General features: G+C 46.8%; 1 protein-coding gene across 1 annotated transcript; it reads right to left on the bottom strand.

Annotated features, from left to right (window-relative positions):
• Positions 1 to 49,940: 49,940 nt before the first annotated feature.
• On the bottom strand, positions 49,941 to 71,860 carry CASP2 (caspase 2). Its single transcript, XM_044296887.1, has 11 exons — positions 71,558 to 71,860; positions 69,321 to 69,465; positions 62,452 to 62,610; positions 61,165 to 61,219; positions 59,946 to 60,034; positions 57,859 to 58,032; positions 56,831 to 56,959; positions 56,061 to 56,151; positions 54,186 to 54,332; positions 52,792 to 52,901; positions 49,941 to 51,797 (listed from the first exon to the last, which is right to left on the bottom strand). The coding sequence occupies exons 2-11, from the start codon at positions 69,462 to 69,464 to the stop codon at positions 51,645 to 51,647; spliced, it is 1,251 nt and encodes a 416-aa protein (XP_044152822.1). The 5' UTR covers position 69,465; positions 71,558 to 71,860; the 3' UTR covers positions 49,941 to 51,644.
• Positions 71,861 to 72,089: the final 229 nt, after the last annotated feature.

Raw genomic sequence — 72,089 nt, 5'->3', positions numbered from 1 at the left:
AATCCCAAAGAATGCTGCAGGAATTTGAATGCCAATATGGGGAGGACCTGAAGGAGCTCACAAGCCTGCAGGAAGAACTGCAAAAGTTCCCTTAATTTTATTCTAATATTTTTGTTATTAATAAAGTTTTCTTAAGTTATATTGATTCCAAACTTTTTTTTCTATAAGGTTATGTTTTTGTATAATTTTAACTGCAGACTTATCAGTAAAGGAGCCTTTAGTCCACGTTAAAAGTCAGCAGGGTTCGGACAGACAACAGCAGTAGGTACATCTTAATAGTGTAGTATAAGGCCTACACATAAATACGTTTTTTCATGACAGCAGCAGCAGGTAGTGTTGTATTATGAGGCATATACATAACAAATCAACTTGATCAAGACAGCAGCAGCAGCAGGTAGAGCTATAGTATTCTGAGGGCTACAAGTCACCTTTAAATGTACAGCAGCAGGAGCAGCAGGTATTTATAGTGTTTTATTATGAGGTATATACATAACAAATCAACTTGATCAGGACAATTTACTCTGAAATTGCTAACCTAAGGTTTGCGATATGTAAACCTAAGTCTGTTTTTGTGAGAAGGAGATGTCCCAAGGTCTAATGAAATGTAATTGCCTAGATAAGACAATGTATTTGAGTTCTGATGATTTTTAGTGAATAGAAAGACTAATCTTTCTTTGTGGTTTTATATGAATCAATGTATGAGTAGATTGATTTTATATCATCAATTTTAATAGGTGTGCTGAATATATATATATATATATATATATATATATATATATATATATATATATAATAAATAGTATGGTCCTTATAGCTATATTCAGTATTAAGAGTAGAAACGAGGTACATATTCCTCTGTCATTTTTAGAATCTCTCTCAGTGTAACACACAAATTTCTGCACAACTAGGTTGAGGACATGTGCCATGCAGGGCACGCGTGTCAGACTACCAGCTTGGAGGGCGGCGAGGAGGTTGCTGCCGATGTCACAGACAACCATATCTGCCTGGAGCCTTCGGGGTGTCAGCCACTTCTGGACCTGATCCTGTAGTGCGACCAGAACGTCAGGTCCAGTGTGTCTCCGTTCCCCTAAGCTCACAAGCTGGAGCACGGCCTGGCAGCGGACGTGCACCACACTCGCGTAGCTACGGGGACGCTTGCTTGGGGGCTCAGCAGCGGTGGAGACAGTGGCTTGTGGGGGGAGAGCAGCAGTTTTCCCCTGGACACCCCGGGGCGGCACCACAAACTCAGATGCTGCCGTTCCCTCCCCGGCGCCTCGGAGGGAAACCCAATGGGCAGTAAAACTGATATAGCGTCCCTGCCCATGCCTGCTGATCCAAGCATCCATTGTCAGATGCACCCTGTCACTGACAGCATGGTCCAGCGACAGGAATACCTTCTGCACAATGTGCTGGTGTAGGGCAGGGACGCCAGTCCTGGCAAAGAAATGGTCGCTGGGGACACGCCATCTGGGTTGTGCCTGCTCCAACATCTGCCGGAATGGATTGCTGTCCACAAGATTGAAGGGCAGCAGATGTTGGGCGATAACCCTTGCCAGGAGCCCATTGAGTGAACGCACTTGTCGGTCGCCGGGGGCATAGGGCGCGGTGCGTTTGAAAAGGTCAGCAACCGTGGGCTGGCGCCGGACGGCAGTGGAGGACATAGAGGAGGGTGCGGTGGAGGCAGAGGTCTGGCTGCCGGTACCAGTACCTCTAGGAGAGGGAGCGGGGGACTGGGAACGCCTTGTTGGAAGTGGTTGGGGTGGCTGCAGAACAGTGGCAGGAGCTGCTGTCCCCTGCGCACTGCTGGTGGCGCCACTGCTATGACCACCCCGCATCTGTTCCCACTCCCGCCAATGGTTGACTCGTAAGTGCTGGGTGAGGGCAGTGGTACCCAGCCGAGCCGCAGACCTCCCTCTCCTCACCCTGGCATGGCACAGATTACAAATGCCAATTGTGGCATCATCTACTGCCAGGATGAAGTAAGCCCAAACAGGAGACTTACGTACCACCCTCCTGTCAGATGACTTGCGCCTGCTCGGGCTCGATGCGGACAGGTGGATCTGGCTGCTGCTGCCTCCTCCTACCGCCATTACCAGTGGAGCCCCCGACGCTGGGCTCACTGGCAACCTGTTGCACCATTTGCCTCTGGTGCCTACCTTCCTCCTCATCAGTGCTGCCGATTCCTGACAAGGGAGGTGGCACCCATTCTCAGTCACCCTCCTCTTCATCCCCCGATATGTCAGACACAGGGCCAACCAGTGGTGGACTGAGGGGAACAGCAGAAGTGGGGCCCCTGACCTGGCTCCTCTGTCCCCTCGCTGACGCCTGGGTCTGACTAGGTGTGGGGTTTCGCTGGCTGAAACCGCCCGCACCTGTTGGAAGGGATGTCACTGGGGTACATACAGGTGGTACTCCCTCCATCTCCTCCTCCATCCCTTCCATAAGGTCCTGACCCTCAGGACTGAAGTGCAAATCAGCCTCCTGCATTACCTCCCCCAAGGTGTCCCTCTCACTGTCGCTGTCAAACAGGAGCAGGGACGATTCTTGGGGGCTGGGGGTTGGTCCTACAGGAGACGAAGTGCAGCTGCTGCTCGGAGCCGGGGCAGAGGACTGTGGCACTGGCTTGTGCCACAAGAGACACAACTTCCTCGGCATCCTGAGAGGAAATTCTCCTGCTGCCAGTGGCAAAAAAAAAAAATCACGAATAAGGCGGACGCCCCTGACACCTGTGTCCGCACCTCGGTGGGTAGAGGAGTGGCCCCGTGCTGGCAGCTGTCCAGCACTGGGACCAACTACTCTCCTACCCCTGCTGCTCGATCGTGAAGACCTCATTATTTTTTTTATTTATACAAAAATTAAATTATACGATTTGATTTAGGGAAAAAGTTTATTGGGATGGGGACTGTCGCACAATAAAGAAAACCAAATTTATATATGGTAAATCAACGTAAATATATATTTTATTTTAAACTAACAAAGGACGTAGACACTGACAATACACCGAATAACCAGTAAAAATAAAAAAACTAATAAACTTATTTTTTTTTTTAACAACACTATACTAAACAGCAAAAAAATAAAAGATAAAAAAAAAACAACAACTAAAGCCTACACCATAACTAACCTACACCCTTCACTAGAAACTATCAGCTAACTAATCTATTCACTAACCTAAATAAATTATTATATTTCTCCTAACTCTGTACCCTAATCTTTATCCTATCAGCTACACTAACCTACCCCATCTAAAACTATATGATTAATTCGATTTACAATTTGCTTTTAAAAAAAGCAAAGCACTGCACAGTTCCAAGATCCTCTCAATCAGCACCACATGAAACTGCACAAAATGGCTGCCATGACAAAATCTTATATAGTAATGGGGTGGGCAACTTTCTGATTGGTTGCTAGGGATGTTGCTAACCTGTTGGACTCCTTCTCATTGGCCCACAATGTAAAATGAGGGAGGGATTAGTGTCCTCACGAAGTGCCGATATTCGCATGTGCGCTAATAAAATCGCCTTACGAAGATTTGCACCTCAATCACTTTCTAGGCAATGTGCGTAAGATCTGAGCTTTTGGACTTTTGGGAATCAATCGAGATACAGTGGGGGGTGATGACATGAGTTGACAGTACAGATCAATGTAATCTGTAAGGTGGAAAGTAAAATAAAAAATACAAATATTCGTAAATCGAATTTTACAAAGTTCTAAGTATTCGCGAATATAGTGCTATACTATATGAATGCACAGGCATTTGCCTTCTCTGTTCTGGGGACAAGTGTAGATATTCGCATGTGCGCTAATATAATCGCCTTACGAAGATTTGCAACTCAATCCAATCACTAATGTATGAATGCAAAGCCCTTTGCCGCTGTTCTGGGACAAGTGCCGATATTCGCATGTGCGCTAATATAATCGCCTTACGAAGATTCGTGCCTCAATCACCTTCTAGGCAATGTGAGTAAGATCTGAGCTTTTGGAAACAATCAATATGTGTACTGTAATTTTGTGAAAAACAACGAATATTCGTTTTTACAAATATTTAGCACTATATTCAAAATATTTGCGAAGTTGCGATATTCGCAAAAAAAATTGGCTTTTCGAATATTCGCGCTCAACACTACAAGCCAGTCAATAGATGCCCAGCAGATAACGCAATTACAGCTTGCTTCCTCAGGTTGACAAAAGAGCTTCCCTTTCTGCAGAGATATCACAGCTAGGTGTGAAGACTACACCTGGGGGGAGCCATTTGGTGTTGCTGCCATAAGGAGCTTGTAAGCTAGATCGATTCAGACAGGCCGGCACCAAGGTTCCCAGATTGACACATGAATCTGAGATATGATTTTTACCTTTTTAAGAGAGACCATGCATCTTACGGACGTAAAAATTACATCATAGTGTCACTCAGAATTCACTGGACGTTTACATAGGAAAAACATAACTCTAGGAGATGCCCAGGTAAAGTTATGGTGTTACCTCATCATAGAAACAGTTATAATAGTCATATTTGGTATCCCTGGACTCCATATTTTGTGGGGAATGTGAATATGTGCTTGTTACTTGTGTACAGCGGAGACATCCCGCGATATGGCACATACCATATTTCAGAACTGACATTCACCTCAGGAATACAGCCTGCCCAGCAGGCGGACTCTCAATTCCCCGCCTTGATTCTAGGACCCTTTATAACAAAGACCTAGAATCTGCTAAAGAAGTTCTCCACTTTTAACACCACCTGAAGAGGGCCTCAGCCAGAGAACCCGTGGGCTGTAGGCATATTCGGATTATTACACTGGACAAAGGTTTCTTGGACTTTATCCCTGCAACGGACTATTTCACAAACTGACATCTCTTCTGCGGAAAATAAGTATTTTCTTTCTTTTCTCCTTTTTGTTTATTGGACTATAATTTCCTTGATTATAGTTTTAATAATTACTGTACATCTTGATAATTTGTATTGTATATATAATAAATGACCTCCAAGTCATTTCTCTAGCCATATGCCTGTTTTCAAACACTGCAAAAACTTACCCTAGCCTCTCCGAAGAGAAAGCTACTCGGTTCTGTTATCCAGATAGTGGGTTCCTTGCTCCCATAAATTGCAAGGTGGTGGCAGTTAAACTACCGTGTGTGGTTCCGGTCCGGTTGCTCACATGCGGTCAATCGGCGGTCCAGTCCCTGCGCTTTCAGCCTATCAACTGTACGGACTCAAGTTAGACCGTCGGTGTGCTGAAAGTGGCTGAGAGGCCTGTTTGCGGATTGACCACTAGGGGCGCTGTGACGGTTTCGTGACGTATTGTGGCCGCGGCGGTCGCAGTTAGTCACACCCGCCACCTTTCAGCGGGCCATGAATGAACTGTTGGAAGGAATGCAAGGTTATGCCCTAGCATATCTGGACGATTTAGCCATATATAGTCCAACCTGGGAAGATCACCTTGACCATGACCATCTGTCACAGGTATTGGGAAGACTGTTCGCTGCCAATCTGACTGTTAAGCCCAACAAATGTCAGATTGCCATGACAGAGGTTCAGTACTTAGGACACAGTAGGCAGCCAGACCCTGAAACCTCAGATAGGGAAGGTTGATGCCATTGTAGCATGGCCACAGCCCAACACCAAAAATCAAATACAGGCATTTCTGGGAACGGCAGGGTACTGGGAACGGCAGGGTACTATAGGAAGTTAGTTCCATCCTATAGTACTCTGGCTAAACCGCTGACCGATGCAACGGGCAAAAAACAACCTAACACAGTCACATGGAACTCTGAACTAGAACAGGCATTTTGAGCCCTGAAGGAAGCGCTAGCTAGCGCTCCTGTCCTTCAAGCTCCCGACTTCTCCAGTCAGTTCCTAGTACAAACTGACGCCTCAGACCAGTCTGGGAGCCGTCCTTAGTCAGGTGGACGCAACCAGGAATGAGCCCCCTGTCCTCTACCTGAGCCGAAAACTACTTCCGCGGGAAACCGCGTACTGCACCACTGAGAAAGAGTGCCTAGCGATCGTATGGGCCCTACAGAAATTACAATCGTACCTATATGGATGATCCTTCATGGTCATCACAGATCACAACCCTCTCAGCTGGCTGAAATGTACTTCTGGTACCAACTGAAAACTTCTCCGCTGGAGCTTAGCGCTCCAACAGTACGATTCAGCACAAACCGGGAAGTCGCCATCAGAATGCTGACGGACTTTCCCGCTGTAACGAGCTCAAATAGGGAGTTGGGAGTGCTTCAGTCCCAGTCTTGCTGACCACTCCTTCCCCAGTCTTCCAAAGGGGGGGGGGGAGGTGTGACGCTTTGCGATTCACAGCGATACTAGGAAATCGCAAATGTGCCATATTTCGCAATCACAGAGACACCAGAGCCTTCACTAAAAATCTTCTTACTAAAAGGAGTAATTCACAGAGCAGAGGTGCCATTATCACCACCTTGTGACAAACCTTTCCTGCCCCATGCCAAGTTGAGTAGCCATCAATCTAGTTCTCTTATGACAGAACCTCCTAAACCTGTTTTTTCTGCAGCCATAGTGTCTCCAATACCAGCAGGGTTCTCACACCTTCAGTCTTGCCAGTGTGCTTCAAAGAGAGCAGGACAGATGCTTATCAGACAGCTGTTTGAGACACAAAGTTCACCGGGCAACCACCTCTAATACATAGCTTTCATATTTGCGTCCATATTTCCTCATATTTCCTGGGTTCGGAACCAATGCACTGTACCATCTCTTCAGGGATTATTCCGGCCCCAATAATACACCTTTCAGGAAATCGGCCAGCCAGAGATTCTCTCAGATATCAAAGCTCTCAGGGAATCCAAATGGTAATTCTATCCTGTTTGGTATGAAAGGATCTGGAAAATTGTGCCGATTCTCAATATGACCTCTATGTCCTAATTTGACCCACAGGTACGGAGAAACTGGCACAGCAAAGATTCAGCCAGATTTCCTCTGTCCAGGGCAGGAACTGCCCCTCTTTCAATTACCCAAGGCTGGACTTGTGCGGGTCACAACCCCTCCCCACTACAGAGTGGGTAAAACCCTGCGACACATTCAGCCCTGGGTCCTTCTTCTACCATCTGACGTCGACTAACATCACAACAGCCCGCTGGACACGGGCACACCCCACCATCTTGGATTATTCTACAAAGACTTTACCACGGTAATTCTGAACTTAGACATTCTACTCCCTTCCACCTCTTACCTATTTCTATCCAAACCAATCTGTTCAACTAGCAGGTATATTTATCTGTCAGCTTTAATGTATATATTTTTGTGTATAGTTTTAGAATAAAAACTAACGAACTCATCGTTCCAGTTTTTGCCCTGGTCACTTGATGACCTGATCTCTGCTAAGAACTGTCCTCAGAAGACATCCTACTAAAAATTGTTTTATTTTTATAAATTGTTAATTTACTAGCTAGGTTGCAAATAACAGTTTCGTCCCTTTAGGATTAGCTAGCCGGGGCCTCCGCCCCGATTCAATACGAAGAGTGGTGGCAGCAAATTAATTTGATTTCCAGCACTGGAAAAAGACTTTGAGACTTTCGGGTGGAAGAGCTTTACCAAACTGGAGGAGGAGGCTCAGGACATAACTCCAACATTGTCCTGTAGCCAAATATCTTATGGACACACTTTGTTTCCTATGAGTGTTCGGGACATAACTTGTGCTACCCTGAAACCCCAAAGCACATTGTACATATATTGATTGTTGGTCGATTGTGTACCCATAGACACTCTAGGTGCAAATGTGTGACAGCCTATAATAATTTGGCTGTACACATTTGCATCCTATAGTAGTTTCCCATTGACACGGGGGTCTGTGACATCTGTAGTGTACAGCATGGTCCTCCAAGCAATGTTAAAACCATGGTTTCTCCCCCTCCCCCCCCCCCCCCCCAAGTTCTGTGCTGCTGCAATATGTCGATGATCTGTTACTGTGTAGCATGTCAGCAGAGGCCAGCATTCAGGATGGTTTATCACTGTTATAATGATTGTCAGGATGTGGTCACAAAGTGACACTTAAGAAAATGCAATGGTGTAAAATGCAGGTTGAATACTTAGGAGAATCAGCGCAGGAAGAGTCCAGTCTATTGGGGGTTTGGTCACCCTGCACACCAAGAAAGAAATGTTGTCTTTCCTTGGAATGATAAACTACTGTAGACAATGGATTCCCGATTGCTCCTACTAAGAATGTTTTGAGGCAAGCCACTCTGGATGAAAATCCAGATTTGATTAAATGGTCTTCTGAAATGTACAATGCATTTGATTATTTGAAATGTTCACTCATGTTGAGTCCAGGGCTGGGCCTCCCTGACTATAATATGCCCTTCCACATGTTTGCACGCCAAAAATTGTAAAACCATGGCGGGTGTACTGACAAGAAAACGGAGGCAAGTTGCATCCTTGTGCCTTTTTTTCCCTCAAAGGTAATGCCCACCCCTGTTCAAGGGATGCCGGCATGTCTGTGTTCTCTTGCAGCCTGTGCTATGATGGTAGAATTGACAACTTCTTTCACAGTGGGACATTACACCATTTAGCACACCACTCATGATGTTGTAGGTCTACTCAAGGGCATTCACACCCAATACAGCAGGCAGATGAGCTCATCGCACTCACTAGGGCATGTATTTTACATACTGATAGTAGGTACACAGATGGGGTAGTGCGAGACCATGGTTTGATTTGGCAGAGGAGAGGATTCACGGCAGCAGATGGTAAGGATCATGTCTCACAGGGCAATGCGCTGGCAGATGAGGTGGCGAAATGAGTGGCCAAATGCAACCTCACAGGTTTGTGTAACCATTGGGAGATGCCATGTCTGGCACCTCCAACCCCTGAGATGTTGCAAATGCTAACTGATCTTCAGGTGGTATGCCACTGAACAGGAACAGTAAGACTGAAGTTATCCTAATCCTAAGACAGGATTATTCTGCAAGGAGGGGAAGCCATGCATTCACCAACACCGTGCTTCCATCTTAATAGCACATTTCCACGGAGTTGGACATAAATAGCATTAAGATACTCATGGGTAGGCCTTTCCCCACACCAGGGGCAAGATGCCCCCTGGTAGTGCAGGAAGGGGACTTGGACCTGATCAGAGAGGAGTATGTTACTAATCTGATCAAGGTCCTCAGTAAAACTGAAGAAAAAGTTCCTTGTAAGTCTCCTTCTCTTTCACAGGAACCAACCCATCCATTCCGGGTAGGCGACCAGGTGATGATCAAGATCTTAAAGAAGGGAAAGGAACCAGGAAGCTTCACCTACGGACCACCCACCGAGGTAGTTGCGATCACCAGAACAGCAGTCCTCATTGAACAGTCGCCCACGTGGATCCACACCACAAGGATTAAGTTGGTGAAGAAAAGAGGTACTAACGGGGGCAGACAGTCCTGACCTCCAACAAGGCCCAGAGGTACAAACGGAGGCAGACAGCCTTGACCGCGAAGAAGATACAGAAGGGGTGCTAACGGAGGCAGACAGCCTTGACCCCCAACGGGATGACAGTCAGGAAATTCCTCGAGGTGGCTGAGAGACAGTGCCTTAATACTTGCAATTTTGTGTCTCCTACTTACTGTCCCATGACTGGAACAGACAGACATACCTGAAAACGGAATGTAGAGGGGAAGATAATCTGTGGAAGACAAAGGAGAACTTATGGCTGTATCTGGCCAAAACTCTGAACTTAACTGATTTCTGTCTCCGAACCACTTTATCTGCATCTAACATTTTGGAGACATGTCTGGTAGCAGTCCCCACCCCAGTAGATGTATGGACGGGGCTCCTACGTTCCCAATGGAATGACAGACTTGGAGGGTCACGATGTTAGATATGGATATATAAATCCTTATCATGCGTGCTATAACTGTCATACATATGAGACTCTGCAAAGTAATATGATAGAAATAATTACAGGTCGGGGGCGTAGCTTGACTGCTGAAGGAGATGGTCACATGAGGAAGGAGCTCCTCCACAGCTAAGCTCTAAAAGCGACATTTCAAAGCCATTATTGCCTCAAAATGGATCATTTTCTCAATATCAAGAGGTCTAGACACTCAAGAGTGAAGGCATCGAAAAAATCTGATCGATCGATTCGAAGTAGATCTTTTTCGAGTCATGAACAGGATGACCGGGACGACGCTGGGGCAGAAGAGCTCCAGCAACTGAAAAAAGACCGGTTTATTCGACACCGATCAGTTCTGTTCGGAGAATCGAACAACTGCCTCCCTGCACCCCGCTTAAAAAGGGGAAAAATCGATTAAAGATTCGAGAGATTTATCGAAGTAGCGCCGCGGCCTGGCTGTGACCGCACCTAAGCCGAACAAAGGAAATTACAACGAAGGCGCGACGGCTCAAGCCGCAAAGATCCCCATTCATCCGGCTCAACGGGACAAAGCGATCGGGAACAGGGAGAACCCAAATATTCTACGAAGGATTTAACTTCTACCCCACCGAATATTTCTTCACCGAAATCTGGGGACACCCTACAGCAAGACCAAGAGCAAGGCGCAGTGAGTAATGATCGAACACCCGATCAAAATCCTGATGTTTTCAAAAATTTTCAGGCAGCTGATAAAGAATTGTCAGCATCACTGCTTAAAGATATGCTTTTGGCACTTAAATGTTCGATTAATAATGGCTTTAAATCTTCGATCATGCCACTTCAGCAAGCCATCGACGAAGTGGGTGACAGAGTGTCCCATGTTGAGAACAAGATGGGAGAATTTGCTGCCTCCCAAAACGAATTAAGCAACAGACATAATTTGGTTGAGGACACAATTGAATCTTTGCAGGCAAAAATCACAGACCTTGAGGACCGCAGTAGGAGAAACAATATCAAATTTAGGGGGGGGTCCCTGAATCGGTCTCTGACAAAGACCTAGTCCCATACGTTACGGACATGATAAAGTTTCTGGTCCCACATGCTAAAGACTATGAACTCAGCATTGATAGGGCCCATAGGCTCCCTAAACCGACATATCTCCATAAGGACATACCAAGAGATGTATTGGCAAGACTGACTTTCTTTCATATAAATGAGCAAATGCTGAGGGAAATGCGGAATAACCCTGTACTTCCAGACCAATTCGCTGGGGTGAAATTATTTACAGATCTATCTGCGGCCACTATTAGGGCCAGGAGAAACTTTGCCACTGTTACCAGAACCCTGGCTGCTAACGGCATCAACTATAGATGGGGGTTCCCAGTAAAGGTCCTAGTCTTTAGAGACGGTGAACTACACGTCTTGAATACCCCAGAATCAGCCCTTGCCACTCTGAAAGATTGGAAACTACATATTGAGCAACCACCACGTTTCCAAGATGGCGACTCCAGAAGGCCTCAGGAGAGACGACACCCTACTGATCAACAAGATCATAAAAGAAGGATGGGCCACCAGAGACAAAGAAAGGACGCCCGAGGCATCTACTGAGCTTCATTTTCACTGTGGAGGACTTCTCTTCATGATTGCTGGACTTACCCGCCCCAGTAATTGTGGTAGATGACATTGTTTCATCTACTCTTCTTTGCCCTGTTGTTTCAAGGGCTACCAAAGGCAACATATGCTTCATACGTTTCAGTTTTAACATTGTTTTGTTTCTGTTTTGTTCACACTGCAGGGGGTTGCATTTGCTTTCAGCTTGATGTTCACCTATACGCCAAACTAATGATTATATTTGGAGAGTAAATCATTCTGTTTTAAAAAATGTAAATTCGACAAAAAAAAAAAAAAAAAAAAAAAAAAAAAACAGTTCTGAGTTAAAAGGAATACTTTGAAATTAATGACACCCCTGATGTAGACCCCTTTACAGTCGGGGCTGCACATAAGGCAAAAATTAGAGGTACCTTTATGTCAATAGGCTCATATATAAAGAAGCAACGGGATAAAGAAATTAAAGCAGCTTTAGAGCTTGACAAGGGACTAAGTGCCATAAATTATTTTCTTAAAAGCCGTGGTACACAATATAATGCACACAGTAATTTTGTTCTCAAACTCATGGATTTTATCCTCAGACATAATTACTTTCTGTTTGATGCCCGATTCTTCCACCAGCTCAGGGGCACAGCAATGGGCAGCGCCTGCGCCCCCACTTATGCTAACTTGTTCCTGGGCTGGTGGGAGGATACTGTATTTGCAGACGAAAGTCCGTGGTCATCGAGGATAGTCTTCTGGGGCCGCTATATCGATGATATTTTGATATTCTGGGGCGGCCCCAGACGACTATTCTTTGACTACTTGGCCGACCTGAACAAGAACGAAATAGGTATGCACTTCACAGCTGAAGTGTATAACCAAGGTTTGGCCTTCCTAGATTTATTTATCACCCTGAGAAATGGTACCATTATCACAAAAACTTATAGGAAACCTACAGCGACAAACAGTCTGCTTAGGTGGGAAAGCCACCATCCTGAAAATCTTAAATGTGGTATCCCTAAGGGTCAATATCTGCGGGCTCGCAGAAACTGCACTACCCAGAGAGATTTCTTTAGCCAGGCCAAAGACCTTAAAACTAGATTTAACCAAAGAGGTTACCCGGATTACCCCTTACAAAGAGCCTTCAAGTCAGCCTTGAATAAAAACAGAATAGACCTTTTGTCACCTAAACCCAAAAAAACAGATACAGATTCCATTTTTCGTATCATTGGGACATATGATACCTGTAGTAGAGGTCAGAAATATTTTCCATAAATACTGGGATATGCTGCTGCTGGACCCTGATATTCATGATATACTTCCATCTAAACCTGCCATTACATACAGGAGAGGTAGATCTTTAGGTGATTGTTTTGTTCACAGCCATTACTCAGCTCCTAAAAAAACTGGCACCTGGCTAGATAGAAAACCCCTGGGAACATTCAGGTGCGGATCATGTATAGCCTGTCCTTACATACATCAAACCAAAAATTTTACTAGTCATACCACCAACAAAACATACAAAATCCGGGATTTTGCTAACTGCAAAACGACCGGGGTGGTATACCTCTGTACCTGCTCATGCGAACTTCAGTACGTCGGTAAGACAAAACGGGAGTTCAGAAGAAGAATTGGAGACCATCTTGGGGACATAAAGCACAAAAGGGACACTACTATCTCGCGACATGTGCATGATCTCCATGATGGTAATCCAAAATGTCTTAAGTTCTGTATTGTTGAGGTCATTCGTCCATCCCCTAGAGGAGGCGACCTCAATAAGAGAATTCTGCAAAAAGAGTCCGAATGGACCTACCGATTAAAAACAGTGAGCCCTTCTGGACTCAATGAAATTCTGTCGTTCGCTTCTTTTATCTAAAAGGTGTTCTTATGGTGTCTCCTTTTATATCTCGAGTCCTAGATATTATCGGATATACGCCCTGACCTTTTACGACTGCTTCTACCATCATAAATAAATAAATATAACATGTAAATTATCTTCCTATTGATGATTTTACATACCTAATAGAGTTGATCAAGATTATGTTTATCAATTATTAATTTTTTCAGACCTGACAAATGAAGGCATCAGACCGCAATAGGTCTACCTTGGAAAATCTATATCTAAATGGTACTCTTATCATATGGCAGGACTTAATCATTAGTTAAAAGTATTAACAATATAACGTCCTCCCCTGTCTCCATTTATTGTCCCATTCATTCCAACTTCCAAAATATACCTTTATATGCTGCATCTTATATTATATTATAATTTAATAATCATCATATGTATTGTTTAAATCCCTTTAAGGTATTTCCCTCCCATTTTAGGACGTTTTCAAATATATTTAGCACCTTCCAATAGCGACTATCTCTGGAACGCATATATTCATGCGCTCCAGTGTCCTGTTTACGTCATCTCCGGCGATCTGCGCTTACTTCCGGTTTCCTGCGGTCCATCGTCGGCCTGCGTTCCACCAGCGGCCAATGGTAACGGTCGGCGCATAGGTTATGACGCACTTCCGGTCCCGGCATGGCCGATGGTGGAACGCACGCCGCTCACAAACCGGACAATGAGGTACCTATTCAATTTAATTTCATTTGCATCGATAATCTAGACCAGCATATATATATAGGGGCAGTTGCAGAGAGTACTCTGGACTGCATCATTCAGTTGGATACATCGATAGAGAGCCATAGTGCTGACGGCTATTGTGCCATTTAAAATATCTAGTTATCTTTATTTATATATATTTCTCTTCCCCTGATGAATCCGGTCATATTTGAATTGGAGGAAACGCGTTGGGAATTCAAGATTTTTTCATTATTGGCTGTACTGACACCGGGAGTCATTTTTCAGGGACAGAATAACAGGGACAGCCGTCGATAAGTGGGGTCGCTCCTCTTGGGGTGATTCTCCCGCATTTAGGCGGGGGGACCTCTCCGCTTTCAGGCAGAATTGTATCAGTGGGATAGGGATATTATCTCCCCAGCCTCTCTCCCCTTTTTTTACTGTCCTCTTTAAGAAGAGCCGTTTTCCTTTTCATCAAGATTCCGGTGGACCCTCCCACAATGTTCCTTCCTGCTGTGGTATGATCCATCTCCATAAACAGAATAACCATCAAACCGTGAGAGGGACTATATGGTCCAAATCCGAGCTCTTGATTCTGTAAAGTCACCCTGTGTCTCATTGTACACAAGTCCATTGTATCTTATTTTTGCAGCTATCAATAATATCTTTCTTTTGTGGGACTTATTTTAATTAATAATGACTAAAAGTTAAGTTTTAAGTAGGACAATTTATTCAGTGATCTATACAGCTTTAGAGCTTATCCAAGACCTAGAGTCTAAAAACAAGAAACCCGTCATATAGTGTCACTGAAGAGTTACAAAAAAATTCGGTTTAAACTCTACAACTTACTACTTTATAGATATGAAAAATCCCTTAGACAATCTAAACTAAATTTTTACTCCCATGATAACAAAGCAATAACGAAAAATATAGAAGTGGAATCGCACTCACCAGGACTTGAGGTCATCCGGTATGCAACAGCCTACCTGGAGTCCAAGATTCATCAGGGCTCCTTAATGAAGAATCCAAAAAAGAGAAGATGGAGGCAGCATGACCGGTAAAAATCCCTTTAATGCGGGAACCGCCAAGTGAACGAACGTGCAAGGTTGTGACGTTTCGGCTGCTGCACAGCCTTTATCAAACACAATGTGCAATTAACAAATATCTCTTTAAATATATTAAGACACTCCCCCTCACATCGGAGTGGCCAATGACATTGTCAATACAGTGTTGAGGTCATCGCAAGTGCGTCCTCGAGTGCTCCTACTACATGTGTCTAACATTAACAATCATAAATTTAAGATCCATTCAGCCAACATACCTGACCAGCAAACATGCGCCACAGCGTTCCTAGATTCGCGGCGCGCATGTCAGGAAAGTAGGGGTCACGTCACTTCCTGCATGACATGGGGTCAGTTGATCGCGAGCGGCTCCGCCCAGCCGTCTCGCGTCATCCCCTCTTTCACGTCACGCGCTCCGTTACTAGGGACGCTACTGGGCCGGTCCGCCCTTCGCCGCTGAATATGTGCGACTATTCCACCCCACCATCCGCAGTATTACCGATCGGGTCCTAGATCGGGTTATGCGACTTATAAAAAAGTCGCCGGCCATGCCTTCAAATATTCTGGCATGAACGGGGGACGTGCACACGGAGGCAGATAGCGGCACCATGTCATCAGCCGAATCCCGGCCCTGATGACATCGCAGTCCCGCCTCTCCAGCATCCGCTCCACCCCGTCCTGTCAGCACTACAACCACGGTCCAGCCCCGATCTCCGCTGCAGTACGTGGAGGGGGATATTCACACTCATCCCAAGGCTATAGATTGGACAGAGCCCTAAAGTCTATATTGTGCCATGTTACATATGGGCTGAAAAGGAATGGAGTGTACATTAATAAACAATCAAAATATTGTTAAAAACAATACACAGAGAACAAGTTCCAAGGTCACTCAGGATAATTACACGTTTGTTACTGCAAACTCTATGTTCATACCAAAGGGTTGGAGGGCTCGCATTTCGAAGATCCACTTAAGTTCTTTCTTACGCAAGATTCTATCTTTATCCCCCCCTCGTCTCAAAGGGCCAACCGAATCTATGATTCTAAATCGGAGTTGGTTGACCGAGTGTCCACGCTCCAGGAAATGTTTCGCCACCGGCTTATCAATTTGGGCCCTACGGATGTTGCTCTTATGGGAGTTGATACGTTCTCTGGCCTCCATTGTGGTCTCCCCGATGTAAATGAGGCCACACGGGCACGTGATCATGTATATCACGTCCCGGGACCTGCATGTAAAAAAGTTTTTGATCTTATAGGGCTTGCCGCTGTAGGGATGGGCAAAGGTATCACCCTTCAACATGTTGCCGCAGTTACAGCAACCAAGGCAGGGAAAACAGCCCAACTTCCTTGGTGCCAGATACCTTTGCCCATCCCCACGTGGCTCCCCAACCTCGGTCTTCACCAGTCTGTCACGTAGGTTGGTCCCTCTCTTATATGCCATCATGGGGAAGCCCACGAATTCCTCCACCATGGGCAGCCCTTTATGCAGGATGTGCCATTCTTTACGTATAATTCGCGCTATATCGCTACTGTAAGATCCATATGTTGAGACAAACGGAATCCGTTTAGAGTCCCTCTCCTTCTTCCTTCCCTGGAACGTGGACTCCCGGTCAACCTCTCCCACTTTCTGTGAGATCTTCTCCACCAATCGTCGTGGATAGCCCCTCTCAAGAAACTTCCTCCCCATCTCTTCCACTCTTATCCCAAATTGCTCATCCCCCGATACCACCCGTCTCACCCTCAGCATCTGACTCCAGGGTAACGACTCCACCATCCGTCGGGGATGGTTGCTCCTGAACTCCAACAAATTATTCCTGTCTGTGGGTTTGTGAAAAATGTCAGTCTCAATACCCCCATCCCTAACATGTACCATCACATCCAGGAATTGAAGAGCTACTGTCGACATTGTCATGGTGAACCCGAGCCCGGGCACCATCTCATTGAGGGACTCAAAAAAGCGTTGTAATTCATCCTGAGAGCCTCCCCACACTACAAAAATGTCGTCGATGTAGCGCCACCAGCATCGGGCTTTCCTAAACAAGGCTGCTTGGTAAATGAGTCTGTCCTCCACCTCCGCCATAAACATGTTGGCGTACGTGGGTGCCACGTTCGAGCCCATGGCCACTCCACGCAGTTGTTGATAATAGGTGCTCCCGAATCGGAAATAGTTCCGCCTCAGGACCACCTCTAGGAGATGGAGGACAAACCCACGGCCGCCCGGGGAGAGCCCGGTGCTGGCCAGGGCCACATCGACGACATTCAACCCGTATGTGTGTTCTATGGAGGTGTATAGGGAGACTACATCGAAACTGACAAGTATGGGGTCAGCAGGTAGGTTCAACTCTCTAAGCTTCAACAGAAAATGACTCGTGTCCCTGATGTAGGAAGGGGCGTTGGTGGCATGGATCCGCAGCACCTTATCAAGGAAAATAGCTATGTTGCTAAAGATCGATTCTCTGCCCGACACAATCGGCCGACCAGGAGGATCGACCAAGCTTTTATGTATTTTGGGAAGTACATAGAACAGGGGCGTGACCGGGTGTGCAATCAGAAGAAAATCACTGACATCCTTATCGATGATGCCCTCAACTAGGGCCTCACCTATAATTCTTTCCAAATCGCGCTTGATGTCCCATTTGGGGTCATTCTGAAGCTCAATGTACACCTCCCGGTCACCCAACTGTCTATGTACCTCCCTTTCATAGCTGGCTGTGTCCATCACCACCACCGCCCCTCCTTTATCAGCAGATTTTATCGTTTTATTTAGAATCATAGATTCGGTTGGCCCTTTGAGACGAGGGGGGGATAAAGATAGAATCTTGCGTAAGAAAGAACTTAAGTGGATCTTCGAAATGCGAGCCCTCCAACCCTTTGGTATGAACATAGAGTTTGCAGTAACAAACGTGTAATTATCCTGAGTGACCTTGGAACTTGTTCTCTGTGTATTGTTTTTAACAATATTTTGATTGTTTATTAATGTACACTCCATTCCTTTTCAGCCCATATGTAACATGGCACAATATAGACTTTAGGGCTCTGTCCAATCTATAGCCTTGGGATGAGTGTGAATATCCCCCTCCACGTACTGCAGCGGAGATCGGGGCTGGACCGTGGTTGTAGTGCTGACAGGACGGGGTGGAGCGGATGCTGGAGAGGCGGGACTGCGATGTCATCAGGGCCGGGATTCGGCTGATGACATGGTGCCGCTATCTGCCTCCGTGTGCACGTCCCCCGTTCATGCCAGAATATTTGAAGGCATGGCCGGCGACTTTTTTATAAGTCGCATAACCCGATCTAGGACCCGATCGGTAATACTGCGGATGGTGGGGTGGAATAGTCGCACATATTCAGCGGCGAAGGGCGGACCGGCCCAGTAGCGTCCCTAGTAACGGAGCGCGTGACGTGAAAGAGGGGATGACGCGAGACGGCTGGGCGGAGCCGCTCGCGATCAACTGACCCCACGTCATGCAGGAAGTGACGTGACCCCTACTTTCCTGACATGCGCGCCGCGAATCTAGGAACGCTGTGGCGCATGTTTGCTGGTCAGGTATGTTGGCTGAATGGATCTTAAATTTATGATTGTTAATATTAGACACATGTAGTAGGAGCACTCGGACGCACTTGCGATGACCTCAACACTGTATTGACAATGTCATTGGCCACTCCGATGTGAGGGGGAGTGTCTTAATATATTTAAAGAGATATTTGTTAATTGCACATTGTGTTTGATAAAGGCTGTGCAGCAGCCGAAACGTCACAACCTTGCACGTTCGTTCACTTGGCGGTTCCCGCATTAAAGGGATTTTTACCGGTCATGCTGCCTCCATCTTCTCTTTTTTGGATGATAACAAAGCAGGCGCTCTCTTGGCAAAACGTCTGAAAAGCTAAGTTCCAGAGGACTAAAATTCGCCTTATTAATCACCCTACTACCAATCAACCCAAATTAGCCCCTAGAGATATAGCAAATGCTTTTAAAAAATATTATGAGGAATTATACAATCTGGCCTCGGACCCTCAAAATCTAGTAGCTGAAAGCGATATTGCAGAATTCTTAGATAAATTAGATATCCCTAAAATTGGCCCAGAACAGCTGCAATGCTTAAACCTCCCAATTTCACTGATTGAGATATCAAATGCAATAAAGACATCCCCCAGTCATAAATCCCCAGGTCCAGATGGATTCTCAACAGAATACTATAAAACATTTGTGGATATTTTATTACCATATATGCACAAAACCTTTAATCTGGCCTTCTCCTCGGGCTCATTCCCCAAAGACATGTTGAGGGCTACAATAGTCACAATACCGAAACCAGGCAAGGATCCATCAAACGTAAAGAACTATAGACCAATATCCCTACTGAATACTGATATTAAAATTTATGCCAAGATTATAGCCAACCGCTTTCAGGACATCCTCCCCAAATTAATACACAAAGACCAAGTAGGGTTTCTGAAACACAGACAAGGGCCTGACAACACAAGACGCATCATTTCACTGGTCCAGTACTGTGAAAAACGTAATACTCCATCAGTGTTCCTGACTATTGACGCGGAGAAAGCCTTTGACCGCATCAATTGGTCATATGCTTTCAAAGTGCTGGAGAAATTTGGCTTCACAGGACATATTTACTCAGGGATTGGGGCCCTATATAGTAATCCATCGGCCACAGTTTATGTTAATAGCTCCATATCTGATTCATTTGACATCACTAATGGCACCCGACAAGGATGTCCTTTCTCACCCCTACTATTCATTTTATCTATAGAGCCACTTGCTATGGCAATCAGACACCACCCAGACATAAAGGGTATATCACTAAATAGTGAACAATACAAATTGGCATTATTTGCCGATGACATCATTCTGTCTTTAACTGACCCCCTTACCTCCTTGCAAGCCTTCTTTGATATTGCACGGACATATGGGAGAGTCTCATACTACAAAATCAAGACAAGTCACAAGCCCTACCAATTAACATTGACAAAACTCTTCTGCAAGACCTTAAGCAAAGGCACCAGTTGGACTGGCAACAGTCAGAGATAACCTACCTGGGCATACAGGTGTCACATCCCTCGTCTAAATTGTTTGACTTCAATTTTCCGAGAATGGTTACTGAAATGAACAAAGACATTGCCGAGTATTCCAAAAATAACATTTCTTGGCTAGGCAGGATTGCGACCTATAAAATGCTGCTATTGCCGAAACTGCTCTACCTCTTCAGGTCACTTCCCATAGAAATCCCTCACTCCTATTTTATATCCTTAAATGCTAAACTCTGATTATTCATCTGGAACGGTAAAAGACCTAGGGTGGCGTTCAAGACCATGATTAGACACCAGAAAAAAGGTGGATTGGGAGTTCCTCACATCCAGTTCTATTACTATTCAGCCCTATTAGATCAGTTATCCCACTGGTGGTTGGACAACCCTGACAAGCTGTGGGTCAAGATTGAAAAAGATATCTGCGGTCTGCATTCAATGAGGACCAGGTTGCTAGCTCCACTACTAGGTTTCCAGCTCCCCTCTCCCCCTATTTAAGTAATTCAGATCTCTGAAGGGATATGGAAGGAGTTCATTAAGATAAGGAAAGGTAAATTGTTTCTCCCCCTCTCGGAATTTACTATAGAGGCCTTGCGAGACAGAGTAGACCTGATCCCAGTTCGAGAATGGAGGGCAGCAGGTATCTCTTCCCTTCAGGATTTCTATGATGATGGTGTTTTCACATCTTTTTCACAGATTAAGGCCCAGTTTGATCTTGAAAGGGATGACTTCTATAGGTTTCTGAATGTGAGAAATTTTGTTAATAAGTACTCCATCATACACAGGACAAACTCAACCCACTTGCCCCCTTTAGCATCATTGTTTAAAAGAAAAAAAAGAAAAAAAGAAAAAAAAGGTATCCGTTTTATAACCAATTGACTGATTCAATTAACACATCTAGAAACACACAAATAGTCAAATGGCAACAGGACCTACAAGTCAATATAGACCCTTCTGAGTGGAACAATGCCTTCTCCAATATTCATAAATTTTTCCACAGTACCACTCACAAAGAGGTTCTGTACAAAACTTGTTTAAGATGGTACTACACACCGAGCAAACTGCATATTTTATTTTCCAGACACGTTAGACAGATGTTGGAGACTCTGTGGGGCCAAAGGTACTCTCATACATATTCTATGGGAGTGCAACTCCATACAACCACTTTGGAGAGCAACAGAGGTCATTTTACGCTCTATCCTTAATCTACACATTACATTGACACCACAGCTAGCGCTTCTGCTATTGGGACTGGAGGACCTCCCTAGCGAGTCCAGGTCAATTGTAGCACATGTGGTCATGGCTACAAAACTAGCAGTGACAAGACACTGGAAATCCTTGGATACTCCGCATATTAAAGAGGTGTGGCAAGCAGTGAACACTACTTGCTCCTTTGAACAAATGATAAGCGAGGGTCCAAGACAGATCTGCAACTTTTCACTTTAGATGGAACAGTTGGTTGAATAGTAAATATTATCTATCTCAGGTATAAGTTGCACCCCTGCACAGTGTTTTTTGTTTTGTTTCTTATTGTTCTGGTTTTCTCAACCCTATCTTTTATATAATAATAAGGAGATGTATGAATATACGTTACTTTCATGCTCTCTGATCGAATAAGAAAACCCCTTTTTGTTACATTTGTTTGTTTATAAAAAACCTTTAATAAAAGAATTTTACAAGAAATAATTACAGGTCTTGTTACAGCAGCAGAAATATGTTAAAATTTCACCTGTGATGAGACATTGCCTCCCTGCATACAAGCAAAAATGCAGAACAAGAGTAAGCCAAGTATTTGTGATCGAGATCTAGGTAGTTGTAAAAAGATAGTATCAAGGAAAAATATGCAGTGTAATATTACCAAAACAGTACCATCCCTAGATAAAGATGTACCTCTACCAACAGGATGGGTATTGGCCTGTGGAAATTCTAGTTTCACATACCGGACAATATTACAGAGGGACCCTGTACAATAGCTAGGTTGACTTTAGCAATTTTACCACTATTCCCAGCAATGCAGACACGACACACGAGAGACACTTCCCTACAGCTACCGGAAAATTGTGAATCTCCTCTCTAGAGCAGAATATATGGGTACCAGGGTTGGCCATATATAACCACAGGACAATATCAAAACTAGTTTTGTTCTATGGTAAAACAGATAAATGTCACTGGTGCAGTTCTGCAAGATATGCTGCTGGATATACAATCATAAAAAAAAAAAAGCTATCTTGCAGAATAGGGCAGCTAGTGACTATTTATTGCTTCAACATGGTGTAGGATGCTCAGCGTTCACAGGGATGTGTTTCAATTTATCAGATCACTCCTGTGGAATAAAAGATAAAAATAGGCCAATTAGAAGAGATGATAAAACATAAAACAAGATGTTGACCAAGGTTGGTGGGACTGGCTTTTTGGCTGGATACCTGACTTTGGTCAAATAAGGTATGTTTTAGGAGTGGTACTTGTGATCGCTGCAAAAGTGTGTCTCTGCTGTTGTCTACAATGTGTGCCCTCCCTTTTTGCCGTATGTAAAAATGTGGCCGAAAGAGGGGTACACTCAACATTCCTCTATACTCCGGTAGAGGTAGAAGAGGTAAACACAGCCTTAACAAAGCCTGAGGATTATACTCCTGAAGGGTATATGGAATATCTAAAGGTTTATAAGCAAACCAAGGGAGAACCGAGAAAGAACCATTTAGTATAAGAAATATATAGGTTCTAAAGAGGGGATTGATGGGATATAGGCAACTCCATTTGTCTTTCTAAGTAAACGTGTATTATGGATTATATCTGACCAGTACATCTGTTTCAAGATCTCCCTTCCCCCTTTGGAATGTGAGAAACTTCCTGAGCGGTTTCAAGAACACCCAAACATTCCTAAAGTTGGAAGTTTCACCTTATAAGGTAATCAGGATTTTAAATGCATAGTAGCCCATGTGTCCATACCTGATTGGTCAAATGCTGTTACTACTGCATTTTTTATATGTTAATGCAGAGCTCATGTGTATGAATACTATAGGTTGTGACAAATGCTAACATATGATTGGATGTAAAGAAAGTTCAACCCCTCCTATATCAACTGTTGCTCCCCTACAATTAAACTAGTGTGAATTGGAATAAGGCACATGTTTGTCATCCTTTTTCACCCTCCTGGTACCAGTCCAAGACTTAATCCAAGCTTACTGCCGAGATCATTTACAGGGACACTAAGGTAAAGGGGTCCATTATTTTGCCCATCACCGGTATGCTTGGCAGCAGAAAAACAACAAAGGACAGGATAAATGAGGGATAAAAAAAATAAAATACCCACACAATATCCACCAGTAATGTCAGTGGCCATAACGGCACAGTCAGACTCGGCACCAGCCTGTATCAACCAGTGACTCCACCGGCTGTCAAAGGAAGATTAAAAAGGTCTCAAGGATGACAGCCATCAACAACATTATCTCACAGCCGCATGATGTTACCTCTGACTGTGACATCACCCTGAGTTTTTGCCCCTTCCTATAAAGTTAGCTATTCTATCCTGCCTTCACTGACATCTTATTTCACTGCCGCGTCCACCTGTAATGTGTCAGCTCCCATCCAGGATCTACCACTACTAAAGGAACACAATTTAGAAGGCCATATAAAAAGAAAAGTCGCTTCTTCGTTTCTGAACCACAATCATTATCACCACCATAATACTTTTTTAATTTGTGTAACAACTTACAAGTATATAATACATGGAAAAAGTCCTTTAGGGGTACGGGAAATAATCACTTCAGTGCGAGTCGTCAAAATACGATCCTTGAAAAGGACCTCAGCAGTATGAATCCTTCCTAGTACATAATAGATGGAAAAGGTCCTTTTGAGAATATAGGACATTTCTAATTTGTTTTTAAACAAATAATGTTAAGGGGTTATCTGATATCAAAAATATCCCCGCCAACGCACGGGCCCCTTGTATGGATTATACGTGCTCAGGGCACCCACGTCGCTCCAGATCACTGCATTTCCCAGTCACTCGGATCAAAATATTCGGCGACAGGGAGAGCATGCAATAGCAGGCCGCGACTGGGACAAGCCCCCTTGGGTCTGGTCACGGTTGCGGCCTGTTATTGGCTGCTCCCCTGTCACCAAATGCCCCCAATCACTGGATGTTTTGATCCGAGCAACAGGGAGATGCAGCAGCGGTCATGTAGGGATCCACAGGGACACGGGTGCCACTGAGCAGGTAAGTATAAGCCATACAAGGGGCCTGGGCATTGGCGGGGACATTTTCAATATCGGATAACCCCTTTACCTTCTAGGAAAGTACAGAGATCACATGACCAGATATTTCTGCAAAGCGCTTTACCATGAATATCACAGGACCGGACATTTCTGCAGATACAAGTGCTCAGAAGCCACATGATTTATTTTTTATTGTTTATTGTAAAGATTTTTAAGAAAAAATAAATAAACAAAGAGGCTTATTCTACAGTAGTCACCTATTTAACTCTAGTGTATACTATAACACTGTATCCTATAGAAGCTGCGTTACGGGACATCGTTCATGACCAGGTCCTAATAGAGAAAGGGATTTAGTTCACACCACAGCATATAGCGAGGGCGTTTTTGACTGCAGATACTGTTGGCAGCTCATGGGTTAAATCCCTCAGGTCCTCTGCCAGCATTCTGGTTTCTCCTGAAGGGGGGGGGGGGCTATTCCTTTAGCACTGTGTCTAAACATTTGTTCCCCCCCCCCCCCCCCGTTCCCCTGGTGCAGATTTATGGTCTCTGTCCCTCCCCGTAGAGTTAACAGGAGGGCTTATCACAACTTGGTCTCTTTTCACCGGCACCTTCAAAAGGAATTTTCCCGCCCTTCGATTGTTTTTCTCTATGATGTTTTCTGGTGATTAGAGTTGTTTTTGGTTACAAATTTTTTACAAAAAAAAAAAAAAAAAAAAAAGCGGTTAAAAGATAAATAAAGCTGTGACCGATCCTCACTCCACAAAACATGTGCCTCGGTCGTTATTTGGTTTACGCGTTAAGCGGTTGGGTTTTTAGTTATCTGCAGTCTAGCGAAGTCATTGAGAAGCAACGAAATCCTAACAGTTCAATAACCAGATCAACAAGGCAGAAGAGGTCCCTACAAGTGATGGGAAATAGGCGACTGTACAGGAGCCGTCTATCCCTGGTGAAGACCAGGTCCTTAGAGTATAGTATTTAGCCAACTCACTGTGACCGGCTATATACCATTTCAGTTCAGGACCTGACCACTAGGGGGCAAAAAGGTCCTTACTAGTTCGGCTCGACCATCGCCATGCTTGGCACATGTAGGTACTTGGCCGAGTACCACATGTGCTCGAGCGCCATGCTCGAGTCTCCTCCCCGCACGTCTCCCGGCTGCTAAGCAGCCTATAAAAAGGTGCAAGCAACTACTGCTTTCATTGTAATGCCAGTAGCCATGTTGGCTACTGGCATTACAGTGATTGGTTGGCCAGAACGCGTCATCGGGCGATCTATAGCACCCGATGACGCGGGTTCAGCTCATTGCGAGTCAGGGAGAGCTGCGCTTAGGAAGGGACAGATAGTCTAGGGAGATTGTGATCGCAATATATTTTCAAGTGAATAACGTTTCAAAGATCCAAAAAGTCCTTTTGCGCAATTTAATTGTGCAAATTAGTACTTTCTTATCCTTTTCAAAAAATAGTGATTCTTTGGCTATATAGAAGGTGTCTGCAGTGACATCTGTGCAGCAACAACTTCTGTGCATCAGGGGCAGAGACAGGAAGAATCCGTGAAAACTATTTTTTCGCCATAATCTGTCCACATTTTTGCTGTCAACCGTGTAATCCGTGAATTGTGTCATCTGCGTTGCAACACCTTGTGGGGTTGTCAGGCCCAGAGATGGGGAAAATATTACAACAAATATAAAACTACATCAGAAGAAGTGTCTGTGCTGCAGATTCCAATAATCTGGGCCTAAAATAGTGTCCATATTCTGTGACATATACTGTCCTGCATCTGAAAACTGTCTTTAGCGGACGGTAAAAATAATCTGCGCCACATCTAGTGACAAAACCATTAATATGAAGAAGGCGAGCACTAAGGGACGGGGGAAGTGGGCGTGATGCTGATGGTGCACGCAGAGGCTGTGGCCCTGGGCGCAATGAAACTGTGCCTGCTGCCAGTGCACCAGAAAGAACATCCACCGTACCCAGCTTCATGTCCAACTTATCTGTTCGGTGCACGACAACACTGTCCAAGTCAGGCCAGTGCGAACAGTTGGTCGGTTGGATTGCTGACGATCATGCTTCCAGTCGGTTAAGCACCACCCTCTCTTTGTATATACATTGCATAGCGACTGTGCTTGATATTGCAGCCCAGGCCAATTCATTTGAATGGGTCTGAGCTGCGACTTGGCCACGTGACCAATGAACATGATGTCACTGGCCTAGGAAGAGGCCTTGATCCTCACACAGGGCAGCAATCTCTTCAGTGGGGGTGTCGGACCCCCACCGATCACATACTAATTATTTACTCATAGGATAGGCCATCAGATTTGTAACTGACATTGGCTGACCTGTTACATGTGCGCTTGGCAGCTGAAGGCATCTGTGTTGGTCCCATGGTCATATGTAAACACATTATTTTTCTCAGCAAAGTTTTAAAATATGCAAATTAGCCCTAGGAGCAACGGGGGAGTTACCGTTACACCTAGAGGCTCAGGTCTCTCTGCAACTGCCGTGCCCAATGCACTCTGACAGGCCGAGGCAGTGTAAACGTCATCACCCCTGGCCCTGTCAAAGTGTGGGGGCGAAGCAGTTAGAGACACCAGAGCCTCTAGGTGTAATGGTAACGCCCCCGTTGCTCCTAGAGGCTCATTTGGCTAGAGTAAAACCTCATTTTTCTCAGCAATGCAGACACACATGAACATGGGCCCAAAACAGATGCCTTCAGCTGCCAAGTGCACATGTAACAGGTCAGCCAGTGCCATAGGGACAGATCTGCTGACAGATGGACTTTAAACAGGGAATGATTTCAAGAGAACTGTACTTAAAGATGGGATCCTACCACAGAAGAATGAACTGAACACTTTAGCAAGACCCCCTGTGATGCCCCAATATATGCGATTGGGCAGACAAGTGGCAGATGAGGTTTAACACTGACAAATGTAAAGTTATGCACATGGGAAGGAATAATGCAAGTCACCTGTACATACTAAATGGTAAAACACTCGGTAACACTGACATGGAAAAGGATCTAGGAATTTTAATAAACAGCAAACTAAGCTGCAAAAACCAGTGTCAGGCAGCTGCTGCCAAGGCCAATAAGATAATGGGTTGCATCAGAAGGGGCATAGATGCCGGTGATGAGAACATAGTCCTACCACTTTACAAATCGCTAGTCAGACCACACATGGAGTACTGTGTACAGTTCTGGGCTCCTGTGAACAAAGCAGACATAGCAGAGCTGGAGAGGGTCCAGAGGAGGGCAACTAAAGTAATAACTGGAATGGGGCAACTACAGTACCCTGAAAGATTATCAAAATTATTCACTTTAGAAAAAAAGACGACTGAGGGGAGATCTAATTACTAGGTATAAATATATCAGGGGTCAGTACAGAGATCACTCCCATCATCTATTTATCCCCAGGACGGTGACGAGGGGACATCCTCTGCGTCTGGAGGAAAGAAGGTTTGTACACAAACATAGAAGGATTCTTTATGGTAAGAGCAGTGAGACTATGGAACTCTCTGCCTGAGGAGGTGGTGATGGTGAGTACAATAAAGGAATTCAGGAGGGGCCTGGATGTATTTCTGGAGCGTAATAATATTACAGGCTATAGCTACTAGAGAGGGGTCGCTGATCCAGGGAGTTATTCTGATGGCCTGATTGGAGTCGGGAAGGAATTTTTTTATTCCTCTAAAGTGGGGAAAATTGGCTTCTACCTCACAGGTTTTTTTGCCCTCCTCTGGATCAACTTGCAGGATAACAGGCCGAACTGGATGGACAAATGTCTTTTTTCAGCCTTATGTACTATGTTACTATGTTTGTACAAACAGATTGACCCTTAAAGGGTTATTCCAGGTTTATATTGTTGATCGACTGTCCTCAGGTTAGGCCGGGGTCCGACATATGCAGCCCCTCATTGAGCAGCAGTTGCAGTAACCAGCTTCATTCATTGGGTGGAGCTGTGCAGTTTTGGTGTCAGAACTGGAAACCACTCATTGTCGGTGGTGCACGGTTTCAGACCGCTGCCAATCAGATATTGATATCCATCAGTAATAAAATCCTGGACATCCCCTTTACTTGTAGATATTCAGCGATGACAAAAAAAAAATATATAAATATATAAATATAATATATATATATATATATATATATATATATCGTAACTGTCTCAAGGATGAATCATCCTTTCCATATCAAGGGCTGGCATTATGATAAGGCGGCTGATGTGTCAACGATAGTTACTTATCAAAATAAGCAGCCGTACGATAATGGCAAAAAAAAAAGTTACAAAGTCAAACAAGGTAATCTAGAAACAAGACTAAATAGAGAGGATGTGTCACAGATGTAGTAGGGGAGAACACCAAAAGACAAGGAGGAAGGGAAAAGACACTAGGCCTCACTGCTAGGGAAGGAAAAGGGTCACCACCTATAAAACCCTGCTCCTGGCCCTAACTCCTATCCGTATGGGCACCTCTCGATGGTAGAGATGCCCATACACAGGAACCTAGAAAACCCTGCTGACCCTTGGATGCCCTAAAGGTAATGACAGGGCAGAGACAACACGTTCCTTCCCTGGTGAAGGACCCAGTGTCTCCCTGAGGCCTAGTAAACAACCGGGGGGGGGGGGGGGGGGGGGGAGCGCACACCGCCATAATACACATTACATGGTGTAAGCACAAGCATGTACACATTGCACCAAGCAAATACAGGAATCTGTGAACCCTATGGGGAGGATGTTTAGATAGACAAGCAAAGAGCGGAGAAAATACTGGCACGAATTCAGAGGAGAGGAAAAACACAAATGGACTAGGTGGTGCCTAGAGGTCACCCTTTCTGGAGAAAGTCAGACATGGTCATTTAGGACTTGAGAAGCCTTTGTCCCGAGTCAGTTGGCAAAGTCTTGATTAAAAACGATCTTGTGTCTACAGAAGCTAGAAGACCTATGCGTCTCCATGACAGGGGTGTACCACCAAGGAGGCGAGGTGATTGCCAGGTAGGGCCATCGGAGGAACCATGGGCAATAGTCATCTCTGCATATCCCTCCGCCACCTTTAACAGTAGAGAAGGGGTTAAGTTGAAAATTTGGCATGGGGGGGGGGGGGTTACAGACTACAAAAAAAAAAATACCCCTCTGTAGTCTGATCCTAAAGCCTGTATTAGACAGGGCCCCCTCAACAGTATTATACAATGAGATAACATATATACTGTCACTGTATATTATACACAGGAAACAGACGGAGCGGCTGCTGGGCCTGGTCTAAGAGTGAGCTTGACTAGCCACAGGAGTGGGGGGGTTGTGAAGAAGTTGCTGTGGGGCCCAGTCATTTCTAGTTACGCCACTGGGGGAGGGGCAAGCTGGGAAATTGCCCAAGGCCCCCCATTGTCTAAGGGGTCCCCTGCTTCAGCGCTGCTGTTTAGCAGAACATCCGAGGAAGCAAACAGATGAACTTTACAATGCAGTGTACGGTCTCCTTCCTCACATATAAGAAATTACCACAGTGCTGACAGGACCTGCGATAATGTCAGATGCAGGAGGCGGAGCTCAGCAGAGAAGAGGGGTGAAGGACCTGCGATGACCTCACCATCATGTGACCAGATCAGGAGGCGGAGCTCAGCAGTGCAGTAAACTAATGAGGAGGACCAGCCATGCATGTGAAGTATGGATTCAATGCAAGTGCCAGGGAAATGCTGGGAGTTGTAGTCCTCTCCTCTTATACCTCCTGTTATGTAATATCAGAATACATTGCAAGAGGAGGCATTTAGGAGAGGACTACAACTCCGAGCATGTCCAGGCCATTATTATATAATATCAGGGTACATTACAACACCCTGGATATGCTGGGAGTTGTACATCTCTTATAATGTACTCTGATATAACATAACTGCTTAGACATGCTGGAGTTGTAGTCCCATCCCTTATACGTCCCCCTGTAATGTGCTGATATTAAATAGACATGCTGGGAGTTCTAGTCCTCTCCTGTTATACCTCTTGCAGTAATGTGCTCCGAGTTAGGGCTGGGACGATGTATAGGGGAGGGTAGTCATCTGCCTAGGGCGCCACTTCTCGCCCCATAAAGAGGGGGCGCACTCATGGCAGTCCAACTTCACAAGCCTCAGGCCGCTAGGCCTCAAGCCTGTGAGGAGTTAGAACAGAGCAAGAAGCCGCAATGACCTTACTGTAAGCTCCTGCTCTGGGTCTCGCATGATGATGTCATCACGCGGGAGCAGGAGTGGTGACGCAATTGAGACCGCATGCATCAGAACACAGCAACACAAGCTACAGATAAAACTGTGGTCTGCATCACAGACAGCGGAGGCTATCATACATACTAAATGTCCACACTGCTGGGGGCACAGAGATAGAGAATACATATACATATACACACACACACACACACACACACACACACACACACACTACTGGGGAGGAATCGAGAAGCATTATATACATATTGGCACTACAGGGGAATAATATACATACACACTGGCACTAAGGGTGGAGCATTAAATATTGGAACTAGGGGGGGGGGGCACTACAGGGGGACATTAGAGCCACTGGGAGCATTATGGTTACATTATTACTACTAGAGTACTGTAGGGGCGTTATAATTTGACGCAATTTAGAGAGCATTGCTACTAATAGGGGCCATCTAGGGGAGTAGTATCACTATTGGGGGCACCATTACTAGTGAGGGCAGTCTGGCTGTATAGTATAGTGTTGTGCTGCCCCCCCCATGTCCACACACAGGCACAGTATTGGGGGTAGCTTCAAGAGGGTCTCAGTTTTTTTGTTTTTTTTCTTATTATTGATAGGTCGTCAGTATTAGATCGGCGGGGATCTGACACCCGGCACTCCCGACGATCAGCTGTTTGAGGAGACCATCTCCCTTCGCTCTTCCTGCGGTAGGTCTATGGGACAGCAGCAGTGAACAGCACGCGCCGTCTCCTCAAACAGCTGATGAGCGGGGGTGTCGGATGTTCACTGTTTTTAGCACATTACTACAAGATGTGGGCCCCCCCCCCCCCTCTTGATTTTGCCCAGGGCCACATTTTGTCCAAAACCAGCCCTGCAACCAGGCACTCCATCGGCCTGGTTCACCTTGTCAACATTGCACAGGAGCTCATAAACCATCGAACACTGTGGGAACTGCTCATCTTCATCGGGTTCGTGTGGTACACCAAGCACTGCCACACTTTCCTGCACATTTACCACAGTGGGTTCCCTCAGCTGTGTGCTACCAACATCAATCAGCATTGTCAAATCACATACATTTTTACCAGAAGGGGGCTACTTCCCCGATCAAAGCCTGCAAAGGGAAAGGGTTGCTGTCATCTTCTGTTCCACACAACTCCACATTTTCATTATGTATTACAATTAACTTCACATTCATTCTGCACCATTGTTTTCAATGGTCATTTCCCTTACACTATCAGTTAAAAGGGACAGGTTCAGGTTCTGCAGGAGTTTCGTCACTTGCGTGTCTCCTCTTCCCCACAACGAGGGGAAATCACAGCCCAACATTACGTCATGCATGATCTTCCTACTGGAGACTCACACGCAGTGAGGGCCACAGGATAGTCCTTGCTATCCCCAACACATAATGCCCAGCTACCAAGCTGGCATGTACCAGGCTCCATGAGTCCAACAACGCTTGGACTGGACTGCCATTTACAATTACCACAATGTCACACACTTTTGTCACAGCCTCTAGTCCCGGTGTCTCAACCCCTCCCCGCTCGGCACATAGTGACTGCCGCCAGCTCACTCCACAGTTCCCGGCTTCTGAGGCACCGGTCAGCAGCATGCCCAGCCTCCAGAGCCTCGCTCACCATCACACATAATAACAGGAACGCTCTTACCCACAGACGTCACGGGTTCGGTGCTCCCAAGTGCTGTACACACATCTCCACAGCGGTCATCACCCTTCTCCTGGATGTTAGGAACCTCCAGCCCTTGGCTCCTGATCACACGATCACATACAGGCTCCTCAGTGCAGCGGTTGCCATGGGAAACACCTTGGCCTTGAATCCAGTCTTGTTTCTCAGGACGACGAGTCGCACGCTCGGTTATAGACTTTTTCTCAGATTCTCCAACCGCACAACGCGAAGCACTTTCACACACTGTCAGATCTCCTGATCAAACGATCCTCCATTGCACAGCCCTACAGCCGGCACCACTCCCAGCAATACTTAGTTGCACCTGATGGGCTCCACCAAGTCACAGCAACTTCCACATAGGATTTCATAGTGACCAAAAAAATATTCTCTCCACAGGTCAGTCTCTTTCACTTGGGTTTCAGCAAGACTTCCCTGCGACACAGCAAAAGTGTCCAGATTTGCAGCAGCATCTTTATCCAGACATTGGGCTTCTGGCCCTTTAAGTTTCTCCAATGCAACCTTCAGCAGCACATGCTCTTTTTGTCATGCCGTTGCCCCTAGCAACACTGCCTTTTTTTAGTATGGACATGACTGCATCCTGCACCATATGTAAGAGATAGCGCACTGTCTCTCTCTCTCAGGGGTCAGCAATGACAGACTTATCACACAGGGGGGTTTTCAAGCTCAAACAGGGCTTTATTTGTCACACTTCCAAGCCTGGCATCAGTCGGCACCATGAAGTCACAGCTTCACCTCACAATGTGTTACATCAACACAAAACAAAGGCTTGCCCGGCTAGGCGCTCACTATACAGAGGTCTCCCTGACTCACCTAAGACGCAGTTCACACAGTGGTATTCCGCTCCGGTCTGACAGCCTCCTAACTGTCGACCAGTGCAACCCACCAGTCCTCATGGTGGAAGCAGCGAAGTACCTCGGGGGGATATGGTCCAGTAGTCCTCCTGACCATGAGACACCTCTGTTCTTCAGGCATCGCTGGGTTCCCCTGAACTCAGGCTTCCTCAGCCTCCTGGCTGGAGCCACACATGGCCTCTGCAGGCTTCCTTCTCAATCCTCTGTCTCCCACACACTGAGGATTGCTTTATCCCCAAGTGATTAGCGCACCTGGCCTCACCTCAGCACCTGGCCAAACACAGCACAGCCTAACATCTCCTCTTCATATAAGAGGCCTGTCACTGCCTCACAGCGTCCCTTATCTCCATACACATCATGTGCTTCATCTGGGATATTACTTCTGAAGTTGTATAAAAGAATAAAAAAAAAAAAATGACTTCTGAAGTTGTGGGGGTCGATTGGTGCATCCAAGAGTTCACTGTATATTTTTAGCTATTAACAGTAAGGGCTCTTTCACACGAGCGGATGCCGTGCGGGTAATCCGCTGCGTGAATGAGAGCTGAGCCCCGCTCCAGACAGCAGAGACACGGAGCATTAACATGACTGATAATGCGCCATGCGTCTCTGACCTTTTTACTACAAAATCACGATGACAACTTTATCTCACTATGATTTTGTTGTAAAAAGATCACAGAGAGGCACCGAGCATTATCAATCATGTTACTGCTCCGTGTCTCTGCTGTCCGGAGCGCGGCTTGGCTCTCTTTCACGCAGCGTATTACCCGCACGGCATCCGCTCGTGTGAAACAGCCCTAAGGCTTGTATTTGTGGAATTTGAGATGTTTGATTGTTTCCATATTGTTTGTAATGAAAAATATATCATTGGGTCTAGTGGTAGATTTATTTTCCAGTGTAGTCCTATATATTTTTGGATGTTTTGCCAGAAGTAGTGAATATTATTGCATGTGCATAATCCGTGCCAAAAGTCTGTGTCCATTTTGTATATATATATATTTTTTTTTTTACGTTTTAGTACTTTTGCCCAATAAAAATCTTTTTTTTTAAAGAAGAAAGCTCTTTTTTTTAAAAAAATTCTGGCATTTTTACAAAAAATTTTTTTATGGCGTTCACTATATGGGATAAATTAGATGATAACTGTGTACTGCAGGTTGTTACGGATGCGGTGATACCAAATATATGGATGCCTTCAGCTGCCAAGCGCACATGCTACAGGTCAGCCGGTTTCATAGGTGCAAATCTGCTGACAGATGCCCTTTAAGGCCTCATGCACACGACCGTTGTGTGCATCCCCGGCCGTTGTTCCGTTTTCAGTTTTTTTCTGCAGACCCATTGACTTTCAATGGGTCCGTGGAAAAATTTAAAAATGCACCGTTTGGCATCCGCATCCGTGATCCGTGTTTCCAGTCCGTGAAAAAAATAGGACTTGTCCTATTTTTTTCACGGACAACGGTTAACGGACCCATTCAAGTCAATGGGTCCGTGAAAAATGACAGATGCACACAAGATTGTCATCCGCGTCCGTGATTTGTGTCCGTGATCCGTGTCCGTTTTTTCCTATCATTTCAAAGGCAAACTTGACTTCGATTTTTTTTTCTTATGTCATCCGTATTTCGTGGAGCCATACTGTAGAAATGCTATGCCCAGTCCATATTGCTAATGTGTTTGGTGATTAATAAGTTATTGTTTCCGCTTCTGATCCGCAAAAAACGGATCGCATATGGAAACTATACGGATATGTTTTGTGGAATAACGGAACGGAAGAAAACTTAAATCAGAGGGGAAAAAAACCTCAGATACGGAACAACAGATCCGTGAAAAAACGGACCGCAAAACAACAACGGTCGTGTGCATGAGCCCTTAAGGAGCTAGGAGCAGTCCTTCTGTGGAAATCCCTATGTATGCGTTGTGGATACGTGTCAGGCTTATTGTTGTGTATGTCTCCACAGGTTATTCGGTAGTATATGTAACTGTACATTTTGTGTATACAATAGATGAGCCCGACCGAGGCGTGGACCAGCGAGATGGAAGAGAACAGACTGGGTCTCCCGGTTGTGAGCAGAGCGACGCAGGAAGAGAAAACGGCAGGGTCCGGCTGCCCACCCAGTCTGACATGATCTGCGCCTATGCCTGTCTTAAGGGTAAGCGTTGAACAGACGTGTGTATTGAGGTGCCTTGTGTGCAACTTTAAAGTGAACGATCAGCCTTTAAAGGGGTTCTCTGGGAGTTTAACATTGATGGGTAGTCCTCAGGAGAGGTCCTCAATATCTATCTGGTGGGAGTCTGACTTCTAGCACCCTCTTTGTAGAGGCGCCACGGCCTTTGGATGGATGATTGTAGTCATAGCCTTTGTGCACCTCAGATTCATTCAAGTGAATGGGCTTGGGATGCAGTACCAAGCACAGCCACTAAACCTGGTATGGTGCTGTTCCAGGTCTATGCTGTGAGGAGCCCGCCGGACTCACCAGAGCGCCCTGGCCTTTTCTGGCAGCACTTGTGTGCATGAGCCCTTAGTTTCTGTATTCGCGCATGAGTGGTTTAACACGGGCGTGACACCGCGGAGCATGCCCTATTTTAGCTCTGCAGGGGGCGCTGGAGGTGGCAGAGCTCTGCGGGACTGTTGGAGGTGGCAGAGCTCTGAGGGACTGTAGGAGGTGGCAGAGCTCTGCAGGGGGCGCTGGAGGTGGCAGAGCTCTGCGGGACTGTTGGAGGTGGCAGAGCTCTGCAGGACTGTAGGAGGTGGCAGAGCTCTGCAGGACTGTTGGAGGTGGCAGAGATCTGCAGGACTGTTGGAGGTGGCAGAGCTCTGAGGGACTGTTGGAGGTGGCAGAGCTCTGCAGGACTGTTGGAGGTGGCAGAGCTCTGCAGGACTGTAGGAGGTGGCAGAGCTCTGCAGGACTGTTGGAGGTGGCAGAGCTCTGCAGGACTGTAGGAGGTGGCAGAGCTCTGCAGGACTGTAGGAGGTGGCAGAGCTCTGCAGGACTGTAGGAGGTGGCAGAGCTCTGCAGGACTGTAGGAGGTGGCAGAGCTCTGCAGGACTGTAGGAGGTGGCAGAGCTCTGCAGGACTGTAGGAGGTGGCAGAGCTCTGCAGGACTGTAGGAGGTGGCAGAGCTCTGCAGGACTGTAGGAGGTGGCAGAGATCTGCAGGACTGTTGGAGGTGGCAGAGCTCTGAGGGACTGTAGGAGGTGGCAGAGCTCTGCAGGACTGTTGGAGGTGGCAGAGCTCTGCAGGACTGTAGGAGGTGGCAGAGCTCTGCAGGACTGTAGGAGGTGGCAGAGCTCTGCAGGACTGTAGGAGGTGGCAGAGCTCTGCAGGACTGTAGGAGGTGGCAGAGCTCTGCAGGACTGTAGGAGGTGGCAGAGCTCTGCAGGACTGTTGGAGGTGGCAGAGATCTGCAGGACTGTTGGAGGTGGCAGAGCTCTGAGGGACTGTAGGAGGTGGCAGAGCTCTGCAGGACTGTAGGAGGTGGCAGAGCTCTGCAGGACTGTAGGAGGTGGCAGAGCTCTGCAGGACTGTAGGAGGTGGCAGAGCTCTGCAGGACTGTAGGAGGTGGCAGAGCTCTGCAGGACTGTAGGAGGTGGCAGAGCTCTGCAGGACTGTAGGAGGTGGCAGAGATCTGCAGGACTGTTGGAGGTGGCAGAGCTCTGAGGGACTGTAGGAGGTGGCAGAGCTCTGCAGGACTGTTGGAGGTGGCAGAGCTCTGCAGGACTGTTGGAGGTGGCAGAGCTCTGCAGGACTGTTGGAGGTGGCAGAACTCTGCAGGACTGTTGGAGGTGGCAGAGCTCTGCGGGGACTGTTGGAGGTGGCAGAGTTCTGCGGGGACTGTTGGAGGTGGCAGAGTTCTGCGGGGACTGCTGGAGATGGCAGAGCTCTGCGGGGACTGCTGGAGATGGCAGAGCTCTGCGGGACTGCTGGAGATGGCAGAGCTCTGCGGGGACTGCTGGAGGTGGCAGAGTTCTGCGGGGACTGCTGGAGGTGGCAGAGTTCTGCGGGGACTGTTGGAGGTGGCACAGTTCTGCGGGGACTGCTGGAGGTGGCAGAGTTCTGCGGGGACTGCTGGAGGTGGCAGAGCTCTGCGGGGACTGCTGGAGGTGGCAGAGTTCTGCGGGGACTGTTGGAGGTGGCAGAGTTCTGCGGGGACTGTTGGAGGTGGCACAGTTCTGCGGGGACTGCTGAAGGTGGCAGAGTTCTGCGGGGACTGCCGGGAGGTGGCAGAGCTCTGCGGGGACTGCTGAAGGTGGCAGAGCTCTGCAGGGCCGCTGGAGATTGCAGTGAATTGTTCTGCTTACGGGCCGTAATACAAAACGGAACGGACAAAAAATGCACTTGTGTGCATGAGCCCTTAGTTTCTGTATTCGCGCATGAGTGGTTTAACACGGGCGTGACACCGCGGAGCATGCCCTATTTTTGCCAGCAATCGTGCTCCTTAAATCTACGGACACAACACGGATCGCTACTAGGAGATGCTCTGGAAACCAATTAAATGGAATGGAAATGATGCAAAAAACAGACGTACGGATCCTGTCAATTTAGGTTTCATTCACATTTTCGTTTTTTACTGACGTGTGATGTCAGATTTTCCACAGACGGCGCAGTTACCCACTGATTTGAGACATGCACTACTTTGGCCCATGACGTGGACCTATCACGCCCATCATAATCTGTGGGGCAGTGAAAAAACACAGACACAACACGGATGGCATCCATGTTGCGTCCGTATTAGGTCCGTTTTTACTGACCGCTATTAGGAGATGCTTTGGAATTTAACTATCAGCTTAGCAGTGTCCGTGGAATACGGGTAACACATGGAGGACAAAAAATGGACACACGGACCAAACATGGACACCTTCACTGATGAGACATGGAAATGTGAATAAGCCCTCATGCTGCGGATCTCTCAATGGCCTTTGTAATGGAGTGAGTGATATCCGTTGGCTTTTCTGCAGCACAAACTGCATGTAAGGGCTCGTGCACACGACTGTGTGCTAACCGGGCACGTGCTGCGGTCCGCAATGCATGGGCACCGACCGTGGGGCAGTCACATGCGAATCGCAGACCTATTCACTTGAATGGGGTTCACGATCCGCATCCAACGGTCTGCACTGCAAGCATGCACTATTTTTTTGCGGTGTGGAGGCACGGCCAAAAACACCACGGAAGCACTCCGTTATTTTGCACCGCATCTTCGTGTTTGCAGACCCATTCAAGTGAATGGGTCAGCATCCGTGATGCGGGGTGCACATGGTTGGTGCCCCATGTATTGCAGACCCGCCGTGTGCATGAGCCCTTACACGGGGTTTTGTTTTTCCTGTGGCATCGCAGCAGAAATTGCAGCTGATTTTTCTGCTGTATTTTCATTTACGTTTGAACCCGGCCTTAAAGGGGGTTTCCGGCGTCAGTTCCTGCATTGAGGTTGAAAGCGTGTAGATACCTAACACTGCTCACAGCTGAGGAACAGTGTTCCCTGTAAGCTGCGCGGGCGCGCGGCCGCGCAGCTTCCTTTATGCCTCCGCTCAGGACCTCTGCTGGCCCGCTCACCGCCGCAGCCCGGACTTTATGTAAGGGGCTTGGGGCCTCTCTGTGAAATTTATTTTTATAACGCCTACAGTGCGATTGGCCGGCTGTGCTACCGTCCCAGTGCGCACATCAAGTAACCCATACCCTCTCGGATGCTGCGCCACCAGCTGTGACAGCGCGAGACCCGGCACTGAGGTCACAGGTCTGGCAGGATCACGCGGGATGACCGAATGACGCGGCGCCGGAGAGGGTATGACGGGATGGTTCTGACAGATGAGCAGAGCAGAGTAGGTATTTTTATTTATTTATGTATGCACACACCCCGGCTTCATAGGGAGGGGGGGGGGGCACGCCGCACTTGAATTCAGAAAAGGGAGCCCACGCCGGCCATATGAGGGCAGGACCACTGGCAGCAAATCCTTCATTATCATGGAATATATACAGAGATGGAGAGAGGGGCAAAATAATGAAATATATACAGAGAGGGGCAAAATAATGAAATATATACAGAGAGGGGCAAAATAATGAAATATATACAGAGAGGTGCAGTGTAGGGGTTATACTGTTAATTGTACAGCATGGCACAGGGGTTATATTGTCCGGCATGGTGTAACCTCCATACATTTTCTGTACAGTATACTGTACATTATAATCCCTGTACCATGCCGTACAATATACAGTATAGTTCATACATTGTGCTGTACAATATAAAGTATAGTTCATACGCCATGCCGTACAATATACAGTATAGTTCAGACACCATGCCATACAATATAGTTAATACACTGTGCCGTACAATATACAGTATAATCCATACACCATGCCGTGCAATATACAGTATAGTTCATACGTTATGCTGTACAATATACAATATAGTTCATACACTGCGCTGTACAATATAGTTCCTACACCATGCCGCACAATATACAGTATAGTTCATACACCATGCTGCACAATATACAGTATAGTTCAGATACCATGCCGCACAATATACAGTATAGTTCATACACCATGCCGTACAATATACAGTATAATCCATACACCATGCCGCACAATATACAGTATAGTTCATACACCATGCCGTACAATATACAGTATAATCCATACACCATGCCGCACAATATACAGTATAGTTCATACACCATGCCGTACAATATACAGTATAGTTCATGCACCATGCTGTACAATATACAGTATAGTTCATACACCATGCCGTACAATATACAGTATAGTTCAGATACCATGCCGTACAATATACAGTATACCACCTACACTGTGGGATTATTGTGTATATTGTACGGCATGGTGTATGAATTATAATGTATATTATACGTCATGGTGTATGGATTATATTGTGCAGCACGGTGTATGAACTATACTGTTCATTATCATGATTAAGGACCAGCACGTAAATGTCCGAAATGCATAGATTTGACTGCCCTGCATATGTGGAAGTTTTAATACCGCTGTGAATAAAGTATTCCCTGCTATCAAGAGCTGGATTTTCTCTCTTTTCTTCATGAACTATACTGTATATTGTACGGCATGGTGTATGGATTATAATGTACATCATATTGCATGGTTTTGGGGTTATATTGTATATTGTACAGCATGGTGCATGAACTATACTGTATATTGTACGGCACGGTGTATGAACTATACTGTATATTGTACGGCACGGTGTATGAACTATACTGTATATTGTACGGCATGGTGCAGGGGTTACACTGTATGCTCTTTGATGTGACACTTATCTTAGGTTTTCCTAGCGCCCACCTTTGATGGCGCTGTGCCCAGCTCTGAGCTGACCCCGCTCAGCAGCTGCCAAGGCTTAGAGGGAACACTGCTGAGGAATTGTTACAGTTGTATCCGGTCTGGATAATACTGAGGCAGACGAAACCGCAGCAAAAATCTCTCTCCGGTTTTGATAGTTTGTCACAATGTATCGGTGCAGGTAACAGTGTGGGGTCCGTGCAGAGAGGTTATGAAATACCTTCACGCTTCGTTTACTGGTAAAAGGTGAATTGCGTTATAGATTCCTTTACTGCGGACCAAAACGCAATTCTATGACGGAATGCCCAATAGTCTATGGGCTGCAAAACGGATCCGTCCCGTTTTCCGTTATGCAGGACAGGGTTGTGTCATCTCAGGCTTGAATGGCATATCACTAGGATAGCCCTCAAAGTCAGATCGGTGTAGGTCGCTTTTCAGGTGAAACTCGAAAAATTTGAATATTGTGCAAAGTTAATTTATGTCAGGAATGCAACTTAAAAGGTGAAACTAACACATGAGACTCATTACAGACGAAGCGAGAGATTCAATCCTTTATTTGTTATAATTGGGATGATTACGGCTTACAGCTTATGAAACCCCAAAGTCACACTCTCAGGTCCCCTTTGCTCAGGGGGTACGGGTTAATCAGCTGACTAGAGGGCGACACTTTGAGCCTACAACATTGAACCTTTTCACCAAATTCTAATTTTAAGTTGCATTACTGAAATCAATGAACTTTTGCACGATATTCTAATTTTTCGAGTTTCACCGTTACACTTCAAACGGTTATGTCACGTGCAGTACCGCCTTTCACCAGTGGCAGCAGCAAATGCTTCCTGTAGACAACAAGTGCAACAGCGCCCCCAGCTTTATGTCTAAGGATCCAAATGCAACCTCCTCAGAAGTGGTAAGTCTGTGCCTATAGCTGACTGGACGGCTTCTGCTTATCGGAGGAGAGCGGCCGGCAGCTCGTACTCCCATCCTGCTGACACGGCCAGACAGTCCGGTACAGCGCCTATGCTGTTGTGATCTTCAGAGGAACCAGGTGGGTAGTTACAGGGTTTTTTTGTTTGTTTGTTTTTTACTTCCTGTAAGAGGGACACATATCTAGGCATAACTACTGTGAGGGGGCACATATCTGGCCATAACTGCTGTGAGGGGGCACATATCTAGGCATAACTGCTGTGAGGGGGCACATATCTGGGCATAACTGCTGTGAGGGGGCACATATCTAGGCATAACTTCTGTGAGGGGGCACATATCTGGGCATAACTACTGTGAGGGGGCACATATCTGGGCATAACTACTGTGAGGGGGCACATATCTAGGCATAACTGCTGTGAGGGGGCAAATATCTGGGCATAACTACTGTGAGGGGGCACATATCTGGGCATAACTGCTGTGAGGGGGCACATATCTGGCCATAACTGCTGTGAGGGGGCACATATCTGGGCATAACTGCTGTGAGGGGGCACATATCTGGCCATAACTGCTGTGAGGGGGCACATATCTGGCCATAACTGCTGTGAGGGGGCACATATCTGGCCATAACTGCTGTGAGGGGGCACATATCTGGCCATAACTGCTGTGAGGGGGCACATATCTGGCCATAACTGCTGTGAGGGGGCACATATCTGGCCATAACTGCTGTGAGGGGGCACATATCTGGCCATAACTGCTGTGAGGGGGCACATATCTGGCCATAACTGCTGTGAGGGGGCACATATCTGGCCATAACTGCTGTGAGGGGGCACATATCTGGCCATAACTACTGTGAGGGGGCACTTTATTCCTCATCAGGGGTTAACACTGAACGCGTTTGCTGATGAGTAGTTTATGAATGCAGTTTTCTATTGCCCACAGAATGTATGAAAGTGATAATGGGCGCTGGGCGTGCGGGGCTCATCTATTACAACCCCGCACTATTACACCTGAATGACAGAGAGCAATGGTTAGAATTACCGCCTGCAGTACTCGGCATCAGCCAGCAGAGGGAGACGGAGTCCTGAAACAGACACAAAGGCCAGCAGATTGTGCACATGTCATCTCCTGGAGGGAGGGGGTGCAGAGATCTGGTGTTGCCCGATGAATGCTGAAGGTCTAATACATTAAGTGCGGGATTTACCGGCGTAATTCACCAGCACGAGTTTTGTATGCATTTTGTTGATGTAGCAGAGCTGAGTTGGGCCAGTGGGGATTCTGTGTTATTTTGTCTCAGCCCGGCTATATCCATACACGATGATCCAAAGCAGGCAGACGACCCGTCTGATGCAGTCCCTGCCTGAACGCGGGTGGACTCACAGCATCACAGATCCCCTACGCCAGGGGTCAGCAACCTCCGTCACTCCAGCTGCTGTGCAACTACAATTCCCAGCATGCTCCATTCATTTTTATGGCAGTGCAGAGAAGAGTAAGTATGCATGCTGGGAGTTGTAGTTTCACAACAGCTGGAGTGACGGAGGTTGCCTACCCCCGCCCTATGCTCTACTGTAAAATCTGCAGGAGTACCGACCTCATTTACAAGCTGCGTACGTATTTCGGGCAGGAAATGTCCCGTGGTGCGGATTTTCCAGGGATTAACAGGTTAATTTCTGCTGAGGATTTTTTCCATTGATTATTTTTGTATAATTCACACAATTTGGTGCGGATTTTCCTCTGCAGATCTCCCGGCAGATTCCACCCTACGGCCCGATCCCCATAGGACGAAGTGGCCGATCCAAATTCCACAGCAAATTCGACAAAGGTTGTGTTTAGACGTAGGATTCTGGGAGCAGATTCCGCGCCGAAAACCGGGCCGAATCTACGCAATGAAATCGCCTCTCATTGTTTTCGATAGGAATCCGCGCCACAGTTCACGCGGACTAGGGCTTCTGCTACGCGGTTTTCAAGAATGTGCTAAGAATGTACAAGGTCCGTTCTTGGTGCAGTCACCTGCGGATCCCTCGCAAAACCGTAGCCGTAGCCCGCTCGCAGTTTAGCGCCATTCATCGGAGCGAAACCTAGAGCAGAATCCACAGCGCATTTCTGCTGTGGGACCGACCAAATCCTCCATCTGAACCCAAAGAATCCCCAGGGAAATCCGCGCCAAATCAGGAGGACTTTCCTCTGCAGATGTAAACAGTTAACCCTGAAAGCAGTGAACTCCTTCCCTTCTGATCCCCTGCCGCTCCCCTGCTGCTCCCCTGCTGCTCCCCTGCTGCTCCCCTGCCGCCTCTTTCCAGTCCTCCACCGGCTGCTGCATGACCTGTCGCCGACACCTGACTGACTCCGCAGAATTGCTGTCCAGTGTGAACCTAACCTGAAAGGGACAGTGGGACACGCTGGAAGGTAAATGGAGGTGGTCCATGATTTGGGAACCCCACCCCGTCCCGGTACAGAGGCAGGACCTCACTGGATGATTACCGGACACAGTGCGCTGAATGTAAACCTCCAAGAAGCGCCATTCTAGTAGTTGGTCGGGGGGCCACGCTTCTACCATGTAAGACCCCATATGGCTGCAGCAGTGCGATGTGGAAGATGTAGGGGGTCATTTATTATTACATATACGCCAACTTTTGGCGCTTATCTGTCGCAGATTCAGTTGCAAAGGGGATTTGTGGCCAAATCTGCATCTTTTCCCTGTTCACGCTAGGTCTAAAAAAGGGCGCGTGTCCGGACGTCTCATTTATTATTTTCTATGCAGCAAAGGAGCGGTCTTAGATTACGGCCTCATGCACACGGCCGTTGTTTTGGTCCGCATCCGAGCCGCCGTTTTGGCGGCTCCGATGCAGACCCATTCACTTTAATGGGGCTGCAAAAGATGCGGACAGCACTCTGTTGCTCCGTGCTTTGCGGACAAGAATAGGCATTTATATTGAAGGCTGTCCGTGCCTTTCCGCAAATTGCGGAACACGCACAGACGCCATACGCGATTTGCGGACAGCAAAACACATCACGGTCGTGTGCATGAGGCTGGCGGTGGATGCGCCTAAGTTATGTAGAGGCCGACGCAAGGGGTATTTAGACCGGCGTCTAAACCGCCAGTCTTAGTAAATGACCCCCGTAGTGTTTACACCCGCCTCCGGCTGCGGTCAGTGCGTTGTCCTGGAGGCTATACGGGTTCCCTATCCCTACCAGGTGGCTGATAGAGGTCCCCGTGTAAGTGTCCTACATGGCGACTACGTGCGTGAATCTCCTCTGAAATGAATGGGATGTTGCGGTGAACATATCCTTTTTATCTCCATGATTTGCCTTTTTCAAACTCTCTGCTTGCTGTAAGTGAACAGAGACATTCTTGTTTACATTCAGATGGTGCTATGTTCACACACGTTACTTGCAAATCCGCAAAAAAAAAAGAATGACGATTTTGTAATGGCGAGAGTTAAAGGGAACCTGTCACCCCGATTTTGGACCATTGTCTGCAACATGAGCGGTGCTGCAGAGACGGCGTCCAGGTCACTATTTTTTCTTTTCCTGCTGCGCCCCCGTTCCTCCTCTGTCAGAGCTGCACTGAAATACATTGTCAGGGCTGCTGCGCATGCGCACAGGAGTCCTCTCCGTGATGTTAGAGCAGCACAGCAGTCCGGACTGCGGATTTCACTGCAGCTTTGAGCGCTGACAGCGGAGGAACCAGGGGCGGTAGGAATATAAGAAATAGTGATCTGGACGCCCTGTCTGCAGGACTGCTCATGTATTACTGCAGATAATAGTCCAAAATCGGGGTGACAGTTTCCCTTTAAATCCATAGTAAAATCTGACGCCTTTCCTTATCAGGAACATACAGAAACTGCCGTTCACTTTCATGGCAGAGTCAATCCCATATAAAACTTCTCACAGCTGAGGGTTTGCAACAGTTGTTTCCACTCAAGGCCATTCTCTGTGAGCTGAAGGCAGCAGCAGAAGCACAAGTTTCCCTTCTGTCCTGATCATTTGTTACAATGCATCAGTGCAGGTAGAATGTATCGATCTGGAGTACTGGCTGTTTGCACAATCTGCTGGCCTTTGTGTCTGTTTCAGGACTCTGTCTCCCTCTGCTGGCTGATGCTGAGTACTGCAGCGATAATTCTAACCATTGCTCTCGGTCATTCAGGTGTGATAGTGCGGGGGTGTAATAGATGAGCCCCGCACACCCAGCGCCCATTATCACTTTCATACATTCTGTGGGCAATAGAAAACTGCATTCATAAACTACTCATCAGCAAACGCGTTCAGTGTTAACCCCTGATGAGGAATAAAGTGCCGCACCTCCCAACAAGGGACAATATGTGCAGCAATGGTTTTCATATTAGGCCACGCCTCTAACTCCGCCCAAATCATAACTATACACACCCAGTCCCCTTAATGCCCCCACATTGTAATTATTCCCCTTTTGTGCCCACTCACAGTAGTTATGCCCAGATATGTGCCCCCTCACAGTAGTTAGGCCCAGGTATGTGCCCCCTCACAGTAGTAATGCCCAGATATGTGCCCCCTCACAGTAGTTAGGCCCAGATATGTGCCCCCTCACAGTAGTTAGGCCCAGATACGTGCCCCCTCACAGTAGTTAGGCCCAGATACGTGCCCCCTCACAGTAGTTAGGCCCAGATACGTGCCCCCTCACAGTAGTTAGGCCCAGATATGTGCCCCCTCACAGTAGTTAGGCCCAGATATGTGCCCCCTCACAGTAGTTATGGCCAGATATGTGCCCCTCACAGTAGTTAGGCCCAGATATGTGCCCCTCACAGTAGTTAGGCCCAGATATGTGCCCCCTCACAGTAGTTAGGCCCAGATATGTGCCCCCTCACAGTAGTTAGGCCCAGATATGTGCCCCCTCACAGTAGTTAGGCCCAGATACGTGCCCCCTCACAGTAGTAAGGCCCAGATATGTGCCCCCTCACAGTAGTAATGGCCAGATATGTGCCCCCTCACAGTAGTAATGGCCAGATATGTGCCCCCTCACAGTAGTAATGCCCAGATATGTGCCCCCTCACAGTAGTAATGCCCAGATATGTGCCCCCTCACAGTAGTTATGCCCAGATATGTGCCCCCTCACAGTAGTAATGCCCAGATATGTGCCCCCTCCCAGATATGTGCCCTCTCATAATAGTTAGGTCCAGATATGTGCCCCCTCACAGTAGCTATGCCCAGATATGTGCCCCCTCACAGTAGCTATGCCCAGATATGTGCCCCCTCACAGTAGCTATGCTCAGATATGTGCCCCCTCACAGTAGCTATGCCCAGATATGTGCCCCCTCACAGTAGTTATGCTCAGATATGTGCCTCCTCACAGTAGTTAGGTCCAGATATGTGCCCCCTCACAGTAGTTATGCTCAGATATGTGCCCCCTCACAGTAGCTATGCTCAGATATGTGCCCCCTCACAGTAATGTCCAGATATGTGCCCCCTCACAGTAGTTATGCTCAGACATGTGCCTCCTCACAGTAGTTAGGTCCAGATATGTGCCCTCTTCACATGAAGTGAAAAAAACAAAACAAGATGCCGGTGCTCCCCAACAGCATAGGTGCTGTACCTGACTGTCTGGCCGTGTCAGCAGGATGGGAGTACGAGCTGCCGGCCGCTCTCCTCCGATAAGCAGAAGCCGTCCAGTCGGCTATAGGCACAGACTTACCACTTCTGAGGAGGTTGCATTTGGATCCTTAGACATAAAGCTGGGGGCGCTGTTGCACTTGTTGTCTACAGGAAGCATTTGCTGCTGCCACTGGTGAAAAGTGGTACTGCACGTGACATAACCGGTGTAGTGCGACCTAGACCGATCTGACTTTGAGGCCACATCCTAGTGATATGCCATTCAAGTCTGAGATCACACAACCCCTTTAATACTCACAGCAGAAGGTTTGTTTCAGTTGTATCCAGTAGAGATGAGCGAATTTCCTATTTTGAAATTAGTTCACGCTTCGTTTACTGGTAAAATGTGAATTGCGTTATGGATTCTGTTACCACGGACATGATAGGTCCACGTCATGGGCCAAGGTAGTGCATGTCTCAAATCAGTGGGTAACTGCGCCGTCTATGAAAAATGTGACATCAAACGTCCGTGGAAAACGGAAATGTGAATGAAGCAAAAAAATAGTGCATGCTCGCAGTGCAGACCGTTGGATGCGGATCGTGGACCCCATTCAAGTGAATAGGTCTGCGATCCACATGTGACTGCCCCACGGTCGGTGCCCGTGCATTGCGGACCGCAGCACGTGCCCGGCCAGCATGAGCCCTTACATGCAGTTTGTGCTGCAGAAAAGCCAACGGATATCACTCACTCCATTACTAAGGCCATTGAGAGATCCGCAGCATGAGGGCTTATTCACATTTCCATGTCTCATCAGTGAAGGTGTCCATGTTTGGTCCGTGTGTCCATTTTTTGTCCTCCATGTGTTACCCGTATTCCACGGACACTGCTAAGCTGATAGTTAAATTCCAAAGCATCTCCTAATAGCGGTCAGTAAAAACGGACCTAATACGGACGCAACATGGATGCCATCCGTGTTGTGTCTGTGTTTTTTCACTGCCCCACAGATTATGATGGGCGTGATAGGTTCACATCATGGGCCAAAGTAGTGCATGTCTCAAATCAGTGGGTAACTGCGTCGTCCGTGGAAAATCTGACATCACACGTCAGTAAAAAACGGAAATGTGAATGAAACCTAAATTGACAGGATCCGCGCGTCTGTATTTTGCCCTCTGTGCATCATTTCCATTCCATTTAATTGGTTTCCAGAGCATCTCCTAGTAACGATCCGTGTTGTGTCCGTAGATTTAAGGCGCACGATTGCTGGCAAAAATAGGGCATGCTCCGCGGTGTCACGCCCGTGTTAAACCACTGATACGCGAATACAGAAACTAAGGGCTCATGCGCTAAAAAAACATATTTTTTTGTCCGTTCCATTTTTATTGTGGCCCGTCAGCGGAACAATTCACTGGCACCTCCAGCGGCCCCCGCAGAGCTCTGCCACCTCTGGCGGCCCCCGCAGGGCTCTGCCTCCTCCGGCGGCCCTTCAGACCTGGATACCTTTCATAGAACTTCTGATAATCCAGAATCTATAATAAACCAGCACTTACCAAATCCCACTGACGCTGAATTAAAGGGCGGAATGTCTGTTATGAAGCCACTGGCTACAGAACCAGGCAGGACATTGACAACACCATGTAAAAAAAATGAATTAACAGACTTTATCTATAGAGAAGTGAAGTATATAAAGTTTTATTAACTCTTTTCTTAACGGAGACGCACGTAGCGACAATATGCGACAGCTGTGTTTTTGGCAGAATATAACGTAATACAGAGCGCGGCAGTGAAACAAGCGAAAAAAGCCCTGAGGTGCAGAGGAAGAAGCCCCCCCGAGTCACATGTGAGGCTCCGACCAATGGCAGCATGGAATGTAGAAAAACAAAGCGTATGGAGGAGGAGCTTCATGCCCCTCCCCCTGCATATCATAAGTGCAAAGGACACACCCCCCCCCCCCCCTCCTGTACAGTTTATTACAGGGATGCAAATACAGTTCAATGGTAGGGCCACAGGAGCTGTATGGCGTGGCCCTCACCCTGCAGGGCTGCTTTATCAGTTACTAAGGAGACAATAGTCTGTTTTCAACCTGAAATATTTTTTCAAATAATTTCCCCTTTAGATAATGCTCATAAAGGGTATGTTCCCTGGGGGCAGGGCTAGAAGTAATTATTTTTTACACTTTGTACTCTATAGAACATTACATTTTACATAGGTATATCTTAGCCCCAGTTACAAGGGGAATACAGCCTGCGGAGAGGTTGTACGTGGCTGTAAAGCCTCACTGCAGAGCTGATCTGTGTCTGCTAGGACCCAGCAGCTCATGCAGACACCTGGCGATCACATGACCTCTAGGATCAGCGCAGAATGTGACACTACCACTTCCTGATCTGTATATATATATATATATATATATATATAGCGCTCATTAAACACTGTGTATACGGCGATGGGGAAGGCAGGGACAATGTAAAACTGAGCCTCCCTTCTCCATAGGGAGCCCTGCTGTCACTGACTGCCCGCTCTCGCACAATTAGTGCCCTTGCAGAGATAAGTGCTCACCACTCGGACGCATATAGTCAACAGGCGGATCACATGACATATAAGGACCTCACCTGACAGCTCCCCATATATTAGCTTCCTGAGGAAATGTTTGTCTTGATAGAAATGGGATAAAGCAGCAGGACAGGGTAAAGAGCTAGCTATACAGCTCCCCCGATCTCAGACTCCTGGGATTGAGCTTTAATTTAAATAATAATTTAAAAAAACACTTAAAGGGAACCTGACTATTAGCATAAAGTAGAGACAGGCGAGTTGATTTCAGCTCTCTGTCATTTAAAAGTAAGTGGCTGCCAAGAACCAACATCCCAACCATTGCAGACTGGGCCTGGAAAAGAGTCCCGGCCACCTGAGAAGAGTCCTGGGTTTTCATGAGTTCCTGCTCTCCCGCCCACCTGCTGATGTCTGACAGTCTTCTACCTAGTTGTCTCCCTTTCTCTCTAGGAAAGAACTGTCAGTCATCAGCAGACGGACGGGAGAGCAGGAGACTATAATAACCAGGACTCTTTTCCAGGTCTGGGGTGTAATGATTATGATGCTGGTTCTCGGCAACCACTTCCTTTTAGCTCATGAGTGACACACCGCTGACATCAGCATTTCTGTCACTACTTCATGCTGCCCTCAGTGAGGTCGGCTTACAGGTTCCCTTTAATTATTTAAAAGGTTTGTCCGGCTTCCCCTTCTTCACCCAGGCAGCCCCTCTGAGAGGAGCATTACATGCTCAATACAGCACAGGGATAGGGCAGCGCTAAAGCCTGGCCATTAGTGTCGGTGACGTCACCAGGAACACTGCGAGGCAGAAGCCTCCACCGAGCAGAGACCCGGTACGTCACCGGATCTAATGAAAAAGCCCTTGCCCTGCACCTGCCTCTTGCAGGCAAATCAAATGCTCTACAGCAGCGGTACGATAGGAGTTGTAGTTGTTAATGAGTGGTTTAGATCTCCCCATGGATGGTCCCTGATGGATCCCTCCTGCTTGCAGATGGACCATTTTGGCCAGAGGGGACTGGCAGACAATACATTCTCCTTACGTATTAGGACAGTTCTGTAAGCTGGAGGTACGTAAAATAATTCTCAGTATTGGCGACGCTCCCTTAGATACTGAATGTGTCCAAATAAAATCCATCACCTTTTCCGTGGGCCTCATATTACGTCCGCAGCAGGACAAACAGATTTACTGTTTATGGACAGGACCCAGCGCTGAAATGAAGGGGCTTATGCAGTCTTTAAGATATCGTGTCTCTTGGGCCTCAATCATTCACACGGGGATCACTCACTTGGAAGAACAATCAGAACCCCCCCCCCATCCAATCGCAAACCAATATCTAATCAATATCCCATAGCTGTAAGGTGGAAAAACTGAAAGCGTTGGTGCCTAGTATTAAAGTTATCCCCCATCCACAATGAAATGATAATAAGGGTCCAACTACTGGCGATCTCAATTACGGCGGTGCCATCTCCCCGTCCTGACGGAGCGGCGGGTCAAGCATAGAGCCTTCCTCTCCATTTATTCCGCTGAATGCTGTACTTGGCACAACCCCTTAAAGAGCAGTTCTGTCCGCTCTCGTGACTTGCCTTAGTAAATACGTGCACTGCCCATGAAATGACAAGTAGAGAATATATCTTCTTTACATTCTGAGTTAATCAATTCCTCTGTTATTGCTGAAAATGCATTTGTGAATCAACAATTGGGTGTTACCATTCCCCTTCTCAAAGGAGTGTGTCCCTACAAAGTCAGCACTAGTTGGACTCAGTCTGACTAAGCAGGGATGACCCTGTCAACGAGAAAGGCAGCACCTAATTTTTTTATATATATTCAAACATTTCCAGGAGGAATAATTTAGGAACAGCACCATGAGTTTTGGGGGGAAAAAGAGGCTCCAGGATGTTGATGTAAATGAACACCCAGGTATTTAGAAAGCGAGACATGTCAGGAGGGGATACGGCCGGACGGAGGAGTAAAACATCCTTCTGTTCTACTTCCCATCTGCTGTTTGTTTCCAGACGTAAAGGAAAGAAAATAATTTCGAGAAGCAATGATTGAAAATAAAAGGCAGCAGAGGCTCAAAAATCTCCCATTGCACGATGGCTCTGTGTGAACAGGGTCACATAAAAAAACAACTCCATGGGTATCCGGCTTGACCAGGAACGAGATCCATGTGCAGGTCCCTGAACGTTCACTTGAGAACACAAATAAGGGTCCCGAGCCCTGAAGGAGACGACACAAACTTGGAAGACATGAATAGAACGTGTAAAAATAAAGTCATTCTCTTCTCATAGCAAAAAGTTATGTACAAGGTGGAAGTGCAGGTCTGGGGCGGTATCCCGGGAACAGGTAGAGGTCTCGGCACAGAGTGCTGCTGTACTCGGACATCTCTTTGCAGCGGTCATATTCAGTCCCTGGGGCGTGTCCCTCTCGATTTTTAATGCGAGCGTTCACCTGCAGAGAAGGCAGAAGACAACTGTACACGTCAGGGACCATTACTACTACACTATGCGATACTTTCAAGGATTTCTGGTCTCAGTCCTAAAAGTTTTAAAGGAGTTTTCTGAGATTTCAAGGCCTCATGCACACGGCCGTTCCGTGCATTGGGTACCGCAATTGCGGGCCTCAATGCACGGGCAACATCCATGCAGCAGGCCGGACCCATTCAACTTGAATGGGTCTGTGGTATGTCCGCACCGCAAAAAAAAGAAAATGCTTCCAGTGTTCCGTTACGTGACTCCGTTCCGCATCTCCGGAATTGCGGACCCATTCAAGTAAATAAGTCCGCATCCGTGATGCACACTGCCGGCGGCCGTGCATGAGGCCTAATACTGATGACATATCCTCAGGATAGTTCAACAGTATATGATCAGTATCTGATCGTGGGGGTCCAACACCTGGGACCCCCTCCGATTACTGGTTTGACAAGGCACCGGCGCTCCTGTGAATAACACGGCCTTCACACAGCTATTCCTAGGCCAATAATGACACGTTCATGTGTCACGTGACCTAGGTGCAGCTCAGCCCCATTTAAGTGAAAGGGACTCAACTGCAATACCGAGCACAACCACTGTACAATGGACGCGTTGGGCTTGGTAAGCTGAGAGAAGGCTGCAGCGCTCACAGAAGCTCCACTGCCTTCTCAAAACAGCTGATCAGCGGGGGTCCCGAGTGTCGGACCCCACCAATCAGATACTGATGGCTAATCCAGAGGACAGGTCATCAGAAAAAAATATATATTCCTGTACCATAGAGGAAAAATGCAGACCCCTTATTCTATGCCATCACTCACTACAGTGGTAACCCATTTAACCCTCTAAATGATGGACAGGATTCACTACTTTCAATGAGCGAACTGTCTCTACTGGCATATGATAATGTACTGGTATACAGAGACATTATTATACAAGTCCCACAATGTGCCTCAAAAATATATTTAGGCCCTTACCTTCACTAGCATGTCAGCTACATGTGTGTCCTTAGCATGTTTGGAAAAGACATCAGAAAGTTCTTGCATGAACCATGAGCCATGCTTTGTGTTGCGAAGTGATACAGTACCTGAAAGAGATGAAACCCAGAATTAAAGATTTCTTATCCTGTACTGATCCTGAGTTACATACTGTATTATACTCCAGAGCTGCACTCACTATTCTGCTGGTGGAGTCACTGTGTACATACATTACTTATCCTGTACTGATCCAGAGTTACATCCTGTATTATACTCCAGAGCTGCACTCACTATTCTGCTGGTGGAGTCACTGTGTACATACATTACATTACTTATCCTGTACTGATCCTGAGTTACATCCTGTATTATACTCCAGAGCTGCACTCACTATTCTGCTGGTGAAGCTCAATCATCAGAGCATTAGAATTCCTGTTCAGACATGGAGTAAATGATGTCTTGCTTTCACCCCTAAGAGGCGCTCTGGAGCTTACGGCATACTGTATAAATAGTACGGCCCATGGGTCAGCAACCACCAGCACTCTAGCTGCTGCAAAACTACAACTCCCAGCATGCACAATTGTTCATCTGTTTAGGAAGCTTCCATAAAAGTGATTGAAGCATGCTGGGAGCTGTAGTTTCACAACAGCTGGAGTGACAGGTTGTTGACATCAGTAATAAGTATGCAGTAAGCTCCTGATGTCTCCCCCTAGTGGTGGCTGCAGGCACACAGATCTTTATCATCTAACTCAGGGATGGGCAAACTGCTGCTCTCCAGCTGTTGTAAAACTGTCTATACAGCAGGGATCAGCAACCTCCTGCACTCCAGCTGTTGTGAAACTACAACTCCCAGCATGCTCCACTCACTTCTATGGGAGTTCTGAGAACAGCCAAGCAAGTGTGCATGCTGGGAGTTGCCGTTTCACCACATCTGGAGTGCCGGAGGTTGCTGACCTCTGCTATAGAGGTTTTCTGGGACCTATCCTCCGCACCGATCATCAATATCTGGAGGTCTGACTCCCGCCATCCTCACCGATCAGCTGCCAGAAAAGGCCAGGGCGCTCTGGTGAGTATGGCGGCCTCCTCGCAGCATAGACCAGGAACAGTGCCATACCAGGTTTAGTGGCTGTGCTTGGTACTGCATCCTAGGCCCATTCACTTGAATGAATCTGAGGTGCACAAAGGCTATGACTTACAATCATCCATGGCCTAGGCAAGGCCGCAGCGCCTCTACAAAGAGGGTGCTAGAAGTCAGACTCCCACTAGATAGATATTGAGGACCTCTTCTGAGGACTACCCATCAATGTTAAACTCCCGGAGTACCCCTTTAAAGGCTGATCGTTCATTTTAAAGTTGCACACAAGGCACCTCAATACACACATCTGTTCAACGCTTACCCTTAAGACAGGCATAGGCGCAGATCATGTCAGACTGGGTGGGCAGCCGGACCCTGCCGTTTTCTCTTCCTGCGTCGCTCTGCTCACAACCAGGAGACCCAGTCTGCTCTCTTCCATCTCGCTGGTCCACGCCTCGGTCGGGCTCATCTATTGTATACACAAAATGTACAGTTACATATACTACCGAATAACCTGTGGAGACACACACAACAATATGGCTGTACAGCCCTACAGGACACCTATCCAAAACGCATACATAGGGATTTCCACAGAAGGACTGCTCCTAGCTCCTTAACCCTGGTTTCACACCTAGGCGTTTCTCAAACGCGCGTTTCTATGCGCGTTTTTTTTAATAGTGAACGCGCGTGTGATTGACAGCAGTGTTGTCCAAAGAGTCTATGGCCCAAACGCGCGTCAAACGCGCCAAAAAAAGCTCCTGTACTTGTTTGAGCGTCGGGCGTTTTACAGCGCGATCGTACGCGCTGTAAAACGCCCAGGTGAGAACCATTCCCATAGGGAATCATTGGTTCTTGCCTGTTGTGCGTTTTACAGCGCGTAGGAACGCGCTGTAAAACGCTCAGGTGTGAACCCAGCGTAAGGGTCCATTCACACGACCATAGGCCGCCCATGCCCCGGGCGGTATCGGAAGCCCCCAGAAGCGCTTCCATGGGCTTTTTGGTCCGTGCCTCAGCAAACGATAGGACATGCCCTATCTTTTGCTGTATATGGGTGAATGGGTCTGCGCTGCAATATAGGATTCATATGCCAGTGCATTGCGGACCACAATTTGCGGTTTACGTTTGTGTGAATGTACCCTTAAAGGGCATCTATCAGCAGATTTGCACCTATGAAACTGGCTGAACTGCAGCATGTGCGCTTGGCAGCTGAAGGCATCCATATATTTGGTATCACCGCATCCGTAACAACCTGCAGTACACAGTTATCATCTAATTTATCCCATATGGTGAACGCCGTAAAAAAAAAAATAATTCTTGTTGCCGGCACATTGCAGGCTGTGCAGCATACAGATAGCAGCCTGCGATGTACCAGACATCCGTCTTTTCACTGACTTACTCTGCAGAGTGAGTGCGGCAGGGGCTGGAGGAATATGCTGCAGCTGGAGGTAGGAGAGCGTGTGTCTGAGCCGGCAGATGCACAGTAGCAGGGAGACCAGGGGCTGGTGCGCTGGCGCAGGCAGACGATGGGCAGGAGCAGCCTTTCCCGTCACACATGGCTGCTCTGCCCTTACATCTTCCTACATACCTGGCTCCTGGGTACCTGTGTCCCCTGGTGACTGTGCTGCTCTGAAATATTCTCTGGAGCGCAGCTAAACTACTGACAAAAGGTACCTACAATCCCTAATAAAGTGTCCCCCCAAAAGCATATCACTGGACATCCTCCTCCCACAAGTGTGTCAGCAGCAGATCCCCCCCCCCATAACAGTGCCTCACAGCAGATCCCGTCATAACAGTGCCTCGCAGAAGATCCCCCCCCCCCATAGTGTGTCAACATTATTTTAACACACCTTTGGTTCAAAATATATTTTTTTCTTATTTTCCTCCTCTTAAACCTAGGTGCGTCTAACGGATCCAGAAAAATACAGATTTCCTTTTTGCATACAGTTTGCCGGATCCGAACAACGATGGTGTGAAAGTACCCTTAAAAATGAAAACTTTTATTGAAACACACCCGCAAACTCAAGAAATAGGAAATCTGATGACTCCATTCCAACACCCAAAATAGTACAATGTAGAAAAATGAAAATGTATGACATCTATAAAATATATATATATATACACACACACACACACACACACACACACACACACCAAGCACACGTTCGCAGGTGCAGCACTGCACTGACACATCACTCACCTCCTCGGCAGGCCTGGATTAAGAACATTTTGGGCTTGTTTTGTAGCTGAGGGCAGTGAGCGTTGTCCAGCTTCGTAAAGACGTCCTGCATCTACAACACGAGAGGTTCGCAAATGGACGACACATGTTCACAGTTAACATAATGATAAAACTATCCGTCTACAAGTCATAAAAAAAGGTTAGAGGCTCCTTTAAGATCTTCTGACATGACACGGGACCTTTGCCTATACACAAATGTGCAAATTCAAGTTTAAAAGGGTTTTCAGGCATTTTTCATACTGGTGACCTTTCCTCAGGATAGATCATCAGTATATGATCGGTCAGGGTCCGACAACCGGGACCCCCCTCTGATCCGCAGTTCGGGGCTGCCTTCTCACAGCTCACCAAGCACAGTGCTGTACATTGTATACTGGCCGTGCTTGGTACTGCTCTCACCACTATTCATTTGAATGAGGCTGAGCTGCTTCTAGGTCACGTGACACATGAACGTGACGTCACTGGCCTAGGAATAGTAGTGAAGGCTACGGTGCTCATAGGATCAAACAGCTGATCGGTGGGGTCCCGGGTGTCAATGAGCAATGTTGACTCCTTCACTGCACCAAAGGTGTAATTTGCATATTAAGAAAAGGTAACTGGGGAACGGAGTCTTAGATCAACAAAAGTAAAACATCGTATTTAGGTGAACCAGAGCTATGTGTCTATGCAAACATTTGGATGGGGAGGTCGCTGGTGACAGAGTCCCTTTAAATATATCTATCCTGCAGCCTTACTTGTACTAGTTTGCCATCACATCCGTACACAGCACCATCAACTCCATGGGATAAAATGGAGACTATACAGGAATCCAGCTGGGAGTGGTCAGGCAGTTTGGAGAACAGATCCAGCTCTTGCTTCATTTCCTAGAAGAAGAGAAGAGCTGATGGTATGGCAGCCTGCACGACGTGTAATCTATCCCTCTCTTCATAGTCGGACATTGTAAAATAAGAGCATCAACATCATCAGAAAATCTATAGCGCAGCATCGACCATCACTGCATGTAACCGGAGGATCGCAGTACAACAACCTGCCATGTAACACAAAGCCTTATATCAGACATCGGCACAATTAGGCTACATGCACACGGCCGTTATTTTGGTCCGCATCCCAGCCGCAGGTTTTGCGGCTCGGGTGCGGACCCATTCACTTCAATGGGGCCGCAAAAGATGCAGACAACACTCCGTGTGCTGTCCCCATCCGTTGCTCCGTTCTGTGGTCCGCAAAAAAAAAAAAATATATAACCTGTCCTATTCTTTTCCGTTTTGCGGACAAGAATAGGCAGTTATATTAATGGCTGTCTGTGCCGTTCCGCAATTTGCAGACCACAAAACACACAACGGTCGTGTGCATACAGCCTTATAGAAGTACAGAATCTTTCCACACTGTTACGCCCAGGAGCCTTATCTAGTGTACGAAGCAAACACTGGTGGGATTCGCCAGCGTTAATGTAGTGTAAACAGGGCAGCCTGAGCACAAGCCTGACCGGATGTATACGCTGTAGATATCCAACAGAGAAAAGTCTGCGGCGGATCCGTCGGAATTCCACAGCCGCAATAGATTTTCCCCAATTGTGGACTTCAGAGAAAATGCTGTGATTTTGCAGCGTTTTACTGCAGAGGACATACGTTGTATCGAACGTTATCGTAAAAAAGAACTTGCGGTCGCAGACCCCCAGCCGTCCCTGGGAGGGCATCCTGAGGACACAGAAATATTCGAAGAAACACTCATCTTGGGCATGAAACTGTGAAATCTGAGCACTTACCTCAGCAGTGAGGTTGCTGCGTTCACGGACTTTAAAGTTCAACTGGTGAAACAAAAGCCTTAAAACGCTGAGATCCACCCCCCCTCCGTGGCGATAGCCGAGCTCAGGAGCCGTGAACGAGACATTACTAAGGATCAGACAGACACCACGTGGCCGTGTGGTCATCTTGTAGGCCTGAAACCAAAGTAAACGTAAAAGGGTTAAATGTACAGCTTCACGTTAGTGACAGGATAACCTGGACAGTTATAAGAGTCTGCTTTTTACTACAGTCGTAGCCAAAAGTTTTGAGAATTACATAAATATTGGAAATTGGAAAAGTTGCTGCTTAAGTTTTTATAATAGCAATTTGCATATACCCCAGAATGTTATGAAGAGGGATCAGATGAATTGCATAGTCCTTCTTTGCCATGAAAATTTTACTTAATCCCAAAATAACCCTTTCCACTGCATTTCATTGCTGTCATTAAAGGACCTGCTGAGATCATTTCAGTAATAGTCTTGTTAACTCAGGTGAGAATGTTGACGAGCACAAGGCTGGAGATCATTATGTCAGGCTGATTGGGTTAAAATGGCAGACTTGACCTGTTAAAAGGAGGGTGATGCTTGAAATCATTGTTCTTCCATTGTTAACCATGGTGACCTGCAAAGAAACGCATGCAGCCATCATTGCGTTGCATAAAAATGGCTTCACAGGCAAAGATATTGTGGCTACTAAGATTGCACCTCAATCAACAATTTATAGGATCATCAAGAACTTCAAGGAAAGAGGTTCAATTCTTGTTAGGAAGGCTTCAGGGCGTCCAAGAAAGTCCAGCAAGCGCCAGGATCGTCTCCTAAAGAGGATTCAGCTGCGGGATTGGAGTGCCACCAGTGCAGAGCTTGCTCAGGAATGGCAGCAGGCAGGTGTGAGCGCATCTGCACGCACAGTGAGGCGAAGACTTTTGGAAGATGGCCTGGTGTCAAGAAGGGCAGCAAAGAAGCCACTTCTCTCCAAAAAAAAACAACATCAGGGACAGATTGATCTTCTGAAGAAAATATGGTGAATGGACTGCTGAGGACTGGGGCAAAGTCATATTCTCCGATGAAGCCTCTTTCCGATTGTTTGGGGTATCAGGAAAAAGGCTTGTCCGGAGAAGAAAAGGTGAGCGCTACCATCAGTCCTGTGTCATGCCAACAGTAAAGCATCCTGAGACCATTCATGTGTGGGGTTGCTTCTCATCCAAGGGAGTGGGCTCACTCACAATTTTGCCCAAAAACACAGCCATGAATAAAGAATGGCACCAAAACACCCTCCAACAGCAACTTCTTCCAACAATCCAACACCAGTTTGGTGAAGAACAACGCATTTTCCAGCACGATGGAGCACCGCGCCATAAGGCAAAAGTGATAACTAAGTGGCTCGGGGACCAAAACGTTGACATTTTGGGTCCATGGCCTGGAAACTCCCCAGATCTTAATCCCAATGAGAACTTGTGGTCAATCCTCAAGAGGCGGGTGGACAAACAAAAACCCACTAATTCTGACAAACTCCAAGAAGTGATTATGAAAGAATGGGTTGCTATCAGTCAGGAATTGGCCCAGAAGTTGATTGAGAGCATGCCCAGTCGAATTGCAGAGGTCCTGAAAAAGAAGGGCCAACACTGCAAATACTGACTCTTTGCATAAATGTCATGTAATTGTCGATAAAAGCCTTTGAAACGTATGAAGTGCGTGTAATTATATTTCACTACATCACAGAAACAACTGAAACAAAGATCTAAAAGCAGTTTAGCAGCAAACTTTGTGAAAATTAATATTTGTGTCATTCTCAAAACTTTTGGCCACGACTGTACAAATAGCTCCACTTCTGCATAGAGGCTGTGTCTGGTATTGCAACTCATATTTACACAAGTCTATGTACATGAGAGGCACTGGTGTAAACTAGAACTGACGTAGTTGCCTATAGCAACCAATCAGATTCGACCTTTTATTTTTCAGAGGGCCTTTGGAAAATGAAAGGTGGAATCTGGTTACTATAGGCAGCTAAGCCAGTTTTCTTTGATACCAGTCTGATAGTGTTTTTTTCCCCCAATCTTGACATTTCCGACCTGTTTTTGATGTGACAGGTAGAAGTCCACAGAAGTCGGAGACACACTCCCTAGACCGTCTCCATCATCTATATACATCTCACAGGACTCTGGAAAAAAAAAAACACAATAAAGACATAAATGACTGAACTTCATCGTAACCAATAACAGTATCACATGTTCTGGAATAGCATGGAGCGGGCGAGGACGGCCGAGAATATTCAGCATTTGTCATGTTTTAGGTCCTGATAAGGTCTTACTGTGAGGTTATATACAGAGGCAGAAATTCCTGACAATCACTTCCATACCCCTGTGTGGGGCTGTTTCTGCAGGGTGTCGATGGGATGTCATAGCAGCCAGGGGCTGAAAAGTGGCCCCCAAGTCTCCAGTCTTAGGCCCCATTCACACAACTCTATTTTTTGGTCTGCATCAGATCTGCATTTTTTTGCAGATAGGATGAACACCCATTCATTTCATTGGGTCCGAAAAAAAACAGATACAACACAGATGTGTATTGTATAACACTGACAGCATTATGTATTATACAATACATTCCAGATCTGTAAGGGTTACATAGCATCCTAAATCAATATAATGCTATGCGACCCCGGCAGTGCTGGGAGGTCAGGACGGGAGCTGTTGCATACTCGCGCTGCGAGTCAGGAGCGTGACACTCGCTGTTCTGAAAGGGGCCTATTTTAGGTCTGCATCCGATCCGCATTTTTTGTGTATTGCACGCGGAGCCATTCATTGGCAGCCAGCACACAGATGTCATCCATGTGCTGTCCGCTTCCATGCCGCTTACAAGCTCAGGCTCCTCCGATCCTGCACGGGGGAAGCTGGAGCATCACCGGAAGCGCGCGCTTTCGGTTTTCAGCGTGGTCAGGTTTGACCACGGCATCTGAGGGGTTAATTGTCCGCGTTTGGCATTACTGCCGGTCACGGACATTAGCCGCGGGTGTTTGCTGTAATAAACAGCAAAAATCCGGTTGCCATGGCGCCCACTCCACTCAGGAGCAGGTGCCATCTTTAAACACCCGACATGTGAGTCGACGTAATAGTACGTAACATGTCTGGAAGGGGTTAAGCAACTGTAGTAGTTGTCAGAAATTTCTAATGACCTCAGAAAACCCCTTTAAGGGTTGGTATACTGGTTTGCATTAAACGTGAAATCTCTCCAAATAATAAACTCTAAACAACAATGTATTGTGCCAGGATAAAGTGTTAGCCGCCGCCTCACCCCGCCAGTGATTCCGCCCTCCTCGCTCTTCCACAGACAAAGGACAGACGGTTTCCTGTAGGAAGAGACGATACAACAAGATCAGTGAGTTCCCATGCACAGTCTCTAGAGCACGGCAACAGGAGGAAGCTCAATAATACACTAATAAGTAATTCATCACAGATCCCATCGGAATCCCTATTGGATCATATCTCAGCTGCGCAGATTACTAAACAGTAACTGGAATACATTCCTACAGTGATCGCAGGACAATGGGGCAGATAAAAAAATATATATATAAAGTTTGCGTTTTCTTCCAGTAAAGTGAAAACACAGCAAAACTAAATTACATTAAATTACAAAACAGAGCTACATTAAAGGGAGTCTGTCGGCCATTCTCCTCCCAATAAACTTCAAGAATCACATTACTGTTCACTAACGCCACCTTTCTCTGTCTGTGGCAGTGGGATGAATCTGCCCATAGTGGGGGAATCGAACTGCGCATGCCCGAACCCGGCGGTGATGTGTGGTAGCGTGGGATTTCAGGAGCAGAGAGTGGCGTAAGCCGGCTGGGGAGGCGTTATTGACCAGTAACTCTGAAGCGCCCCCCCCCCGGGGGCACTGACCGCAAGAGGAAGCGACAAGTAATACCCCATTGTCACAGCGCCCTCTGCAGGAGAAATGCGACCCTGCTGTAGATTCTAAAGTAGCTTTGAAACTGTGGGGTCATTTATTAAGGGACTTGCAACTATTTTATTCGTAAAAATAGTTTTTGGTGTATTTTTCTTTTTTACTAAATATTGTCACACGAACAGTTTGAAGCTGTGTTTGCTGTTATGCAGACTGAGTGTGTTAGGGGCCGCAAATTTACTAACATTTACGCCTGGAACAAGGTGTAAATTTTGTCAAAAACGACCCCAGCCAGGTGCACAGGCTGCCGTAGAGTTTACCAATTTAAGACGCACGCAACGCATGTCTGGTCATAAATTAGCAGAATCTTATGGCAGTGTAGGGGAGAACCTAAGGCCGGTGTAAAAAGCCAGTCTTAGTAAATGACCCCCAGGTCTTCATTTTGGAGAAGAGCTTGTCTGGATTCGGGCAGTATAATAGCGGGACACGTTTTCTCTGAATGCAAATGGGAATGTTTCCATTCACTGGCAGCAATCAAGAACATGGGACTGTAGCAAGAAAGTTCCATTAATTACATTTCAAAGTGCTGTCTGGGATGTCATCCCCCCTCCCCCACCACAATCACCGCCATTCTTGCACAACCCCTGTCGGTCTGCCAGTGATGGAGGTTGGTCTTACCTCTGGTTTGATTGTCCGTGTTTTCTCCTCCAACTGTTCAGCTAAGTGCTCCTGACCCGTGTCTCGCAGTGCGGTACAGAAGACGGAGAAAGCACACGGGCCTCGCATGGGAAGCAAATCCAGCAGAGCTATCTTCTGTTGGAAGCTCCCCTGATTGCACTACAGAGATTGGAGAGGAGAGAAAACAGTAAGGACTGGAGCAACAGCAAGATTAAAGCAATGCCTTATAGAAGGGACTGGTCCACTGTCCTGCATCCAACCAGCACAGGCTCCATGCGCACGACTGGATGCGTGTTGTTGCAGATCTCCAATGCCATGCCCATTGCATAACACGCTCCCGTAACTGTTTCTAATTGTATACTGAGGTGCATGTAGGTTTTATTCTTCCAGAATTATATGAAATTCAAGCATGCAGAAATTGCGGCATGTCTCACCAAATGCAGAGACAGAGTTAATCTGTAAAGAATACAGCGCACAGCACATAGATTGTCTACTGCAATGTAATCCGACATGTGCACCATGCAGGGTCCATATATGAGCCCTAACCGTGTGCGAAAATTATCTGCAAGAACTGGAAAAAGGGAAAGGCTATAGGCAGCAATTATCCCCTATGTATGGGAATGAACGATCACTACTGCAATCACTCAGCCTCATACACGGACATTGTTTTTATGGCTCGATGTGCTGCCCACAAACAAGGATTTTAGGTGCCACGTACAAGTGCTTTGCTGGTTTGTCAAGTGGCCAGCGTCAGATTTACATGAGGCAGTTACTGGGAACTATCCCATACTCTCTTTTGAGCAAATAAAAAAATAAAAAAATAAAAAAATATATATATATATATATATATAATATATACACAGGTCCTTCTCAAAAAATTAGCATATTGTGATAAAGTTCATTATTTTCTGTAATGTACTGATAAACATTAGACTTTCATATATTTTAGATTCATTACACACAACTGAAGTAGTTCAAGCCTTTTATTGTTTTAATATTGATGATTTTGGCATACAGCTCATGAAAACCCAAATTTCCTATAAAAAAATTAGCATATCATGAAAAGGTTCTCTAAACGAGCTATTAACCTAATCATCTGAATCAACTAATTACCTCTAAACACCTGCAAAAGATTCCTGAGGCTTTTAAAAACTCCCAGCCTGGTCCATTACTCAAAACCGCAATCATGGGTAAGACTGCCGACCTGACTGCTGTCCAGAAGGCCATCATTGACACCCTCAAGCAAGAGGGTAAGACACAGAAAGACATGTCTGAAGGAATAGGCTGTTCCCAGAGTGCTGTATCAAGGCCCCTCAGTGGGAAGTCTGTGGGAAGGAAAAAGTGTGGCAGAAAACGCTGCACAACGAGAAGAGGTGACCGGACCCTGAGGAAGATTGTGGAGAAGGACCGATTCCAGACCTTGGGGGACCTGCGGAAGCAGTGGACTGAGTCTGGAGTAGAAACATCCAGAGCCCCCGTGTACAGGCGTGTGCAGGAAATGGGCTACAGGTGCCGCATTCCCCAGAAACAGCGGCAGAAGCGCCTGACCTGGGCTACAGAGAAGCAGCACTGGACTGTTGCATGTCATTCGGAAATCAAGGTGCCAGAGTCTGGAGGAAGACTGGGGAGAGGGAAATGCCCAAATGCCTGAAGTCCAGTGTCAAGTACCCACAGTCAGTGATGGTCTGGGGTGCCATGTCAGCTGCTGGTGTTGGTCCACTGTGTTTTATCAAGGGCAGGGTCAATGCAGCCGCTATCAGGAGATTTTGGAGCACTTCATGCTTCCATCTGCTGAAAAGCTTTATGGAGATGAAGATTTCATTTTTCAGCACGACCTGGCACCTGCTCACAGTGCCAAAACCACTGGTAACTGGTTTACTGACCATGGTATTACTGGGCTCAATTGGCCTGCCAACTCTCCTGACCTGAACCCCATAGAGAATCTGTGGGATATTGGGAAGAGAAAGTTGAGAGACGCAAGACCCAACACTCTGGATGAGCTTAAGGCCGCTATCGAAGCCTCCTGGGCCTCCATAACACCTCAGCAGTGCCACAGGCTGATTGCCTCCATGCCACGCCGCATTGAAGCCTCCTGGGCCTCCATAACACCTCAGCAGTGCCACAGGCTGATTGCCTCCATGCCACGCCGCATTGAAGCCTCCTGGGCCTCCATAACACCTCAGCAGTGCCACAGGCTGATTGCCTCCATGCCACGCCGCATTGAAGCATCCTGGGCCTCCATAACACCTCAGCAGTGCCACAGGCTGATGGCCTCCATGCCACGCCGCATTGAAGCAGTCATTTCTGCAAAAGGATTCCCCACCAAGTATTGAGTGCAGAACTGAACATAATTATTTGAAGGTTGACTTTTTTTGTATTAAAAACACTTTTCTTTTATTGGTCGGATGAAATATGCAAATTTTTTTTAGATAGGAATTTGGGGTTTTCATGAGCTGTATGCCAAAATCATCAATATTAAAACAATAAAAGGCTTGAACTACTTCAGTTGTGTGTAATGAATCTAAAATATATGAAAGTCTAATGTTTATCAGTACATTACAGAAAATAATGAACTTTATCACAATATGCTAATTTTTTTAGAAGGTCCTGTATACATGCTTTTTCTAGATTTGTGCTCAGGCATGAAGCCAACTTTTCCAAGTCTCAGTCGGTGGTTTTTCTTTAGAGCAAGTGTCTTACAGACTCCACAAGTTAAAGGGTTCTCCTACTGAGCTATTGTGGGGTTAAGAAACAGTGAAGTTCTAGCTCAGTTTATGATGGGTGAGGGTCTGACCTCTGAGAATAAAAGGGGCACGGCACTGGTGTAGCTCTGCGACCCCCTTCTACATTTTATCCTTGCACAGTCGTGTGCCCGGGGTGTCGCTGTGCAGGGAACACTTAGAATAGAACATAATGCTACGCCAGCGCTGTGGCACCTTCATTCCTGGAATTAGCAGGGGGTCCATAGGGTGCACCACCAATTACGAGTTTGTAACATGGGAGCACCCCTTTCACTGTTGTGCAGTTTTATTTTGCTTGTAATTACTTCTCCTGCCCCAAAAAGCAGATCTCTTGTAGACTGTCTCTCTGGGTTACCTCCATTCAATGCGCTCTTACGCAGGCTAAGGGCACATGACTGTATCTTGAGACTGCGTTCGATCCACATATTTTAAAGATCGCTCACCGATCTATTAGGTCCCTTTCACACGAGCGCGATTTCCGCGCGGGTGCCATGCGTGACGTGAACGCATAGCACCCGCACTGAATCCGGCACCATTCATTTCAATGGGTCTGTGTACATGAGCGTTTTTTTTCACGCATCACTTCTGCAATGCTTTGAAATCGCAGCATGTTCTATATTCTGCGTTTGTAACGCAGGACAGGCCCCATAGAAGTGAATGGGGCTGCGTGAAAAACGCATTGCATCCGCAAGCAAGTGCGGGTGCGATGCGTTTTTCACTGATGGTTGCTAAGAGACGTTGTTTGTAAACCTTCAGTTTTTTTATCACGCACGTGAAAAACGCATCAAAACGCATTGCACCCGCGCGGAAAAAACTGAACAACTAAACGCAATCGCAGATAAAACTGACTTGTTTTAGTGCCAAAATCGCAGCATTTTCACTGAACGCACCCTGAACGCATCCAGATCAAATCCGTCACGCCCGTGTGAAACCAGCCTTAATGGATCAGCAAAAAGTATGGACAGATGTCATCCGTATTGCATCCACATCCATGCGGCCGTTCCGCTAAATATACAACATGTCCTCGTTGGTCAGCACTGGTGCCGCGCATCGCTGGAGTTCTAGGTTCAAATTCAACCAAGGACATCTGCATGGAGTTTGTATGTTCTCCCCGTGTTTGTGTGGGTTTCCTCCGGGTTCTCCGGTTTCCTTTCACCCTCCAAAGACCTAGTAATAGGGAACTTAGATTGTGAGCTCCACTGGGGACAGCGAGTGATGACCATGTCTGTAAAGTGCTGCAGAATATAGCAGCGCTATATAAGTAAAATTAAATACAGGGTAATAAGTTAATGTCCTATCCTTGACGGCTTTGTGGACAAGAATAACCAGTTCCAGTGAAGGGAGCGAGAAAATGGCAGCACGTACACAGACTGTATTTTGCGGACCACGGTTGTGTGCGTGTAGCCCTGGTGGTCACTAATGCGCAGTAACTGTTCTCTTTTTGCTAAATCCCCAGTAACCTAATCTTGGCACATGTGCTGACATAATGCATTCAGCATGACTGCCCAGCTGGCATCACACCAGGGGGCAGGCAGAGGCGCACCCCAAGGCTCAGAAATGAAGGCCCGAACAGACGGTGGGTCAGATTTACTAAGGGACTTGCAACTATTTTACACCTTAAATAGTAGTAAGTCCCTTAGTAAATCTGACTTTTTTTAACCGTTTTTCTGCTGTCTGCACCAGTTGGGTGGGATGGGGGCAAAGTGTGGGCATGTCGGAGCCATGTGGGGGTGAGAGCCTGGAGGGCACATGGAGCAAGGAGGATGGTATCATTTGGGTATCGAGTATCATCATCCTGCATTTGGTATCAGTATCAAAGTCCAAATTCTAGTATTGTGACAACCCTACTACAAGGAGGGCATCAATACAGACCGAAGTACTAAAGGAGACACTACAAGGGGGGCATAAATATATGCCACAGCACTACAGGTGGCAATTAATACATGCCAAAGCACTACAGGGGGCATTATAATACAGAGGGGCACAACAAGCTACAATGGGGGGGCATTAATAAAGACTGAGCTCTACAAGGGGGCATCATACATATTGGCACTACAGTAGGCATGATACAGGGGCACTGTGTGGGGGATTTATAAATACTGGGGCCACTACAGTGAGCATTATAACTACTGGGACAGAGGGCTTAATTGCTATTGGGGCACCATATTTCCACTAGGGGCACTATGGTGGCATTTTTACTGTTTGAGGTACTATGGGGGCATTATTATTACTGGACATAATATGGAGGGCATTACTGCTAATAGTGGTACTGCAGGAAGCACTATTGCTATTGAGGGCAGTCTGGGAGGACTATTACTATGTTGGGACTATCTGTATGGCACTATGTTTACAGTATAGTATACGGGGGCATGAAGAAACACAGCGGGCACAGTATTGGGGGTAGAAGCAGGATGACAGCGGTGGTGCCTGTGTGGCGCTCTGCACCCCTGCTGCCATTGCATAATCCTTTGGATGAAAATGAACATTTGGACGATTATGATGAGAGCCATTATCATAACTTCATGCTGGAGAAGCAGGATGACATTGTTGAGGCACCGGAAGAGAGAAGATTATGTAAAGGTGAGGAATCTAAGATGTCTATGTGCTAAAATCTGCGGAGACGACACATGGCTGAAAGAAGCCATCATGGCGGTCTGGTCTGAGTGGAGAAGATGAGGAAACAAGTCGTCTACATCAGAGGAGACGTCACTGGATGTAAGAGGTATGTTGTGCTGTTGTATTGTATCGTATTCAAAACGAATGTGACCTATTAATCTGAAATCTTTTCTAAGTGCATCCTATTTATCCGGCTGCGTTTGAGATGAGCACCACCTCCGGCCCGGTACATGCCACGTCTGCTCCCGCCCCCCCCCCCCCATATACACAGCCGCTTCCCTAGTAACTATGATGAACGACAAGGGGAAAAGTGTGAGGTGCTGAGCCCGTGCTCTCTCGCCTCAGCCCTGTATATGAAGGGCACAGCGATCAGGGCAGGCCTTCCCAACAATCACATACTCGCTGGTGGAGGAGGCCACTGCATTTACACGCAACGGCTTCCTTCAGCGTATGTGGAGGAGTGATCACTAACCCTGGGTTCACACCTGAGTGTTTTACAGCGCGTTCAAACGCGCTGTAAAACGCTCAAGACATGAAATCCAATGCTTCCCTATGGGAATGGTTCACACCTGGGCGTTTTACAGCGCGTACGAACGCGCTGTAAAACGCCCGACGCTCAAACAAGTACTTGAGCTTCTTTGGGGCGTTTTGACGCGCGTTTGTGGCCATAGGACACTGCAGTCAATGACACAAACGCGCGTCAAACGCGCGTTTACTATTACAAAAAACGCGCATAAAAACGCGCGACAAAAACGCGCGTTTGAGGAACGCTCAGGTGTGAACCCAGGGTCATGCTCTTCCCCATACGGACTCGTTGTTTGCCGGCAGGAGATCGCGTTTACACAGAATCCTCTGCTGCCAGAAAAAAACGATAATTTGAGTGTGTGCACAAGCGATCCAATTACCCGACGAACAAGCGTTTCCTTTGAACGCTCGTTAGCGATTATTTTTGGGATTCTCAGCAAGTGTAAAGGGCCCTTTACTGGGACTTCTACTCACAGATAAACATTAGATTCATGTAAGTGAACATCGAAAAATTTTTGACACCATTAGGTCTCTGGGAGCAATTATAAAAGCCCCCAGGATAAGCGGCAGCAGGTGGTTGGCAGACGACCTTCCTCCTCCATCACCCAGAGAAGTTCCCCTAGATCAGGGATCAGCAACCTTCGGCACTCCAGCTGCTGTGAAACTACAACTCCCAGCATGGAAACATGCTGAACTGTTCTTCTAGCTCCCATAGAAGTGACTGGAGCATTCTGGGAGTTTTAGTTTCTGAACAGCTGGAGTGCCGAAGGTTGCTGATCCCTGCCCTAGATGCCATTCTTGTCAAAATGGAAAGAGATCCCAATTAAACAGGCTGATTTATTTATATACACTTTTATTTTGTAAAAAAAAAAAAAAAACAATGCCGCAGCAGTTTTACTTCTTTCCATCAAGAGCTAATTGGTGTGGATTCAACACCCCGCACGCCTTTGGATGGGCTGTTACCGGAAGCCGGTGCCTTGTACTTACCCGGACTCTTTCTCGCATGCTTGGGGTAAGGACTTTGTTTTGTACAAGATGTTCTATTAGGTCGTCAACCACCACCTCTTCTATTAATTTCACTCGCAGTTTGATGAGGGCATCCTTGTGGTGAGCCTGCATTCCTCCCAGCATCCTAAAGAGGAAAAATAAATAAATCAGAAGGCCGGACAAGTACGGTCACCCTCAGTACGTGCATGTGACGGATCAGGGCAGTTATACATTACCTGACATATATATACTGAGTAACCTACGCTTCACAGAGCAGTATAGATAAGACATCACCTCCAGGCAGACGACCGCCTGCTTACCTGGAGGAGAGGCTCTAGCTCAATCTTCACGTCTCTTTACAGCTGCCATTACCGGCCTATCCTCCATCACTACCTCCTGGCTGCCATGTCCAGTTTACAGACAGGGTATGTTCACACACAGTTTTCGGTCCTATCGCTATATAGTGCGTACAATAGGACATGCACAGGGTTTATATCTGGCAGCATACTTCATTCAAAGATCTATGGCGGATAGAGACAAGACATGGTGTGAACCTAGCCTGAGTAGCCTCTGTACCACAGGACATCTCTATGACCATTGCTCACAGCAGGATCTCCCCATCAATACTGCACAGACCCGACCAATCTATCTAAGAGCAGAGAGCAAATCTACACAAATGTGACCCATCAGCAGGCATTATAATGTGGGGCCTACCGCCGCCTCATATGTGAGATAACTGTTGGGAGATCTAGGTCTTACCATTAGTGTTCAGCGAACTTGTGTTTTAAGTTCGGCGTATCGAAGAATCGAGTTATGGATTCTGCTACCACGGACCATAGCGGAATTTAGAATCCATACCACGATTCTTCGATAACCCGAACTTAAAACACAAGTTCGCTTCGCTCAACACTACTTACCATAGCATCTAAGGCTACTTTCACACTTGCGGCAGAGTGATCCGGCAAAACGTATGCCAACTGATGGCATTTGTAAGACTCGATCCGTTTTAAAAATGCATTAAAATGCTGGATCCGTCTTTCCGGAAAAACGGATCCGGTAGTTTGTTTTTTTTTTACATTTTTTAGGACAGATCCGGCATTCCGGTATTTTGAATGCCAGATCCGGCACTAATACATTCCTATGGGAATTCAGGCAAGTCTTTAGTTTTTTTGGCCGGAGATAAAACCGCACCATTCTACGGTTTTATCTTTTGCCTGATCAGTCAAAACGACTGAACTGAAGGCATCCTGAACGGATTGCTCTCCATTCAGAATGCATGGGGGTAATCCTGATCAGTTCTTTTCCGGTATTGAGCCCCTAGGACGGAACTCAGTGCCGGAAAAGAAAAACGCAAGTGTGAAAGTAGCCTAAGGCGGCCATACACTGCTGACTGCCCGTTATGTCTCCCGTCTCCCACCTCCGGCAGAGACTTACCTTCTCTGGGAGCAAAGCAAACCTGAAATCCTGCTCTCTCTTCTCCCTGTTGTGCCGGGCGGTCGCCATTAGTGTTGGGTAAAGCGAGCGTTGGATGCTTCATCCGAAGTCGCTTTGTTCAAAACTTCAGAATCATACTGTACAGAGATCCGTCTCCGTACAGTGTTAGAATGTATGGGCTTCAATGAGCTTGACTTTTTTTTGTATAACTTCAGTAATTGATTTTTAAGGTGGAAAACCACTTTAAAACTTGAAACCGAACTCGGCTTTGGTTCAGAGCTGCTGGTCGGAACCGAAGACGAGTTGAGTTTTGAGTTAGAAGTCACGCGCGACTTTGTGAGTAACTTACTTCGGCTCACCAGAGCCCATACATTCTAATACTGTAGGGAGACAGATCTCCGTACAGTATTAGTCCAAAGTTTTGAACAAAGAGACTTCGGATGAAGCTCGCTTCGCTCAACGCTAGTCGCCATACACATGAGATCACCGCCTGATACATATGAGAAGCTTCGACCACTTTCATGTCTATGGGAAGGTCCACACTGGACGTCATTTACGGTGGAAAACGTACATCATAAATGGACACGCTGGGGATTTAAAATACGCATAGACGTTGAATTTACAGCGCAAATTTCCATCTGTCCGCGGGACTCATCCACGTGCAGCCATCCACTGCGTGCAGTTATTGTGCAGAGACCACGTCGCTTTTTAGGTTTACGTTCAGGTAAATAACAATAGGGCAAATCCAAGAAAAATCTTTAATATACAAGGCCCCCTTCCCCCACCAATGACGTCATACTCACCTTTCAATCAAGTAGAGGCTGTGTGTAAGCCACGCCCACAAGGTCACGTGGGGTCTTCAAAAAAATAAAATCAAACAAAGATGCTGAGACGAGTGTAGGTAGCGCGGGGGAGGGGAGCCCGGCAGGAGGTGGAGCTCACCGCATTAGGCGTCCGCAGCTGTCCGTAGACTCCCCCACCTGAGTCTACTCGCCACACCGTTGACTCACAATCCCACTCCCGCGACTGCACTGCCTCCCTCGGAGCTGCGCATGCGCCGCCCGCCTTCTCCTCCTTGACAAAGCCGTGACGTCACTCGATTTTCGCGGGCTTTGCACTGATTGGTCACTTTCAGCTTGTCGCGCGGTTTTCGGGACGACGAAGGAGGAAGTTTAGAGCACACACACAACACAATGGTAGCGGCCAAACTCCCCTCCAGGAAACGGACCTCGTGACGTCACTGGGTCACGTGATGGTCTCTTGTCACGTGACTCTGTAGAGTGAATAGAAGGGTCGGAAGCTGGAGAGCTCAGCTCAGGCTGTTTGCAGAGCGGG

Source organism: Bufo gargarizans, chromosome 6, assembly GCF_014858855.1.
Source record: "Bufo gargarizans isolate SCDJY-AF-19 chromosome 6, ASM1485885v1, whole genome shotgun sequence".
Lineage (NCBI taxonomy): Eukaryota > Metazoa > Chordata > Amphibia > Anura > Bufonidae > Bufo > Bufo gargarizans.
Note: the sequence above shows the minus strand (reverse complement) of the source record. Positions and strands in the feature narration are given on the sequence as shown.

Coding starts and splice junctions, on each gene's coding strand:
- CASP2 (XM_044296887.1), bottom strand. CDS start 69,464: ATGCTGGGAGGAATGCAGGCTCACCACAAGGATGCCCTCATCAAACTG. Junction 56,152..56,830: donor GTGATGGCAAACTAGTACAA/GTAAGGCTGCAG, acceptor CTCGTGTTGTAG/ATGCAGGACGTCTTTACGAA. Junction 51,798..52,791: donor TAGCTGACATGCTAGTGAAG/GTAAGGGCCTAA, acceptor CCTTCTCTGCAG/GTGAACGCTCGCATTAAAAA.